The sequence below is a fragment of the Nomascus leucogenys genome, chromosome 15 (assembly GCF_006542625.1).
Source record: "Nomascus leucogenys isolate Asia chromosome 15, Asia_NLE_v1, whole genome shotgun sequence".
NCBI classification, from domain to species: domain Eukaryota; kingdom Metazoa; phylum Chordata; class Mammalia; order Primates; family Hylobatidae; genus Nomascus; species Nomascus leucogenys.
Window position 1 is genome coordinate 67,585,109 of NC_044395.1, and position 72,089 is coordinate 67,657,197.

The 72,089-nt window shown below is 39.7% G+C and overlaps 2 protein-coding genes across 2 annotated transcripts; both read right to left on the bottom strand.

Moving 5' to 3' along the window:
• Nucleotides 1-22,075: 22,075 nt before the first annotated feature.
• On the bottom strand, nucleotides 22,076-31,109 carry LOC100587324 (interferon-induced very large GTPase 1-like). Its single transcript, XM_030829735.1, is given in 10 exon segments — nucleotides 22,076-22,408; nucleotides 22,411-24,111; nucleotides 24,114-24,620; nucleotides 24,623-25,095; nucleotides 25,097-25,309; nucleotides 25,311-26,947; nucleotides 26,949-27,450; nucleotides 27,452-27,508; nucleotides 27,510-28,669; nucleotides 28,672-31,109. Coding segments are annotated over 10 exon segments (7,248 nt in total). The 5' UTR covers nucleotides 29,515-31,109; the 3' UTR covers nucleotides 22,076-22,253.
• A 22,901-nt stretch (nucleotides 31,110-54,010) lies between these two features.
• Nucleotides 54,011-55,431, bottom strand: LOC100601784 (olfactory receptor 2AG2). Its single transcript, XM_003254872.4, has one exon. It carries the CDS (start codon nucleotides 54,973-54,975, stop codon nucleotides 54,025-54,027), a length of 951 nt encoding a protein of 316 aa, XP_003254920.1. The 5' UTR covers nucleotides 54,976-55,431; the 3' UTR covers nucleotides 54,011-54,024.
• Nucleotides 55,432-72,089: the final 16,658 nt, after the last annotated feature.

Consider the following 72,089-nt stretch of genomic DNA (forward strand, 5'->3'; position numbering starts at 1 on the left):
AAAGGAACAATATGAGTTTTTCTGGAATAATGGAGGACATTTAAAGTGTGTGCAGTTTAGTAGGTCGTGGAAGGCTTCTCTGATGAAGTGACGTCTAAGCTGGGACCTAAGGATAAATAGGAGTAGGCTAGATGAAAAAGTAGGGGAGAGTGTTCTGAATGAAAGCAATGGCATGTTTGAAGGCCTAGAGGAAAAATCCTTTCTGGACTGAAGAAAAGTTCACTGTGGCTGGAGGAGCGAATGGAAAGGGGTGAGCACTGAGGCTGGAGTGAGACATGGATCCCATTGTGTATGAATATATACTATAAATCATTTTAATAATTTTGAACTCTTTCTTAAAAGGTAGTGGGAAGCCACTGTAGCATTTTAGGTAGAGACATGACATGATCAGATTTCCATTTAAAACATAGTCACAGGCCTCACAATACACCTTTCAGTCAATAATGACATATGACTTGATGGTCACATAAAATGATAATACTGTGGGCTGGCCAGGCATGGTGGCTCATTCCTGTAATCCCAGCACTTTGGGAGGCCAAGGTGGGCAGATCGCTTGACCCTAGGAGTTTGATACCAGTTTGGGCAACATGGCAAAACCCCAACTCTATAAGAGAAAAAACAAATTAGCGGGGCATGGTGGTGTACGCCTGCAATCCCAGCTACTCAGGAGGTTGAAGTAGGAGGGTCACCTGATCCCAGGAGGTAGTGGTCTCCAAAAAAAAAAAAGTTGAGATTTGTTTAGATACACAAATATTTACCATTGTGTGACTTTTGCCTACAGTATTTACTACATTAACATGCTGTACAGGTTTGTAGCCTAGGAGCAATAGGCTATACCATGTAGCCAACATGCGTAGTAGGCTATACCATCTAGGTTTGTGTAAGTACACTCTATGAGGTTCAAACAACTACTAAATCACCTAATGACGCATTTCTCAGAACACATTCCTGTCACTAAGCAGCACACAGTTGTGGGTCTCTTTATCTTAGGTTGTGGAAAATGGAGAGAGGGAGCAAGAGCAGAGTCAGGGAAACCAGTTAGGAAGTTTTGTGGTAGTGCAGATAAGAAGATGGTGACTCGGTAGAAGTGGGGATTCATTCATTCATTCAACAAATGCTTACAGAATATTTTTAGGGTCCTGATAGGCAACAGATGACACACTTAAATTACGTAAGATATGGATTGGATTTAGGAAAGCCAACAAAAACAATGGTGCAGGACCTCAGGCTAGCAATATCAGAACCATTACCACCTTGAGGCTTGAAGGGGCAATGGTGGGGAACAATTCCCTGGGGGAGGGTCACCATATGGTGGGAGCAACGCAGGGGGAGGGAAGGATGTGTGGGAAGGGACCTAGGGGAATCAGTAGCCAGAACTCACTCTCCTTTTTCCTTTTGATCTTTTGCTGGTACTTCCCTGTGGCCTCACCCACTCAGAAACCAGAGGGCAATGGAGCCCAGTTTCAGGGCACACAACAGGACACAGAAGGATGGAGAGTGTATCTGGGACACAAACAGAAAATATTCCCCACAAACAATTAAAAAAAAAAAACCTGGCTGGGCACGGTGGCTCATACCTGTAATCCCAACACTCTGGGAGGCTGAGGCGGGTGGATCATGAGGTCAGGAGTTCAAGACCAGCCTGGCCAACATGGTGAAAACCCATCTCTACTAAAAATACAAAAAGCTGGGCATGATGGCGCACATCTGTAATCCCAGCTAGTCAGGAGGCTGAGGCAGGAGAATCACTTGAACACAGGAGGCAGAGGTTGCAGTGAGCCGAGATTGCACCACTGCACTCCAGCCTCTGTCTCAAAACCACACCAAGCCCCTACATTCATAGGGCTTATATTCTAGGAAAGCTCTCTTCAAACTTAGGTATGCACACCCGGGGGGTTGATGGGACTTTCTAGGAGATACACATGTATAGATAGTTTTACAGTAATTTCTTTCAGGTCCTCAAAATCCATATGTTTCTTTTCCAAAATTGATCTGCCCAAGAATATGTCTATAGCAGAAATAGCATTGTTATTCTTCTTTCCCACCTCCCCTTACACATTGACCCTTCACTCATTTTAAAAAAGAAAGCTATTCCTCTTGCCCATTTTCAATCTTATGGTACATTGTCCTGAATAAAAAATCCAAGGGGTAAAACACAGGAACAAATCAAAATATTGGTGTATATGAAGCCTCCTTTTCCTTGTTTATACATAATTTCTCTTAAGAAAAAAAATGTGGCATTAGAAACGGTATTTTTAGGCCAGGCGCGGTGGCTCACGCTTGTAATCCCAGCACTTTGGGAGGCCGAGGCGGGCGGATCACGAGGTCAGGAGATCAAGACCACGGTTGAAACCCTGTCTCTATTAAAAATACAAAAAATTAGCCAGGTGTGGTGGCGGGCGCCTGTAGTCCCAGCTACTCGGAGAGGCTGAGGCAGGAGAATGGCATCAACCTGGGAGGCGGAGCTTGCAGTGAGCTGAGATTGCGCCACTGCACTCCAGCCTGGGCGACAGAGCGAGACTCCGTCTCAAAAAAAAAAAAAAAAAAAAAAAAGAAACGGTATTTTTGTCTCTTCTAAATCTTCTTGTGTAAAAAAGAAAAAAAAAGAAATGGTATTTTTGGCTCATGATAGACTATACTAAAACCAGATATATTGTAGTAAGGACAGCAAGAATAATAATTTTTGTTGAATGATTTCATCTCTTTTGACTCCTGACAATTGCTAAACCAAACCAACAAACAAAAACATCATTCCTAAAGGAAAGTTCTGTTAAGAAAATCATAGAGATCACTATTAAGAAGTAGTGAAGATGATACTAATTTAATTCATATGACAAATTTTTGGCAACATCGCTTACTCATAATTAGAATATTCAAGATTTATAAAAATCATGCTGGGAAATGAAACATACATTCTATAACATGTATCCTTTGCATTTTCATAAATTTCACAAATGAGAAAAAGCTTAATGAGTATTTTTGTTCACTTAGGTCCAGTTGCATATTTCATAAAATTTCAGTAATTAGAAGAAGAAATTTTATGTTTGCTTCTACCACTTTATTTTTATTTATTTGTTTACTTAGAGACAGAGTCTGGCTCTGTTGCCCAGGCTGGAGTGCAATGGTGCCATCTCTGCTCACTGCAACCTCCACCTCCTGGGTTCAAGCAATTCTCTTGCCTCAGTCTCCCAAGTAGCTGGGATCACAGGCACCCGTCACCACACCTGGCTAGTTTTTGGATTTTTAATAGAGATAGGGTTTCGCCATGTTGGTCAGGCTGGTCTCGAACTCCTGGCCTCAGGTGATCTGCTCGCCTCAGCCTCCCAAAGTGCTGGGATTACAGGTGCGAGCCACTGCACCTGGTCTGCTTCTACCACGCTAATGTTATGTGTAAGAGAAAAAACAATATATATTGGAAGTAAGTTAACCATGTACATTTATTCAAACTCATGGGAGAAACATTTTTATTAGCTTTTTTTTTTTTTTAAAAAAAAAGCTTTATTGAGCTAAATTCACATACCACAAAGTTCTTTCATTAGCTTTTGATAAAGGTTTGGGTCCTATAAATATGTATTTATTTTTACCCTTGCTAATGACTTACTTGTTACTCTTCAACCAATTTTCTTGTAATTTATTCATTCCTATCATCGATTTAAGAAATTTAGATTAGCTTTATTTGAATATTTTGTTAATTCTATTGTAAAAATCCTTCTGTAACAATAATTAATACAGGTTTTAAGCCCCTGCACTTCTAAGCGGCCCAGTACCTTTACTTTTTGCTCTTAATCTCTACTAAACCCAGTCACATTTTAACATTGGGTATTTTATTCATTTAAGAATAAGGGAACTAATTAAAAAAAAACTTGCCCTGTTCTTGTCTTTAGAAGATATATTTTAATAAAAAATGTACTCTTTCTATTTAAGAATTATTTATCACCGATTTGTAAAATACTTTGTTTAGCTTAGTTCTATACTATAAAACTGAAATGGTAACTAAACCTGTAAGAAATCAGTTGAAATTTACATTTCAAATTTATACACATATTTTGTGGCCCAAGTCATGTATGCTACTCTTTTAACTGACAAAGGGGTTGTGGACAGAATATGTAAAGGACTCCTAGAAAATCAACACAAGATAAAAATGGGTGAAAAACTTGAGCAGGCAGTTTATAAAAGTGAATATTCAAATAGCCAATAAAGGACAAAAATGCAAAACTTCATTATTAATTAAGGAAACACATATTAAAACCATATTGAAATAGTACTATATACTCCAGAATGGCTAAAGTTAAAAAGACTATCTGATAAAATTAAGTCTTGGTGAGTTTGAGAAACAACTGGAATTCTCATACATTTCTGATAAAGGCATAAATTGGAACATACACTTTGAAAGCTGGTTGGTACTGTTTACAGAAGTTGAAAATGTATATGCTGTACGTCTGATTGGTGTACCTGAAAATGACGGAGAGAATGGAACCAAGTTGGAAAACACTCTGCAAGATATTATCCAGGAAAACTTCCCCAATCTAGCAAGGCAGGCCAACATTCAGATTCAGGAAATACAGAGAACGCCACAAAGATACTCCTCGAGAAGAGCAACTCCAAGACACATAATTGTCAGATTCACCAAAGTTGAAATGAAGGAAAAAATGTTAAGGGCAGCCAGAGAGAAAGGTCGGGTTACCCACAAAGGGAAGCCCATCAGACTAACAGCTGATCTCTCGACAGAAACTCTACAAGCCAGAAGAGAGTGGGGGCCGATATTCAACATTCTTAAAGAAAAGAATTTTCAACCCAGAATTTCCTATCCAGCCAAACAAGCTTCATAAGCGAAGGAGAAATAAAATACTTTACAGACAAGCAAATGCTGAGTGATTTTGTCACCACCAGGCCTGCCCTAAAAGAGCTCCTGAAGGAAGCACTAAACATGGAAAGGAACAACCGGTACCAGCCACTGCAAAAACATGCCAAATTGTAAAGACCATCGAGGCTAGGAAGAAACTGCATCAACTAACGAGCAAAATAACCAACTAACATCATAATGACAGGATCAGATTCACACATAACAATATTAACGTTAAATGTAAATGAGCTAAATGCTCCAATTAAAAGACACAGACTGGCAAACTGGATAAGGAGTCAGGACCCATCAGTGTGCTGGATTCAGGAAACCCATCTCACGTGCAGAGACACACATAGACTCAAAATAAAGGGATGGAGGAAGATCTATCAAGCAAATGGAAAACAAAAAAAGGCAGGGGTTGCAATCCTAGTCTCTGATAAAATAGACTTTAAACCAACAAAGATCAAAAGAGACAAAGAAGGCCATTACATAATGGTAAAGGGATCAATTCAACAAGAAGAGCTAACTATCCTAAATATATATGCACCCAACACAGGAGCACCCAGATTCATAAAGCAAGTCCTGAGTGACCTACAAAGGGACTTAAACTCCCACACAATAATAATGGGAGATTTTAACACCCCACTGTCAACATTAGACAGATCAACGAGACAGAAAGTTAACAAGGATATCCAGGAATTCAACTCAGCTCTGCACAAAGTGGACCTAATAGACATCTACAGAACTCTCCACCCCAAATCAACAGAATATACATTTTTTTCAGCACCACACCACACCTATTCCAAAATTGACCACATAGTTGGAAGTAAAGCTCTCCTCAGCAAATGGAAAAGAACAGAAATTATAACAAACTGTCTCTCAGACCACAGTGCAATCAAACTAGAACTCAGGATTAAGAAACTCACTCAAAACTGCTCAACTACATGGAAACCGAACAACCTGCTCCTGAATGACTATTGGGTACATAATGAAATGAAGGCAGAAATAAAGATGTTCTTTGAAACCAACGAGAACAAAGACACAACATACCAGAATCTCTGGGACACATTCAAAGCAGTGTGTAGAGGGAAATTTATAGCACTAAATGCCCACAAGAGAAAGCAGGAAAGATCCAAAAGTGACACCCTAACATCACAATTAAAAGAACTAGAAAAGCAAGAGCAAACACATTCAAAAGCTAGCAGAAGGCTAGAAATAACTAAAATCAGAGCAGAACTGAAGGAAATAGAGACACAAAAAACCCTTCAAAAAATTAATGAATCCAGGAGCTGGTTTTTTGAAAAGATCAACAAAATTGATAAACCGCTAGCAAGACTAATAAAGAAGAAAAGAGAGAAGAATCAAACAGATGCAATAAAAAATGAAAAAAGGGGATATCACTACCGATCCCACAGAAATACAATCTACCATCAGAGAATACTACAAACACCTCTATGCAAATAAACTAGAAAATGTAGAAGAAATGGATAAATTCCTCGACAAATACACCCTCCCAAGACTAAATCAGGAAGAAGTTGAATCTCTGAATAGACCAATAACAGGTTCTGAAATTGTGGCAATAATCAATAGCTTACCAACCAAAAAGAGTCCAGGACCTGATGGATTCACAGCTGAATTCTACCAGAGGTACAAGGAGGAACTGGTACCATTCCTTCTGAAACTATTCCAATCGATAGAAAAAGAGGGAATCCTCCCTAACACATTTTATGAAGCCAGCATTGTCCTGATACCAAAGCCTGGCAGAGACATAACCAAAAAAGAGAATTTTAGACCAATATCCTTGATGAACATTGATGCAAAAATCCTCAATAAAATACTGGCAAACCGAATCCAGCAGCACATCAAAAAGCTTATCCACCATAAACAAGGGCTTCATCCCTGGGATGCAAGGCTGGTTCAACATACGCAAATCAATAAACGTAATCCAGCATATAAACAGAACCAAAGACAAAAACCACATGATTATCTCAATAGATGCAGAAAAGGCCTTTGACAAAATTCAACAACCCTTCATGCTAAAAACTCTCAATAAATTAGGTATTGATGGGACGTATCTCAAAATAATAAGAGCTATCTACGACAAACCCACAGCCAATATCATACTGAAAGGGCAAAAACTGGAAGCATTCCCTCTGAAAACTGGCACAAGACAGGGATGCCCTCTCTCACCACTCCTGTTCAACATAGTGCTGGAAGTTCTGGCCAGAGCAATCAGGCAGGAGAAGGAAATAAAGGGTATTCAATTAGGAAAAGAGGAAGTCAAACTGTCCCTGTTTGCAGATGACATGATTGTATATCTAGAAAACCCCATTGTCTCAGCCCAAAATCTCCTTAAGCTGATTAGCAACTTCAGCAAAGTCTGAGGATACAAAATCAATGTACAAAAATCACAAGCATTCTTGTACACCAATCACAGACAAACAGAGAGCCAAATCATGAGTGAACTCCCATTCACAATTGCTTCAAAGAGAATAAAATACCTAGGAATCCAACTTACAAGGGATGTGAAGGACCTCTTCAAGGAGAACTACAAACCACTGCTCAATGAAATAAAAGAGGATACAAACAAATGGAAGAACATTCCATGCTCATGGGTTGGAAGAATCAGTATCGTGAAAATGGCCATACTGCCCAAGGTAATTTATAGATTCAATGCCATCCCCATCAAGCTACCAAAGACTTTCTTCACAGAATTGGAAAAAACTACTTTAAAGTTCATATGGAACCAAAAAAGAGCCCACACCGCCAAGTCAATCCTAAGCCAAAAGAACAAAGCTGGAGGCATCACGCTACCTGACTTCAAACTATACTACAAGGCTACAGTAACCAAAACAGCATGGTACTGGTACCACAACAGAGACATAGATCAATGGAACAGAACAGAGCCCTCAGAAATGATGCCATATATCTACAACTATCTGATCTTTGACAAACCTGACAAAAACAAGAAATGGGGAAAGGATTCCCTATTTAATAAATGGTGCTGGGAAAACTGGCTAGCCATATGTAGAAAGCTGCAACTGGATCCCTTCCTTACACCTTATACAAAAATTAATTCAAGATGGATTAAAGACTTAAATATTAGACCTAAAACCATTAAAATCCTACAAGAAAACCTAGGCAATACCATTCAGGACATAGGCGTGGGCAAGGACTTCATGTCTAAAACACCAAAAGCAATGGCAACAAAAGCCAAAATTGACAAATGGGATCTAATTAAACTAAAGAGCTTCTGCACAGCAAAAGAAACTACCATCAGAGTGAACAGGCAACCTACAGAATGGGAGAAAATTTTTGCAACCTACTCATCTGACAAAGGGCTAATATCCAGAATCTACAATGAACTCAAACAAATTTACAAGAAAACAACAAACAACCCCATCAAAAAGTGGGCAAAGGACATGAACAGACACTTCTCAAAAGAAGACATTTATGTAGCCAAAAAACACATGAAGAAATGCTCATCATCACTGGCCATCAGAGAAATGCAAATCAAAACCACAGTGAGATACCATCTCACACCAGTTAGAATGGCCATCATTAAAAAAGCAGGAAACAACAGGTGCTGGAGAGGATGTGGAGAAATAGGAACACTTTTACACTGTTGGTGGGACTGTAAACTAGTTCAACCATTGTGGAAGTCAGTGTGGCGATTCCTCAGGGATCTAGAACTAGAAATACCATTTGACCCAGCCATCCCATTACTGGGTATATACCCAAAGGACTATAAATCATGCTGCTATAAAGACACATGCACACGTATGTTTATTGCGGCACTATTCACAATAGCAAAGACTTGGAACCAACCCAAATGTCCAACAACGATAGACTGGATTAAGAAAATGTGGCACATATACACCATGGAATACTATGCAGCCATAAAAAATGATGAGTTCATGTCCTTTGTAGGGACATGGATGAAACTGGAAAACATGATTCTCAGTAAACTATCGCAAGGACAAAAAACCAAACACCACATGTTCTTACTCATAGGTGAGAATTGAACAATGAGAACTCATGGACACAGGAAGGGGAACATCACACTCCGGGGACTGTTGTGGGGTGGGGGTAGGGGGGAGGGACAGCATTAGGAGATATACCTAATGCTAAATGACGAGTTAATGGGTGCAGGAAATCAACATGGCACATGGATACATATGTAACAAACCTGCACATTGTGCACATGTACCCTAAAACCTAAAGTATAATTAAAAAAAAAAGAAAAAAAAAAGAAAATGTATATGCTATGACCCAGAAATCCTACTCCTAGTATATACACAGATGCCTAATGGAAATGTGTATACATGTGCACTAGAAGGTATGCAACAATGCTTATAGCAAAACTATTGAAAACATTCCCAAGGTGGAAACAGCACACATGTTTGTTGGCAGAAAGGATAAATAATTGTCATTTGGTCATGTAATGCATTATACAACAATGAAAATGAACTAATACAGCTTCACATAGTAACATGGATAAATCTTACAATCATAATGTTGAGTAAAGGAAGTCAAGCACAAAATGTACACATTGTATCATTCCAACTGCTTGTTTGAAAACAGAGCTAATCTCTGTTACACTACTTTGGGGAGTGGAGAGAAGGTACAGTGATTAGAGGAGGGCATGAGGGGTGAGTTCTAGGGTGCTGGCAATGCTCCGTAACTTGATCTGGATGCTGGTTACTGGAGTGTGTTTGCTTTGTCACAGATCGTTGAGCTGTACACATAAAATCTGTATAGCCCTTTTAGTATAACTGTTATATTTCAATAAAAAATAAGTTAAAAAAGATTAGCCACATCTTCTATAGCTGTTCGACTCATGGAGAGTTATCCTTTCTTTGAGTTTAATACTGATAAATAAAGGTCCCCTAAAGATATCCACCTCCTACTCCCTAGAACCTGTGCCTGTTACTCCATATGGCAAAACGGACTTTGCAGATGTGATTAAATTCACAATCTTGAGACGAGGAGATTATCCTGGATTATCCAGTGGGCCCAATGTAATCACAAGGGTCCTTATAAGAAGGAGTCAGTAGGGCCGAGCATTGGAATGAGGCACCGAAAAACTTGACTTCTCGTTGCTGGCTTTGAAGATGGAAGGGGGTCATGTGTCTAGGAATGTAGAAGCAGAAAAGGCAAAAAAAAAAAAAAAAAGAATTTTTCCCGAGTGTCTTTAGAAGGTATGAAGCTCTGCCAATACCTTCCTAATTTTAGACTTTGACCTCCAGAACTGTAAGATAAATCTGTTGTTTCATTGTTTTTAGCCACCAAGGTTGTGATAATTTGTTATAGTAGGAACAGGAAACTAACACAGTGGGTTACACATTGTGCCCGTCAGAATACATCACACATAATAAGTACTCTGTGAGTGTGTATTGAATGAATGGCCAAGCTTCCAACATGTCTGATTCTTAATTATGACGAAGGAATTTTAGAAATAAATAAAGGTGTTTTTGTCTGTGAGAATTCAAGACTGGTATTGTGTAGTGTGACCAGGCAATTTTTTTTTGTCTCTCTCCTGCTAATCTTCCAGACCTCAAGGAACTTTCCAGACCAAGGTCCTGGAAGTGAAGTGAACAGAGCACAGGCTTTGAACTCATCAGACAACAAAATTGAAGATGAGGATGTAGATAAAAATGCCATTATTAGGGCTTCTCCTTAGTCTGTTGGAGGCATTCATTTGTCTGGAGGAAGTTAGAATTTTTTCCAAAAATACAAGACTGAGGTAATATTAGTCTTTTGACATCCAAATGGATTATGCCATGCATCAACTTTAGGATTCATTCACAGAAATGCAGCACATCATGGTCAGATAGAAGGAGGCTTAATTTTACAAAGGTGCCTTGAGTTTTTATGTGGTTTGGATACTGAATTGAAACCCAGTGGATTGTCATAGGCCTACAATAGTGAAATGAGTTGACTAAACAATAAGGTAGTGTGGACTGCTGGACCAACTTGCAGGCTGGAGGATGTGGCAATCAACTCAGGGTTCTGCAGACAGCAAAATTTTTCTTAACAGCCTTAGCAACTCAGGAACATTGTCCCTGTAGAAAGTACAGACCCCATGTGAATTAGCCAATTCAGCAGTGGTGTCCTGCAGGATGTTGAATAATTCAGTGCCCAAAGGACAGTTCCCCAGAGACCAGCAGATGGAGCTGCCACAACATAAAAACCAGCCTGAGGCTAGTGTTCCTTCTCTGTGCCAGGGGATTGCATAACATAGTCTCTCCATCATACACTGGGGAGAGAAGCAGGGGAAGTAGAGGCTTTCTGAGTGATCAAGCATTATTTTATCCAATAGAAATAATAATTTATGAAGGCATATTTACATTGTGTCAGGTTAGACTCCATTAAAATTAGATTGAATTACTGGTTTTTTTTTTTTTCCTCTTGCTAACCCATAGATAGAGATTTGGGAGGACATCAGATTATAGAATAAATAAAGAGAGTAAAATATTTCTGTACATCCTCTGAGGTGTAGTGTAAGCCTTAGGATCATCCCCAGTTGCCCTACTGCAAGGTCATTGAGATTTTTCCTTGGATAAGGTTGCCAGAAAAGGAAAGAGAATCACAGAAAGAGCAAGAGATCACAGAAGTGCATATCAATTTGCCTTTTTCGCCTCCTCTCTCCTCTGTTTCTTATCCATGAGTTCATGTTTTGAGTTTGGGAAGTTGGAGGGAATTTGAACTTGAATCCATAAACCTCTGTCTCCTACATGATCTACCTTTCTCTTTGTTTTGGAGAATGCTCTTCAAGCAGGAAAGTTTCCAATAAATACCTCCATTCAGCGAATGTTTACTAAAGGTTTGATAAGTGGGAGGCCCTGTAATAAATACAGGATATATAAGAAGAGAAAGCTGGCCCTAGCTTGCACACAGGGGAGCAGGAGAAATATGCATTTTTTTCTTTATTTAATTTTTTTTGGTACAGATGGAGTCTTCCTATGTTGCCCAGGCTAGTCTCAAACTCCTGGCCTCAAGTGATCCTCCTGTCTCAGCCTTCCAAAGCACTGGAATTACAGGTGACAGCCACTGCGTCCAGCGGAAATATTTAAACAAATAATTTTTCTAAGTACTGTGGTTGAAGAAAAAGGAGCTGATACTTTTTTTTTTTTTTTTTTTTTTTTAGATGGGGTTTCACCATGTTGGCCAGGGTTGTCTCAAACTCCTGACCTCAAGTGAGCTGCCTGCTTTGACCTCCCAAAGTGCTGGGATTGCAGGTGTGAGTCACCACACCCGACTGAGACTAACTTTTATATTGCTTATATCTAGGCCCATATCTGTGAAGATATCCCTGACATCTAATCAGTTATCTCTCAAATTTGCCAAAATTTCCACCTTGCATTTCCGTGTCACGAATTATATTTATTCTATCTTCTATTCACAATTTTTTTTTGAGATGGAGTCTTGCTCTGTTGCCCAGGCTGGAGTCCAGTGGCGCGATCTCAGCTCACTGCAACCTGCACCTCCCAGTTCAAGTGATTCTCCTGCCTCAGCCTCCTGAGTAGCTGGGATTACAGGCACCTGCCACCATGCCTGGCTAATTTTTGTATTTTTAGTAGAGATGGCGTGAGCCACTGCGCTGGGAATGTTCACATTCTTTCCAGCAGTTTTTGCACATCTTTGGAAGAATATCTATGTCCAAATTACTTTGTAAAGCTCTGGGTCCTGTTGTGGCAAAATGGTAGATATGTAGGAAATGTGGAGTGAAAAACTGTCACATTTAACTTGTGCAAAGATGTATGTTCAGGCCGGGCATGGTGGCTCATGCCTGTAATCCCAGCACTTTGGGAGGCTGAGGTGGGCAGATCACCTGAGGTCAGGAGTTCGAGACAAGCCTGGCCAACATGGTGAAACCCTGTCTGTAGTAAAAATATAAAAATTAGCTGGGCATAGTGGCATGGACCTGTAATCCCAGCTACTTGGGAGGCCGGGGCAGGAGAATTGCTTGAACCCAGGAGGCAGAAGTTGCAGTGAGCCGAGATTGCGCCACTGCACTCCAGCCTGTGTGACAGAGTGAGACTCCATCTCAAAAAAAAAAAATTATGTTCAAAGATGTATGTTAACTGCAGTGCTATTTATGAATGAAATTTAGCAGTATGTATATAATACATTGCTATGTATGCAAAATTGTATGTTTTTCACTATGTGTCCATAGGCCTAGAAAGATGAGTATAAAAATGTTCACCAAAGTTAATCTGGATGACAGGATTTTGGGTGTCTTTGATTTTCTTATGTTTTTCCACATTTTTGAATTTTTTCAATAAATGTAATATTTTAAAAAATAACAAAGCTTTTCAAAAATTTCATCAAAATTGCATTCATTTTCTTTCTCCTATTTAAAACTCTTAAACACCTCATTTGACAGTGGTTTTCCACTGGGGCAATGCAAATGTTTCAGGGACATTTGACAATGTCTAGAGACATTTTTGTTGCCATAACTGTGAGTAGTGCTACTCACATTTAATGGATAGAGGCCAGAGGTGCTACTAGACATCCTATAATGCACAGAGAGTTTCCCACAATAAATTATCTGGCTCTAAATGTTAACTATGCCGGAGTTGGGAAATCTCAGAATTCATTCTCCTGATAGGCTCTTTATCACCATCTGGTGGTAAGAGGAGTGCCTGCAACTTCCATGTAGTTTTGGCTAAAAGCCAAACTAGGGCCTCAGAAAAAAGATAGGAGGCCCTAAGAAGGGTAGCTATAGTTACAAGGGAAGGTGGAAAAAGAGCAAGTTAATACATGGCTGAGAGGGTCTGTGATACTCTTACTAAGAACTGTAGTTGCTCCTGACGCTGCCATTCTGTATCTATGAACGCTGTATTATGATTTCCATTTTCCTGCCGCACTGGGACTCCAGAGACTCAGAAGAAGGAAGTTAGATGCTGAGGCAGGAAAGGCTTTGGGGAAACTTTATGGATTTATTGTGGTTGATATAAGGCAGTAATCTCTACTTGCATCCATAGGTGCCTCCCCAGTACATAGGTTGATAAAGCTTTAGCTCTGCCAGGAACAATTCTAGATCACAGCATGTGGGACCAAGTCAAAGCTCCTTGTTTTGGCTTGATGTAACTATTACTTCCATTTTACTTCTCCTAAGGGATGCATTTGCAAGGCCCAGGCTTCATTCGTTGACTCCACCCCTCCTACCCCCAATTCGAAAGCCATGTAGAAGAAATATCTGTTCTTACTTGCTTATCAGTTTTACTTCCTTTATTTTCATCGACCAGTTTCCTGTTTTCTAATGATCACTTACTAATGAATTTCCCATCTGGCAGCTATGTCTCATGCTCCTCTCTGCTGCTCTTAACAGGGCTGTAGGCCACTTTCCTGCCTGCTGCTCACTTCTGAAAGATCTGTATTCTCTCACTCCTCAAAAGGATGCTGCTTTCTTCATACAGGTGTTGAAAAGCGGAGAATGTTGTACGCCCCTCATTTTCTTTTTGCACTACCTCTTTAGTATCCATCACTCCATTGTTCAAATCTATCTGGACATAGCAATATCTACTAATGCCTTGAAGTAGGTTGCAGGTTGATTTCCCCAAGAGCAGACGGTGGAACAGTGTGGAGGGCAAGATGTTTATTAGGGATTAACACCTATGAAGAAAAGGGGCAAAAGTAGGATTTGGTAGAGAAAGAAATTGGGCCGTGATGCAGGCCTTACAAACCTTCCCTGAAACTGGTGGAGAGCTCTGTAGAGTGAAGACCAACAAAGCATCCTGTGTCAGGCTACAATGGCTGGGTCTTTCTTACTTTTCTGTCTCAGCCTCTGGATACAGGCTACCCCAGGAAGGGCATGACCTCAGGTGAAGGGCCTCTCGGCAATTGAGGCAGATTGGGAAGATCTGACAGCTGAAGACTGGCTGCTTACTTCATTCCCCTCAGTTGGGCAGCAAGTCTTCTCTTGCAGAAGGTTCTGGGTGGCACAGTTCCACGTCTTCACAGAGGAGTGGATGAGAATTACAATGTAAACTACAGGATAAACATGATTTTTCCCATGGTTCAAAGGAAAATCGCCGAAGATACATAAACTGTCAGGCAGGTTGTTCCTGGTTCACATCTTTTCCAATTTGGAATAAATGCAAATTTCTTGAACTTCATTAAAAATAACAATGGCATAGGATAAGCGTTGCCTCAGGAACCCACAACAAAGCTCTCATTCTGTCCTGGCCTACTCACATATCTTCCCTCCATTCCTCACCCCTTTTTTGAGGTTTACATTTTAATTCTATTTTATTTTAAAAATCCTATTCAGAGAAAATAAAATATAGATACAGGAAACAATAAGGAAAGCACATTTATAAACACTGTTTCAGGCAAAATAAAGAACTTGGACTGGCCTAGCGTGGTGGCTCACGCCTGTAATCCCAGCACTTTGGGAGGCTGAGGCAGGCAGATCGTCTGAGGTCAGGAGTTTGAGACCAGCCTGGCCAACATGGCAAAACCCCCTCTCTACTAAAAAATATAAAAATTAGCTAAGAGTGGTGGCAGGTGCCTGTAATCCCAGCCAGTCGGGAGGCTGAGGCAGGAGAATCGCTTGAGCCTGAGAGGTTGCAGTGAGCTGAGATTGCACCACTGCACTCCAGGCTGGGCGACAGAGCAAGACTGTATCTCAAAAAAAAAAAAAAAAGAACTTGGACCTTACAATTAAGATGGAGTGTAGCCACAACTACATTTCAGTATAATAGCAATAATAATGTTAATAAATGCTATAATTACTTCTATTAACATGACTTTTGCTGCGGTTATTGCTGCTTCTGCTGTTGTTGGCAATGCTACTACCTAACATTGTCGGCACGTGTACCATGTTTCAGGCATATATATTATTTCAAGTTATTCTTAACACTTCACTGAGGTTGCACCATTTTATGTATGAAGGAAATGAAGCAGAGACAGGTTAACGAACTCATCCAAAGTCACACATATAGTAAATAGTGGAGGCCCTTTGCACAACTAACAGCCTAGCTTTCGCAGGCTGGCATTTTCTAACTCTCAACACTTGGCTTATACCTACTTCTTCATCTTGAATTACCTTCTCCTTCTTGCTTCCTCTCTCTCTTTGTACCCTTTGACCTACACTTCTGCTTTTCCCCACCCACCATCCCAGCTTCTGGTAACATTCTACCTTCTTTCTTTTTTCTTTTTCTTTTTTTTTTATGTTTTTGAGACAGTCTCCATGTGCTGCCCAGGCTGGAGTGCAGTAGTGGTGCTATCTCGGCTCACTGCAACCTCTGCCTCCCCCAGGTTCAAGTGATTCTTCTGTCTCAGCCTCCTGAGTAGCTGGGATTACAGGTGCCCGCCACAACACCTGGCTAATTTTTGTATTTTCAGTAGAGATGGGGTTTCACTATGGTGCCCAGGCTGGTCTACAACTCCTGACCTCATGTGATCCGCCTGCCTCAGTCTCCCAAGGTTCTGGGATTACAGGCATGAGCCACCGCAACTGACCACGAACATTCTACTTTCTACTTCTATGATTTCAAATTTAGATTTCACATGTAAGTAACTCACAACTTATTCATGTGATTTGATGTTCTAGAATCCATCACCCTGCTTCCCTTTTCTACAGGCCTTGTGACTCCTTCTTTCCCACTGTACTTGGTTCTCTGCTTTAACTGACTGGAACATCCCTAAATCTACTGAAGTGATCCCCAATTCCCATGTCTCTATGTTTCCCACTTGCAATGACTCTGCCCCATTCCACTGACCATGGGAGCCCTGTTCCTGCCAACGTCATAACTCTAGCTACCTCTAATCCTGTGAGCTGCACTTAGATCCAGTGTCTCCCCTGACCCCCCCCTTTTTTTTGGTTTCATAAAACAATTTGTTAATAGATGATATTTTCATTTTGAATTACTTGTACCATGATGATTAGTAGATCAGTAAATAAATTTGATAATGGGCCGGGCACGGTGGCTCACGCTTGTTATCTCAGCATTTTGAGAGGCTGAGGTGGGTGGATCATGAGGTCAGGAGTTTGAGACCAGCCTGACCAACATGGTGAAACCCTGTCTCTACTAAAAATACAAAAATTAGCCAGGCGTGGTGGCGTGCGCCTGTAATCCCAGCTACTCAGGAGGCTGAGGCAGGAGAATCACTTGAACCCGGGAGGCAGAGGTTGCAGTGAGCCGAGATTGCACCACTACTGCACTCCAGCCTGGGAAACAGAGTGAGACTCCGTTTCAAAATAAATAAATCTGATAATCGTACAAACTTAGAACTAGAAAGACTGGTCTAATTTTTTTACAGAGTGAGGATTTTGAACGCAGGTGTCTCCCCTTCTTGATGATCTCATCCCTCCTGACTCCTGAGGTCTCCTGCCTCAGTGCCACCCAACCCACTGACACTAATCCTCTCCAATCCTAACCCCACCTTGATGGCAGCACTATTCTCTCCACTTCTATCACAGAAATCCCCATCTCTACATAGTCGTCTTTGCTTTATCCCAATTTACCTTTTTCCCATCTTTTGTGTGATTTCTTGAGAATGGCCTCTGAATCTCATTTAATAACCATGCAGCTTAAAATCCCGAGGAATTTATCAAAGACTTTTGAAATTTTTTACACACTAATTTTGGTTTGAAAGTCAAGGTTGATACCTTGTTAAAGGATGTTAAAAATGTTTAATTCACATATAATATTTGTACATGTTTATGCAGTACAGAGTGAGATTTTTAAAAACTTTTATTTAGCCTCAGGGTTACATGCGCATTTGTTATATAGGTAAACTCGTGTCATGAGGGTTTGTTGTACAGATTATTTCATCACCCAGGTACTAAGCCTGGGTGATGACAACTGCAGGCTGGCATTCTCTAACTCTCAACATTTGGCTTATGCCTGCTTCTTCCTCTTTCTGGTCCTCTCTCTCCTCCCACCCTCCACTCTCAGGTAGATTCCAGTGTCTGTTGTTCCCCTCTTTGAGTCCATGAGTTCTCATCATTTAGCTCCCACTTATAAGTGAGAACATGCAGTATTTATTTTTCTGTTCCTGCATTAGTTTGCTAAGGACAATGGTCTCCAGCTCCATCTATGTTCCTGCAAAAGGCATAATCTTGTTATTTTATGGCTGCATGGTATCCCATGGTGTATGTGCAGGGTGAGATTTTGATACATGTATATAACGTGTAATGATTAGATCAGGGTAATTAGCATATCTATGACCTTAAACATTTATCATTTACGTTAAGATCATTAAAATCTTTTCTTCTCACTTTTTGAAAATATACAATGAATTATTGTTAACTATAATCACCCTCCAGAACTATAGAACCCTAGAACTTATTCCTCCTATCTAGCTGTAATTTTGTATTCTTTAACCAACCTCTCCCTATCCCTTTTACAGCCTTTCCCTTCCCAGCCTCTAGTAACCACTATTCTGTTTACTTCTATGAGAGCAACTCTTTTAGTACTGACCTATGAGTGAGAACGTGCGTTATCTTTTTTTTTTTTCTTTTGAGGTCGAGTCTTGCTCTGTCACCCAGGCTGGATTACAATGGCATGATCTCTGTTCACTGCAACATCTGCCTCCCTGGTTCAAACAATTCTCTTGCCTCAGCCTCCCAAGTGGCTAGAATTACAGGCGCCTGCCACCACGCCTGTCTAATTGTTTTTGTATTTTTAGTAGAGACAAGGTTCCACCACGTTGGCCAGGGTGGTCTCAAACTCCTGATCTCAGGCGATCCACCTGCCTCGGCCTCCCAAAATGTCAGGATTACAGGCGTGAGCCACCGCAGCCAGCCAAATATGGTTATTTGTCTTTCTGTGCTTGGCTTATTTCACATTAGAGACTTTTATGAATTCATCAAACAACCATAAAAAGCATTCTGAAAACGGTAATTGAACAGTGAGCAGTTTGTGGGCGGCAAGCCACCCAGATGAGGCAAGAGACCGAGGGCACGAGCTGTTCCAGTATAATATATAAAATATATTATACTGTATTATAGTATAATATATATTATATATTATAATATATATAAAATAAGAATAGTTATACTAGATATAGATCTTAGATATGATTATATATGAATATCATTAATCATTAGTTTGTAGTAATTATTATTTATTCCAATATTATAATAATCTTCGCTCTACAATCATAACCTAGGAAAAACCAGGCCATACAGGGATAGGAGCTGAGGGGACATAGTGAGAAGTGACCAGAAGAGTGCGAGCCTTCTGTTATGCCCAGACAGGGCCACCAGAGGGCTCCTTGGTCTAGCGGTAATGCCAGCGTCTGGGAAGACTCCCGTTGCCAAGCGGACCGTGGTCTAGCGGTAGCATCAGTGTCAAGGAAAAACACCTGCTACTGAGCAGACTGGGAAAGGGAGTCTCCCTTTCCCCGGGGGAGTTTAGAGAAGACTCTACTGCTCCACCTCTTGTGGAGGGCCTGACATGAGTCAGGCCCGCCTGCAGTTATCTGGAGGCCTAACTGTCTCCCTGTGATGCTGTGCTTCAGTGGTCATGCTCCTAGTCCGCTTTCATGTTCCATCCTGTACACCTGGCTCTGCCTTTTAGATAACAGTAGCAAAATTAGTGGAAGTACTAAAAGTCTCTGATATGCAGAAATAATGGCGTCAGCTCTCTCTCTCCCTCTGTCTCTCTGCCTTGGCTGCCAGGCAGGGAAGGGCCCCCTGTCCAGTGGACACATGACCCACGTGACCTTACCTATCATTGGAGATGACTCACAGTCTTTACCATGCCCCTTTTGCTTTGTATCCAATAAATAACAGCGCAGCCAGACATTCAGGGCCACTACCGGTCTCCACGTCTTGGTGGTAGTGGTCCCCTGGGCCCAGCTGTCTTTTCTTTTACCTCTTTGTCTTGTGTCTTTATTTCTATGCTCTCTTGTCTCCGCGCACGGGGAGAAACCCACCAACCCTGTGGGGGTGGACCCTACACAGTTTTTAAGGATACAGTGATGTGAGAGACAGGCACCATGTGGGGCAGGGGTTCTGCTTCTATCACATTTCCATTTTATTGTTTTAGGAGATCCTTCCAACTCTCACTAACATTATTTTCCAGAAAACAAAAGAAAAACTATACTCTCTAAGAACATGTTTCCTTTGTAATTTTTCTGTCCTCAAACTTTTTCTGGAGAGATGAGTCATTTGACCTGACATTAAGAATATGCTTGAAGCCCTTTGAGAGGACAAAGGAGATAGAGTCAGCATTCCTATCTCCATGCTCTGAAGATCCAAGTCACTTGGTTACTGCTCTCTGGGCTGTCTATTTTCATTGTTTATGGAAGATAGAATACACCTGTAAATGGAAGCCAACGGGTGCGTTTATGTCCAACATGAAGAAATTGTCTTCTTTGCACCAGGATTCCTTTAGATCATCAGCTTTGAGAACCTAGCATAAGGTGTAGGTTTGCAGAAGGGTGATTTCCTTCCCTTCTCAGGCCCTGGTTGGATTTACAGTGTTCTTCATTTTTATTCTAATTATGAATTTATGGCTCAAATGGTGTGAAGAGTCACATATATGCCCAATTTGGAGGAAAGCATTCATTACACTTTTATGTATAAAAATAAATTCCTTATTGAAATATTAGAACCCAATTAAGTGTATTAGGAGATTTGAAAAAATGTATACTTTTTTTTTTTTTTTTTAACACAGAGTCTTGCTCTGTCGCCCAGGCTGGAGTGCAGTGGCTTGTTCTCAGCTCACTGCAAACTCTGCCTCCCAGGTTCAAGCCATTCTCCTGCTTCAGGCTCCCAAGTAGCTAGGATTACAGGTGCCTGCCACCATGCTTGGCTAAGTTTTGTATTTTTAGTAGAGATGGAGTTTCGCCATGTTGGCCAGGCTGGTCCCAAACTCCTGACATCAGGTGATCTGCCTGCTGTGTTTCCCAAAGTGCTGGGATTACAGGCATGAGCCACCGTGCCCGGCATTAAAACTGTATACTTTTTGATATTTTTCTTTAAGTAATCAGTTTAAAATAATCAATGAATCATTTTAAAATAACCAATCTAATTGAAACTTGTCCACAGACTTCATTAAAATGGTACATTTTATCTGGCCATCATAAATTTTTTTCCAAAAGCCAATTCTCAGACTTGTACATAACACCAAGCTTTGAATAACAAAGCTTTGTGACTGTTTTTTTTTCTTAGCATGCGCCTGGAATTGCCAATATACTGGGGAAGAACAGGGTGAAAGTTAAGTGAGAAAAACAGTTATTTGATTTCTACTTCCCATATTTGCTTGATAATTTTTCCTGAATTGATGATGTCCCTATCTTGGTCAAGTCTCTGATTTATTCTTTCCTAGAACAGAATATGCCCAAATATTGCTATGCTTGGGACTCATGAATGTTTTTACACTTAAAGATTAATAACTTTTCCTTAAAACTTTAGAGGGTGAAAAAAATCCACTTAAACATTGAAAAGTCTGGCCGGGTGCAGTGGCTCATGCCTGTAATCCCAGCACTTTGGGAGGCTGAGGTGGGTGGATCACTTGAGGTCAGGACCAGCCTGGCCAACATAGTGAAACCCTGTCTCTACTAAGAATACAAAAAAATTAGACAGGAGTGATGGTGTGTGCCTGTAGTTCCAGCTACTCAGGAGGCTGAGGCAGGAGAATCACCTGAACCTGGGAGGTGGACGTTGCAGTGAGCCAGTTTATAACTTTCAGTCAAGACATGTATATTGGTTGAAATACTGATACAGTTATTCTATAGAAATGTGTTGCAGCCTGAAATGATTTTGATTTTTCTCTGTTAAAATGACTTTCTCTGATACTTAAATATTTTAAAATAAAAAAGCAATATCTAGAATAATAGTTTAAAATTTGAAATAGGTTTCTAAAATGAATGTTATTTGATTTCATCATATATTAACAGATTTTAGTAAGTTGTTTTTATTATTATTATTATTATTATTTTTGAGACGGAGTCTTGCTCTGTCACCCAGGCTAGAGTGCAGTGGCGCAATCTCGGCTCACTGCAAGCTCCACCTCCCAGGTTCACGCCATTCTCCTGCCTCAGCCTGCCGAGTAGCTGGGACTACAGGTGCGTGCCACCACGCCCGGCTAATTTTTTGTATGTTTAGTAGAGACGGGGTTTCACTGCGTTAGCCAGGATGGTCTTGATCTCCTGACCTCGTGATCCACCCGCCTCGGCCTCCCAAAGTGCTAGGATTACAGGTGTGAGCCACCGTGCCCGGCCTTAGTAAGTTGTTTTTAAACTAGAGGAATTGAGGCAGAGAGAAATGATGTCATTTTACTGGAAATTTTCATCTCTTAATGTGTTAATTGATTGATTTTTACACATTTCATTTTAAACATAGAAATGATGAAGGTTCTAATTGTAATGAGTAGTTGTTTTTGGATTGTTCAGGTACACTGCCTCTTTTCTTCAGACACTGGGGCTCTTTTGTGGTCACTGAGTATTATTGTTTTTTCAAGTCTTCAAGCACGTCTTGCTTTGTGATTTTGGCCCATGCATTAGGGATTTTACCTTTACCTGCAAATTTTTTCTGATATTTTTCTTCTAGATTTGATCTGAAGTGAGAGACAAACCATTTCCCGTATAGCTGGATGGCTATATGCTCCACGTGGCATAATCCCCTCCTGCTTGTCGATAGTTCTTACGTGGGAAATTCCTGCCATCCCTCAAAACCAACAAACAATCACTTGCAACCAAACTAGTACAGCAATCAATGACAAAATCATCTGTTCCATACCATTCCTCCCCATTGACAGCCTGAGGACAGTGGAAGGGAACACTAAGGTCTCCTCCATGTGTAGGAATTGTGTTTGTACAAATTGCTCCACAGCTGGGACACTGTTTCCAGCAGCCACAGAGATGTTCAGAGAGCATTTTCTCAATTTTAGAAACCATTGCTTCTATAGGCTTACTTGAATAATTCTGTTCTATTTTCTTCATTGTGAGATCCAAAGCTGCACTCATGGCTTCTTTAAGAAATTCAGTATGTTTTATCTCCTGGTGTTCAATGCTTATCAAGTCCCTTCATGGAAAGATCAAGTTGCACCCCAGGCAATCACAGAATAAATCCAACCACCCAGAAGCAGTGCTGCTTTTATCTTTAGCTACTGATGCGGATTCATGGATGGTAGAGAGGATGGTATTCTTGATATCAATTAAGCTTTTTTCAAAAAAAGTTTTCATTTTTTCACCTCCATTGTCTGAACAATATCTTTTAATATGATTTTTGATGTAACTCCTAAAAAACGATTCTGAATTATGAAGGTATTCCCAGTAATTATCAAAGTTTTCTTCTTCTGTCAGAGAGAAGAGAATGTGTTTCTCCAGGTTAGTCCCGTTTCCATTGAATGCAGGGCAGGTAGCTCGCATGTCGCCCGCAATTTTAATGTTCATGTCCTCCCATATAGTAGTGGAGACTGCAGGAGTGAGCTTATACCACAGAACATCAACAAATGTTTTGATGGAGGTTGCTCCTTGACAGGAGATCTTAAAACTCGTGAAGAAATCATCTTTCTTACTTTCTAGATAGTTTACAGGATCATTTGCTCTCTTGAATGCCCTGTGCATTTCCTTAAAATTCTCTCTTGCTCTTTGAAATAAACACACACATAAATCAATGATAAATATATTTTTAAATGTGTATCTTTTCTGAGTAGATGCAGATTTCACTTCCTCTTCTATTGTCTTTAGAATCTCATGGAAATAATTTGGATTGTAACCACACTGTTGCTTGCACATGTTGTTAATAATTTTATTAAATCTTGAAACAATGTAGTCAGTAGTCATATTAATGAACTCTTTCTCAAAGACTGTTAATGTCATTGGGATACGGTTATATTTCTTATTCACTTTGATATGTTTATCATAATTGATTTGAAACTCCTCTGCAGAATTTCTTGTCAGTATGCCCACGACATTCGTCTTGTTTTTGAAATACTCCCAAAGGATGTTTTCAGAATCCAAATCAATGTCAGGCTCTGTGACTTGTGGGAGAGTTGTGGATACATCACAGACCCAGTTTTTCCAAAGTTGATTGAATTTCTCATGTAACTCTTCCTCACTCAATTCTTTGCCCTTTACAGTTAAAGCCCACTTCCGGCTTTTTTCCAATAATTCTTTTTCATAATCTGTCTTTTTCTTATTCAGCCTTTCTTGACTTTTGTTTTTAAAACTAATGAGTTCATTGGCTTGTCTTTTGCTATCTGAAATAAGTTTTTCTTTAAGGACTATTAGCTTATTTTCAAAGTTTGCTTTCCATTGAATCAGTATCTTGCTATATGGGTCTTCATTAAAATATTTTCAAGTTCTTGCTTGACAACTTCATATTTTTCTGTAACTAGAACCCCAAATGTGCTTGCTTCAAGTGTCTGGATTTTTCCATTCTGAATCTGGTTGATCAGCTGGTTCTGCAAGCCCAGCATGTGACTCCTCAGCTCCCAGGTCCAGTGGCTATACATGGTTTCCAGTTTGTTCATGGCCATGACTTCTTGGGTGTTCCTGAAACTGAAAATAAAGTTCTCATTCATCAGGCCTCTCCACAAATCTTGAACTCGGGATTTTACATCTGATATCTTCATGATATTTCCCCTGGATTCCTGTGTGGAAGTCATAAGAATTCTACTTTTCAGTTGCTGTACATTGTGGCTGTAGTGAGGATTGGGAGGGGCCCTTGGGGGTTTGCCATCCCAGAGGTGAGCAAAGTAGTAGACGTGAGTATTGACATCAAACCTAACGACATCACTGAAGCAGGTTACATCTAAGCACTGTTCTTGTTCAGGAGCTATTGCTGCCATTTCATCTAGTTTCTGCTTAGCCGTCTTGGTCCATCCATAGTTTGGTCTGTAGCTGTAGCTTCCCCCACATACTGATGGACAAAGATGCAACTTAGAAAGATTTGTACTTGTTTCATTCTCAGAAAGGCTTGGAAAACTATTTGTAGGATATCTTGCATCTCTGATGGATTCTTCCCAAAAATACTGATCAGAGTCAAGTTTGCAAGTCCAATGACAAAGGTTGCCAACTCATTGTCCCTATCCTGGGATTTGTTGCTGTGTTCTGGTGCCTGAAGTCCTTCTGTGTCCACAGTATGCACAAAGTCAAAGCCAAGTTCCTCCATGAATGTCTCCTCCACCTTGAGGAGCTGCATGTAGGCCCCTTGGGTACATTTGCCTGCACTAACAGTGAACTGAAGCCCTAAAAGGGCATTCAGCAGGGTGGATTTCCCTGAGCTCTGCAAGCCAAGGATAGAAAGAACAAATAGCCATTTGTCTCCAAGTTTCTCAGACTTTGTCAAAAATAGCTGCCACCCATGTTAGAGGCACACATGCTGCATCCCCATCCATCAGCTCAATGGAAACACCAGATATCATCAGGTCTGCAGCAATTTGGGGAAGCGAGAAAAAAACCTTTTTTGTGGAGGAAGCTTCTTCCAGAGCTTCATAAATCTGACCAACTTCTCTGAGAAGTTGCTCAATTCCCAAAGTACTGTCACTAATCTCTGGAAATGGCTTCTATCTCACTTTGCAGGCATATCAAGGAGTTACTATTAGGTGCCTTTCGCTTTACTGTTTGAACCAGTGACCACCAATATTTTTGCTTCTCATGCAGTTCTTCCAAGTGTCCTGCAGTCAGGTTGTCCAAAAATACACTCAGCCACTGCAAGAAGTACAGTTTGGTGTGAATTTCTGAATGCTCTTGGAGAAACTGAAGGACAGATTGCATTAAATCATTGAGAGGAAGGGCTCTGGCCAACTGTTCATGCCGTATTATTTGTTTATCTGTCTCAATCTCACTCTTGTGTTGTTAAATGCTCTGATTTCCCTTTTCTCTAAGATGATAGAGTTCTTTGTCCTTCTTACACCAATGGTGCCACAGTTGTCCCTGAAGGGGTAGTAATTTTTCCTTAATCTGAGATAATTTCATTTCCCCCAGGAAGGCCATTAGAGCCTGTGCCTTTTATTTGGCTTCCTTGCAGTCTCTCTGGTCTTCATCAATAAGAAATCCTTGCTGGTGAGCAATCTGGGAACAGTCCTCCAAGCTGAGAGCAGTATCTGAGAGTTCTAGCAAATGTCTGATTGTAGTTGTGAGTTCCTCTGTTAATTCTGCCTCATTTCTATTCTTGATACCCATTCTCATTCTTTGGCCAGAAATATTGGTCATAGTTGCTTCTTTGTCATTGAGCAAGCAGATCAATGGCCTCGATGACTGCCACAAGTTACGGACAATTTTTCGGTTTTCTTCATTGTCATCGGAGGCTGACATGAGGACCACAATGACAGTAGACACCTCCTTCAGGAAGCTGAGCTGCTGCTCATGTTCTTTTGCATCTCCATGAAGATTGAAGGTCATACAGTTGTCAAATCTGCCCTCATCTTCCCCTCCTGGACAGAACAAATAGATTTCTACCACACCCCCCATCAAGAGGCAATCTTTCCTGCTTCCTCTGCAGTGTCAGTGAAAAAACACATCATGTTTCTGTTTACTGAGAAGACAGTTCATAATCTGAGATTTAGAAGCAGAGAGGCCATTTCCAACTCTTACGAAGGACACAATTGAGGTAGAGACACAACACATCTGCTGATTCTTATAATGGTTCTTCCCTTTTGGTGATTTCCTTGCTTCCTGCCAACTTCTTGTAATTTGACGGAGAGAACAGAGAGAGAATTCAATCTGAGAAGTACAGGGATTAGGCACCAAAAGGGGGAGGGCAAACTGACAAGTGGAAAGTTTGGCCAAAATATATTGTCTGGCAAAATTATCTGCACAGTGAAAAATTGTCATCTGAATATCCATTGGGTGAATGTGGGGGCTAGGATTAGTGGATGAAGATTTAGTGGGACTATCACTGTCTTCAAAAAAGTTTCCATATGGATCAAAAGCCGCATCTTCCTGATCTGAAGAATTTGGATGTACTTGGTGTTCTGTGTTTCTATCATCTTTGAAGACTAGGTATCTAAGCTCATAATCCATCATCAGTAGTTTCTGCAGGAAATAGAAGGGAAGCTCCTGTTCAGAGCTGGGCTGGGTGTTGTACACAGAAGTCTTATAGGTCAGATGGAAATTAGCTTTGCTCAATTTTTTGGAGTAGTAATGTTCTAGATCTAGACGCTGGAGTAAGTCTACGAAGGCTCCATTTTTATGTCATCTCCCATTTGTTATTTTCATTGTCATGTGGTTCATGGGGCTGTTTCTTTCCATAGAAGAAACTTTGCTTGCTCACCTCTTCCATTTGCAAAGAAGAGATGGTGACTTCTTCATAATCCCCATTAATGAGCAATCTCAAGTCTTTCTCTAGGTTTTCCCAATCGTGATCTGCTCCAGGTTTGGTGAGGACATGTGCAACTTCTCTGGACAATGATTGTCCCATGTGATGTCTCATTAATGACATGTATTGTGTTTTCTCTTCTGAAGAAATAGCTGTGTCTCCAGCTGTGGCTGTCAGATCTGTGAGAACCAGGAATGCCTGAGCCCTATAGCTGCAAATATTCTTAAGCTCCTGGTATTTATTTTGGGCGGATTGCATTTCATCCAGTAGGAAGCTTAAATCAGCACACCCCAAGAGACCCTGAAAAGTATTGTTTATTACATGATATCCTGCAGCAGCTGCAATGGAAAGTAGCAAGAGTTGTGTGTCTGTCTGCTGTTTTTTGGAGATAATTCAAGAAGCAGCTGAGAGCCAAGCTGACCTCATAAGTGGTGAGCTTCCATCACTGTTTCTGGGGACTCAGATTTGACCTTTACTTCCATGAGGTCATTCTGGGTTTGTTTTAAGATCTCGATTAATTGAGAAAATTGGGAAATATTCACCTGCTCTTGCTCTGAATCTGACTGGAAGATCCACTGCATGATGACGTGAGCCTGAGGAAAGTTTGTCACTCTGTAGATGTGAGGATCCAGAAGGCTGCGCAAATGAGATTTAATACATTTAGTTTTATAAATAGAAGACTTTTTGCAAAAGTTGACGGTGTTTGCTAGAAAATTCTGCAGACTCCAATCTGTGAGACAAATATTAATCCAAGTGTCATAACTTTTTAGTTTTTGACTCCACATTTTCATGAAATTTATCAGTTTTTTAAGTTGCTCTTCAGGATCAGATACCTCCCAAGATTTTACATCCTCTAGAAAAACCCTGGCCTCCTTCCCAGCACTCAGTAACTCTTCCCCATCCTGGATCTGGGCAGTGATGCTAGTCAGAGCAGTGTAGCTGTCTTTCAGGAAGTTAGCCACCTGAAGAGGATCCTTAAAATTGCTTCTGTGGCTGGAGAGGATAATGTCCCAAACTGGCACCAACTGAAGGCCGCAGTCAGTGACACACCAGGTTTGATTGCTGGCAATGAGGCCAGCTTTCCACTGGACAAGGCCATCTGCTTCTGGTGGGCCACCTGTTTGGGCCACAGATAATTGGACCTTGGTTTGGAGGTTTTGGGAAGTTTTGGTCTGAATGGCTGTCTTCGAATGAGAGTCTGAAACATTCACACCTGCAGCAACTTTCACTCCAAAGCCACTGTAGCTGTCCCTTATGAAAATGTCCAGGGCCTCTGCAGACTGCTGCCTCACTTCTGCCAACTGCTCCATGCAATAACCCTCTGAAATGGCTTTCCACCAGTAGATTCCTCCCAGGTGCAGAGGGCCTTGGTTAACACGAGAGCCAAACCTGTGGAAGAAGTTTACAATCCTGTGCCTCTGCAAGGAGAATCTGTCTGGGTTTGTTGTCTGACTCAGAAGGTCTTCAATGCATTTCAATTCCTGGACAGCAGGCTTGGATAACTGGAGCTGATCAGTGGGAAAGTGGCAGGAGGCCAGGGGGATGTAGCTATACTTGGTTGAGCAGAAATAAGAATGCTCAGAACTTGATTGTTGGGGGTTTCCTTGGATTCTGAATGTTCGCTGTGATCCAAACCAGCTTCTAGACTAAACCCCCAATTTCCGTCCTTGGCTGAAGTAGTTAAACTAAAGCCCAGCTTCTCTACCATCTAGGTAAACATGAGTTCAGCCTGAGGAGATGTGAATTCCTTTGTTTTCATTTATGTTCCTTGCTGAGTACTCGAAAGTAAGAACTCGTTGGGGACACTGAGCAACTCCTCTTTCTTCTCTGTCAGGCCCCTTTGGTGGCTGGCTTTGTAAATTCCCTGGAGGGCGGGCCCTCCAGATGCCCATCTCACCACATCTCTATCTGGAAGGTTTTGCCTGTGGCACACTGTTCACTCCATGAGGTTGAGTTGTCTCTGCAGGTTTTCCATGACTTCCCTTAGAGGCTCTTCAGGGGATGGCCAGTACTCTTCAGGGATGTCCATCACTTGCCTCAGCTCTGCTTCTCTTGTCCTCACTGCCTCTTCCTGTCTCTGCTTCCCTTCTGTCAGCAAGTCCCTCAGTTCCTGCAGTGCCTGTTCTGCCTGCTTCTGCTTTCTCTTTGCCCTCTCCACCTGAGACTCCTGTAATGCTGAAAGACTTTTTGAGTGTGACAGGTTAAGCAGCTTCTCCAGGGCTCTTTTCTCCCATGGATGTTGTGTCTGAGATTTCAGGTTCTTGAGGTTGTTTTTGCCTAGGTGTTGTAAGGCCTGGGCACAGGTCACACCCAGGTGTTTCTGCAGCTTGGGTAACCAGTACTCAACATCCAGGCCCACTTCTCTCATCATCTTTTGGAGGTCTTGCCTCCTTTTGCCCCTGAGCAGGGGGTCATCAGGGGTGTGCTCTCCTGTGGCCATGGCTGCATAAAAATCAGACACTCAGTTAGCTGACTGTTCTGACCTTAGGAAGTGTCAGCCACATGGCCAAAAGTGTAAGTATACTAGTATGCAAGTCTACAAGTCCTTCTCATTCCTCATTTAATTGTTTTAACAAAATTTTTTTTAACACTCCTTTTTGTGTGCAAGCCATCATTGTGGATATTTTCAATGTGGATTGCCTTTGTGGTTTGCAGGGTGGGTTGCAACTTACTAGACTTATTTTAACAATTCCTTTTGCATAGAATCAATTGCATGCAAAACATTAAGATGAGAGATGGAGTTTGAAAATATGTTTGAGTTTGAAAATATGTTTGAGTTTGGTAGCTTGTTTTTTTTTTTTAAAGAGTGATGGAACCAACAGATTATCTTTTCTTTACTAGTTTCTGTGAAATCTGTGTTGCCTGGTTTCCTTCCTGTCTCTGTGTCACTTCTTCCTAGGGCATTTCATGATATTTATTTGCTTTCCTGCCCTTTTAAATGTTCTACTAACCTGGTTTATGCTTGTCACTCCCTTCTTACTCTTAATTTTCCCTAGTTAATATCATCTTTCTGTTACATTAATAGCTGTCTCTCTGTTGATGCCACCTTCATCTGTGTCTTTAGACCCAAATGCTCCCCTGTATTTAATATTTTATTAATGTTATGTTTTTCCCCTCACTACCTTAAGTATATATCCTTGACCAGCAGATAAGATGAGATTTTACATGTTTCAATTTCATACTTTATTCAATTTCCCTTCCTCCTGTAATTCTTGTCCTATTGAATGGCACCACCTTACTTCCAGGCCAATGGGCGTCTTGTTCATCCTTCTTCTTCTTAACATGAATTTAGTACATAATATCTTCTCCATTTGTCCACTTAAACCTCTATTTAATTTCACTTCTTTGTGACAGCCTATCCGTTCTCCCTTAGATGTTGCCTTCATCATGTCTGTCGGATTGCTGCAATAGTCATTCTGTCTTCTACGGTTTGAAGGTTTGTCCTCTCCAAAGCTTATGTTGAAGTTTAATTGCCATCATAATAGTATTAAGAGGCAGGAGAGGTGATTAGTACTGAGAGGTGATTAGGCCATGGGGGCTATGCCATCATGGGTGGGGTTAATGCTGTTACGAAAGGTTGAATTTTGTCCCCTTTTGCCTCTTGTGCTTCTGCTGTGTGATGACAAAGCAAGAAGGTCCTTGCAAGATGTGGACACCTTGACCTTGGACTTCCCAGCCTCCAGAACTTTGAGCCATAAATTTGTTTATTATTAGTTACCACGTCTCAAATGCTCTGCTATAGCAACACAAAACAGAGTAAAACACCATCTTGCAGTCATTTTTGTCTTGTGTATTTCTTCTTCCTCAATGTCTCATTAATTTAAATCTGCACGTTAATTAATGGTAAACTCAGCAGCTCAAACCAATCTTTCCAATGAAAGACATTTGAAATAAGTAGAGAAATGTATAAGACAATTTTTTAAAGCCTTAAGTAATTTACCTGGTAAAAATATCTGACAGAAGAGATAAATAATCTGAAGCAATAATGAATGAAAAAATTCCATTATAAATTAAAGGCAAAGTTTAAGACTTTTGCAAACACTAAGTAAAAAAATTAAAGTAAAATAAAATAACTTTACAGTCAGATGCATCAGAATAAAACTGCAGAAACAACAAGAACAACAAAACAACAAATACATGTAGAAAATACAACTACAACTAGAAAAAGAGTTTACCTTTAAAAACCTAACAGAGAGCTGATGTCTCAACAGCTATAGTGGAAGCCAAAAGGGAGTAGAATGGAATATTCATTTCACTGAAAGAAAATATCAAACAAAAATTTTATGTATAGTGAGATATTCTTAAAGAATGATCGTGGAAAAGGCACATTTACAACAAAAATTAAAGACTTACAATTGCAAGATTATAGCATAGGGGCAAGCTGGCTTTACTGTCCCCACTCAGAAAACCAAAAACAAATATATAGCACTGAAATTTTTACCATCAATAACCCATAGCTCAAGTATGAGGATAAGGCAGTTCCCAGGACCACACAGAAGCAGAAAAACTCTGAGCAGATGGTATGAGAATCAAATTTCCACATCTGTAATGACCCTACACATTATTCTGTTTGGTACTAAGAACATAGAGAATCTCCCCCAACACCCAGCTCAAAATTTCTACACTGGAAAAGGTGAAATTGAGGCAGTCAGTCAGCTTTCCCACTTTCTTGAGTTCCCTGTAAGTTGACCTGTCTTTGCCTTAACCCACAGGAAGCATCATGACTACCTAAAGGGAAAGATATCCCTGAGGACAAGCAAAGACAAAGGGAGGAAGTGAGAATATCATCCACATCCCAGGGAATTCTGCTCTGTAACTTGGCCAAAGGAGATGCCAAATCAGAGTGGCTGTTTAGCAGCAGCACATTGTAGGAGTGGCTGTTTAGCAGCAGCACATTGAAGGCTAGCTGATGGTCCCCCGGGCATGAACCATTAGCTAGCCTTCCCACATTGCTGCCGTAATCCTTTTGAGACCTCCCCCATTCAGGACAGGCAGCGCTATAATCATTTACCACAGCCAAGGTGAACTTAGGCTTAAGGCACCACCTAGACTTAAAAAGGAGGCAGCAATCTAGTGGTAAATATTCACTAAATAAATATATTAAATAAAAACCAGAACAAGCCAAAGAAAGAAAACTGGAATAAATAACTTCTCCTTCAATGCAAAGGCATTGATACATGCCCACAAGAAACAACAATAATCAGGGAACCATTACCTCCTCAGAAAGACTAAGCAAAAATCCAATGACTGACTCTAATGAGATAGTGATCTGTGAATTCTCTGCCCAAGAGAAACTCAATTATCTCTAAGGTAAAGCAGTTCAGAAGCATGTCAGAAAGTGTAACAAAGAGATTGAAACAATAATTTAAAAAACCAAACAGAAATATTGGAACTGAGACACACGTTTGCTGAAGGAAAGAACCCTTTAGAGGCTCTCAACACCAGAATGAACTAAGCAGATGAAGGAATCAGTGAGCTCAAAGACTGGCTATTTGAAAGTAGATAGTCTGATGAGAAAAAATAATGAAAAGGAACAAAGACTGCCTACAAGATATAGAAAATTACCTCAAGGGACCAAATGTAAAAATGGTTGCTGTTCAAGAGGGAGCTGAGCAAGAGTAAGAGAGTAAGTGGTAGAGGGCTTATTTAAAAAAACCCAAAAAACAAAAACAGGATGGGCATGGTGGCTCACACCTGGTAATCCCAGCAATTTGGGAGGCTGAGGTGGGTAGACTGCTTGAGCCCAGGAGTTTTAAGCCAGCCTGGGCAGCATGGCCAGGCCCTGTTTCTACAGAAAAATTCAAAAATTAGCTGAGCGTGGTGGTATGTGCCTGTGGTCTCAGCTACTTGGGAAGCTGAGGTGGGAGGATCTCTTGAGCCTGGGAGATGGAGGTTGCAGTGAACATGATCATGCCACTGTACTGTAGCCTGGGTGACAGAGTGAGACCCTGCCTCAAAATAAATAAATATATAAAGATATATAAAAATATAAATATATATATAAATATAAAGAGAAAACTTTCTGAAACTTGAGAAAGATATACGCATCTTGGTACAGGAAGGTCTGAGAACATCAAACATTCAATCCATATAAGACTACCCCAAGGCATATGACTTTGAAAAGGTCAAAGACAAAGAAAGGATTGTAAAAGCAGAAAAAAAAAGCAAAAGCAAATAACATATGAAGAAAGTCCAATTCATCTGGCAACAGAGTTCTTGTTGGATGCCATATAGGTCAGGAGGGAATGGAGTGACATTTTCAAAATGCCCAAAGACAGAAAACTGCCACCCAGGAATTCTAAATCCAGCAAAAATACTCTTTAAATATGAAGGAGAGATAAAGTCTTTCCTAGACAAACAAAATCTGGGCGAATTCACCACCGCCAGACCTATCTTGCAGGTAATACTTAAGGGAGTTCTTCAATCTGAAAGAAAAATCACTGATGTGGAAAGATAAACTTTTCAAGATATAAAATTCACTGGAAAAATTAAGTAAATGGACAAACCAAGAATACTCCATTACTATAATTGTAGTGTGCAATTCACTTAACATGCTAGTATGAAGCCCAAAAGACAAATCTATCAAAATAATAGATCCTGAATCAAAGACCAGGGGAAAAATATAGGTATAGCAACCTATTAAAAGATAGATGATATTAAAATATGTAAATTGAGACAACCAAAAGTCAAAATATGGGGACATGGAGTTAAAATGTAGAATTTGTTATTTTTTTGGTTTGTTTATATTCTTTTATATGTAGTCTAAGATAAGTTGTCATCTTTTAAAAATAATTTTTTATATTTATAAGATGTTTTCTGTAAGCCTCATGTTAACCACAGCACAACAGGCTATAATAAGTTCACTAAAAATAAAAAGAAACAAATTAAAACATACTACCAGAGAAAATTACTAACAACAAAAGAAGACAGTAAGAAAGTAAAAAAGAAAGAGAGGACTCTCAAAATAAATGAAAACAAGCAACACAATGGCAGTAGTAAATTATCAAGATTATTTATCAAAATTAACACTGAATGTAAATAATCCTAGTTCTCCAGTTAATAGGTATTGATTGGGTGAATTTATAAATAAGCAAGACCCAACTATATGCTGGCTTCAATATACTCACTTCACTTATAAAGTCACACACAGACTAATAGTAAAGGAGGGGAAAATACATTCCATACAACTGGAAAACAGAAAAGGGCAAGAGTAGCTATACTTATGTCAGCTAAAATAGACTTCAAATGAAAGACTATAATAAAAGATAAAGTCACTATATGATGATAAAATGGTCAATTCAACAAGAAAATTGTATTAATCCTTTTTGCATTGCTACACAGTAATACCTGAGGCTGAGTAATTTATAAAGAAGACAAGTTTATTTGGGCTCATGGTTTTGCAGACTGTACAAGAAGCATATCGCAACATTTGCTTCTGGTGAGGGCTCAGGAAGCTTCCATCATGGCAGAATCTGAATGGGGAGCAGGCATGTCACATAGTGAGAGGGACAGCAGGAGTGAGATGCCAGGCTCTTTTAAACAACCAGCTCTTGCATGAACTACTAGAGTGAGAACTCACTCATTACACTGAGGAGGACACCAAAACATTCATGAAGGATCTTCTCCCATGAACTAAACATTCCTCACTATGCCCACCTCCAACACTTGGGATCACATTTCAACATGAGATTTGGAGGGGACAAACATTTAAACTATATCAGAGATACAATTATAAACCTATATGTACCTAACACTGAAGCTCCTTAGTATATAAAGCAAACATTAATAGATCTAAAGGGAGAGATAGACTGCAATATAATAATAGTGGGGGTCTTCAACACCCTACTCTCAGTAATGGACAGATCATCCAGACAGAAAATCAGCAAAGAAAAAGCAGAGTTAACCTACACATTAGATCTAATAGACCTAAAGGACATTTACAGAACACTTCACCAAACTTCCGCAGAATGTATATTCCTCTCATTAGCACGTGGAATATTCTCTAGGACAGACCATAAGCAATGCCACAAAACCAATTTCAACAAATTCAAAGAAATCAAGATCATATTAAGTGTATTTTCTGACCACAATGAATAAAACTGGAAATCAATAAGAGGAACCTTGGAAACTATACAAACACATGGAAGTTATGTGTTCCTGGCTAACTACTGGCTAATGAAGAAATTAAGAAGGAATTTAAATAATTTCTTGAAATAAAGGAAAGTGAAAAGACAACATACCAAAATTGATGGGCTACAGCAAAAGAAGTACTAAGAGGGAAGTTTATAGCAGTAAATGCCTACATCAAAAAAGTGGAAAGATTTCAAATAACCAAATAATGCACCTCAGGAAACTAGAAAAGCAAGAACAAACCAAAGCTAAAAATAGTAGAAGGAAATAAATCATCATAAAGATCAGAGCAAGAATAAATGAAATTCAGGCTAAAAACATACAAGTATAAAAAAATGTCTTGAAGAGTTTCTCCAATGTTTTCTTCTAGGAGTTTCATAGTTTTAGGTCTTAGATTTAAGAATTGGAAGGGTGGTAAGGAGGATGATGAGGGCTTGGTTAATTTTATGTTATGTTAATTTCACTTCCATAAAGATTATATAGATTTATAAATAAATAAAGTATATAAAAACAAGGGTAGTAAAACTCAAAACCCATCACATTCTAATTATTTTCTATAATCTATGTTGCTGAATCCAAGTCTATGTTTTTTTCATTGTATATATGTGTGTGTAAAGAAGAGAGAGAGGGTATATTATATAATGATGTGTTACTTTGCGTCTCTCACAATTTTAAGCTGGAGTTGGTAATTTGAAAGTGGCCACAGAGAGGATATTTATGTAATAGAAACAGGCAAATGCTACAAAACAGGAATTTTATTTTCTGAAGAGCTGGTTGTTAAAACATTTGCAACACACTCTTGATTGTAATCCTTCATAGTCTTCTCTGTTTCCCCTTGGCTCACTGACTGTAATCCCCAGAAACAGAGATTATGGCTTTTTCAGCTTTGAGTCCTGAAGACAGAACACAGTGCTCGCGATGACTGAGCACTTTTAAGAACTGACCAAAGAATGTATGTTCTGTAAACTTTCCTATCTTTAGGCTTCCATGTTTCTTTCCTTTACTGCCTGTTTTCCAGTTGATTTGGGAAAATTCCAGCTTTATTCTGAATAAACTAAGGGAAGTTGTCTACATAAATCTTTTCCTGGAGGAAAACAAGAGCCCAGTGATCCAGGAAGCCATCTCCAGCTTGGACAAAATGACATTTGGAACTGTGGGGCAGAGAGGGAAAGTCAGATGGAGAGTCAGTGACAGCTAGGATTGCTGATCTCTTCCTGCCAGGCATTTCTCTGACCCTTTCCTAAAGTTAGTATATCCTCAGCTGCAGAGAAAGTTTTCTGTCTAGGGACCCTGTTGTGTTCTGCTAAAAACTGGACTCCTTTCTGAGCTATATAGGAAATGTAGAGAAAATATTACATGGATACATATTCCATTATCATTAAGGAAAAATTCTGTTCAATTTTTTCTCTACTTTTTCTCCTAGTAAACTAGGCCTGCTCTTTTCTTTCGTGATAACACAATGCCAGAGTCGTGTCTCAAAAAAGTTAAGTCTTCTCAGTGAAAAACTTCTAGCTGAATGGAATCTTAGAAAGATACAGGGAGAAGATTTCCTCTCTTCCTTATATTTACAGAGAAACTTCCGTCCAGCTAGAAATATGTCAATTTAAGAACAGTAACAATGAATATTATTCTTATTACTACTATACAATCTCCGAATGTATGTATAACTGCTAGCTTCTTTTTGTCTCTCTTAATATACATTTCTCCTTGGAAGACTTATTTGAACAAAGGAGTCTTAAAAGTCTCTTGGACTTGGCTGGGCTCGGTGGCTCATGCCTGTAATCCCAGTACTTTCGGAGGCAGAGGTGGGCAGATCACTTGAGGTCAGGGGTTCAAGACCAGCCTGGCCAACATTGTGAAATTCTGTCTCTACTAAAAATACAAAAATTAGCTGGGGGTGGTGGCACACGCCTGTAATCCCAGCTACTAGGGAGGCTGAGGCTGCAGTGAGCCGAGATTGCACCACTGCACTTCAGCCAGGGGTACAGAGTGAGATTCTGTCTCAAAAAAAAAAAAATCTCTTGGACTTCAGAAATTCTTGCCATGCCCAGTGGAAATAACACAATTAAAAAATAAGACTGAAATTCTGAGTGCTTGTATTACTTGAGCATGTACTACATCTATATTAAATTTAGAATGGATATCACTGTGTTCTTAAATGGTATGCGTACTATAAGAATATCAAATCAGAAGTGTGTTAGTGACATTTCTTCTTAAAATGAAAAGAGCGAATGAAGGACTTCGTTAGCTTTTGTGTTTAATAAAGCATCTGAGAGTTTTAAGAATTTAAGTTGGGTACATAACGAAATGAAGGCAGAAATAAAGATGTTCTTTGAAACCAACGAGAACAAAGACACAACATACCAGAATCTCTGGGACACATTCAAAGCAGTGTGTAGAGGGAAATTTATAGCACTAAATGCCCACAAGAGAAAGCAGGAAAGATCTAAAATTGACACCCTAACATCACAATTAAAAGAACTAGAGAAGCAAGAGCAAACACATTCAAAAGCTAGCAGAAGGTAAGAAATAACTAAGATCAGAGCAGAACTGAAGGAAACAGAGACACAAAAAAACCCTTCAAAAAATCAATGAATCCAGGAGCTGGTTTTGTGAAAAGATCAACAAAATTCATAGCCCACTAGCAAGACTAATAAAGAAGAAAAGAGAGAAGAATCAAATAGATGCAATAAAAAATGATAAAGGGGTTATCACTACCGAACCCACAGAAATACAAACTACCATCAGAGATTACCATAAACACCTCTATGCAAACTAGAAAATCTAGAAGAAATGGATAAATTCCTCGACACATACACCCTCCCAAGACTAAACCAGGAGGAAGCTGAATCTCCGAATAGACCAATAACAGGCTCTGAAATTGAGGCAATAATTAATAGCATACCAACCAAAAAAAGTCCAGGACCAGATGGATTCACAGTCGAATTTTACCAGAGGTACAAGGAGGAGCTGGTGCCATTCCTTCTGAAACTATTCCAATCAATAGAAAAAGAGAGAATCCTCCCTAACTCATTTTATGAGGCCAGCATTATTCTGATACCAAAGCCTGGCAGAGACACAACAAAAAAAGAGAATTTCAGACCAATATCCCTGATGAACATTGATGCAAAAATCCTCAATAAAATACTGGCAAACTGAATCCAGCAGCACATCAAAAAGCTTATCCACCATGATCAAGTGGGCTTTATCCCTGGGATCCAAGGCTGGTTCAACATATGCAAATCAATAAATGTAATCCAGCATATAAACAGAATCAACAACAAAAACCACATGATTATCTCAATAGATGCAGAAAAGGCCTTTGACAAAATTCAACAACCCTTCATGCTAAAAACTCTCAATAAATTAGGTATTGATGGGACATATCTCAAAATAATAAGAGCTATCTATGACAAACCCGCAGCCAATATCATACTGAATGGGCAAAAACTGGAAGCATTCCTTTTGAAAACTGGCACAAGACAGGGATGCCTTCTCTCACCACTCCTATTCAACATAGTGCTGGAAGTTCTGGCCAGGGCAATCAGGCAGGAGAAGGAAATAAAGGGTACTCAATTAGGAAAAGAGGAAGTCAAATTGTCCCAGTTTGCAAATGACATGATTGTATATCTAGAAAACCCCATCGTCTCAGCCCAAAATCTCCTTAAGCTGATAAACAACTTCAGTGAAGTCTCAGGATACAAAATCAATGTGCAAAAATCACAAGCATTCTTATACACCAATAACAGACAAACAGACAGCCAAATCATGAGTGAACTCCCATTCACAATTGCTTCAAAGAGAATAAAATACCTAGTAATCCAACTTACAAGGGATATGAAGGACCTCTTCAAGGAGAACTACAAACCACTGCTCAGTGAAATAAAACAAGATACAAACAAATGGAAGAACATTCCATGCTCATGGGTTGGAAGAATCAATATTGTGGAAATGGCCATACTGCCCAAGGTAATTTATAGATTCAATGCCATCCCCATCAAGCTACCAATGACTTTCTTCACAGATTTAGAAAAAACTACTTTAAAGTTCACATGGAACCAAAAAAGAGCCTGCATTGCCAAGTCAATCCTAAGCCAAAAGAACAAAGCTGGAGGCATCACACTACCTGACTTCAAACTATACTACAAGGCTACAGTAACCAAAACAGCATGGTGCTGGTACCAAAACAGAGATATAGACCAATGGAACAGAACAGAGCCCTCAGAAATAATGCCGCATATCTACAACTATCTGATCTTTGACAAACCTGACAAAAACAAGCAATGGGGAAAGGATTCCCTATTTAATAAATGGTGCTGGGAAAACTGGCTAGCCATATGTAGAAAGTTAAAACTGGATCCCTTCCTTATACCTTATACAAAAATTAATTCAAGATGGATTAAAGACTTACATGTTAGACCTAAAACCATAAAAACCCTAGAAGAAAATCTAGGCAATACCATTCAGGACATAGGCATGGGCAGGGACTTCATAACTAAAACACCAAAAGCAATGGCAACAAAAGCCAAAATTGACAAATGGGATCTAATGAAACTAAAGAGCTTCTGCACAGCAAAAGAAACTACCATCAGAGTGAACATGCAACCTACAGAATGGGAGAAAGTTTTTGCAATCTACTCATCTGACAAAGGGCTAATATCCAGAATCTACAAAGAACCCAAACAAATTTACAAGAAAGAAACAAATAACCCCATCAACAAGTGGGTGAAGGATATGAACAGACACTTCTCAAAAGAAGACATTTGTGTAGCCAACAGACACAGGAAAAAATGCTCATCATCACTGGCCATCAGAGAAATGCAAATCAAAACCACAATGAGATACCATCTCACACCAGTTAGAATGGCCATCATTAAAAAGTCAGGAAACCACAGGTGCCGGAGAGGATGTGGAGAAATAGGAACACTTTTACACTGTTGGTGGGACTGTAAACTAGTTCAACCATTGTGGAAGTCAGTGTGACGATTCCTCAGGGATCTAGAACTAGAAATACCATTTGACCCAGCCATCCCATTACTGGGTATATACCCAAAGGATTATAAATCATGGTGCTGTAAAGACACATGCACATGTATGTTTATTGCGGCACTATTCACAATAGCAAACACTTGGAACCAACCAAAATGTCCAACAATGATAGACTGGATTAAGAAAATGTGGCACATATACACCATGGAATACTATGAAGGCATAAAAAATGATGAGTTCATGTCCTTTGTAGGGACATGGATGAAGCTGGAAACCATCATTCTCAGGAAACTATGGCAAGGACAAAAAACCAAACACCGCATGTTCTCACTCGTAGGTGGGAATTGAACAATGAGAACACATGGACACAGGAAGGGAAGCATCACACAAGGGGGCCTGTTGTGGGGTGGGGGGAGGGGGGAGGGATAGCATTAGGAGATATACCTAATGTAAATGACGAATTAATGGGTGCAGCACACCAACATGGCACATGTATACATATGTAACAAACCTGCACGTTGTGCACATGTACCCTAAAACTTAAAGTATAATAATAATAGAAAAAGAATTTAAGTTAATGGAGAGACAAAGAAGAAGAAATAGCCTCTGACATTGCAAAAATATGCTTATCACATGTTGCCTTAGTGGGCTTTGTTTTTCTCACTGTCAGGGAAGGAGCAGATGGGGATTTTGATGAAAGAGTTACTGAAATTGAATGTCTCTTCTTTTTCCCACAAAGAGTTTACTCTGTTTCTGGGCATGACTACTCTTCACTTCATTTAATTGAGAAACTATGAAATCATAATTCAATATAAAGGGCTATTATCCTCAGAGGTGAAAGGCAAACAAGAGCTGTTGTTCAGGTGGCTTTGCCCATAATGGACAAGGACAATGAGAGCTTTGGGTTAGATGGGCAGTTGCAGAGGCAATCATGGTTTCTTCTCTATGAGACCACATAGTGTCATGGGAAGGAAACCAGATTTACAGTTCTCTGTCTGCTCTTTACCACCTGTGTGATCTTGAGTTCGTTATTCACCATCTGTGATTATTTATCTTTTCTCTATATTAAAATGGCCAGTATCAAAACCATTTTTTATTAAGATGATTAAATGATATGTTTTAGTTTTCTATTGCTGTGTAGCAAATTTCCATAAACTTGGGGGTTTAAAGACACACATTTATTATCTCACAGTTTCTATAAGTGCAGGCATAGTGTAGGTATGTTCTCTGCTTTAAGAGCTCACCAGATTGTAATCTAGGTGTTTGCTGAGGATGTGGTCTCATCAAAGGTTTGAGCGGTGCTATGGTTTGAATGTTTGTCTGCTCCAAAACTCATGTTGAAATTTGGTTCCCATTGTGGTAGTATTAGAATATGAGAATTTTGGGAAGCAAAAGGGCCATGAGGGCTCTGCCCTCATATGTGGGATTAATGCTCTTATAAAAGAGTGAGTTTGGTCCTCTTTTTCCTCTGTGCTCTTCTGCCATGTGAGGACATGTTGTTCCTCTCTGTTGGAGGATGTTGCAAGAAGGCCATTGCCAGATGGTGGTGGCTTTATCTCGGACTTACCAGCCTGCAAAACTGTAAGAAAATAAATTTCTATTCTCTATAAATTACCCAGTCTCAGGTATTCTCTTATAACAGCACAAATGGACTAAGATAGCTGGGTAAAGATCTGTCTTCAAGCTTTCTAAGGTTGTTGGCAGAATTCATCTTATAATTATAGGATTGAGGTCCCTATTTTCTTATCTAGAGGCCATTCTCAGCTCTCAGAGGCTGCCCATAGTTCTTTGCCACATGCTATTCTCCATTGCCACATGCTATTCTCCACAGGCCTTCTCTAAATATGGTGACATGCGTCTCAAAAAAAAAAAAAAAAACGCCAGCACGGAGGAACTTCTTGTCCTCATCTGCTGGAATGGTGGCTTCTAAAATGTAACGTGATCATGGGAGTTATATCCTGTCATCTTTGCCATATTCTATTAGCTAAAAGCAAATCACAGGATCCACTTAGACTCAAGGGAGAAAATTACATAAATATGTGGACACCAGGACATGGGAACCTTAAGATCCGCTTACCACAATCTACCCTCTGGCCCCTAGTGATTCATGTCCCTCTCACATAAATAAATTTACCCCCTTTGGTATGGTTTGGCTCTGTGTCCCGAACCAAATCTCATCTTGAATTGTTATCCCCACGTGTCAAGGGAGGGACCCGGTGGGAGGTGATTGGATCATGGAGGTGGTTTCCATCATGCTGTTCTCATGATTGTGAGTGAGTTCTCATGAGATCTGATGGTTTTATAAGTGCAGTTTCCCCTGTTCTTCTCTCTCCTGCTGCCATGTAAGACCTGCCTGTTTCCCCTTCTGCCATGATTGTAAGTTTCCTGAGGCTTCCCCAGCCATGTAGAACTCTGAGCCAATTAAACCCTTTTTCTGTATAAATTACCGTGTCTTGGGTATTTTATAGCAGTGTAAAAACAGACTACTACACCCCTTAACAGTTCTGAGAGTGTCATCCCACTATGAATTACTTGACCTCCAAAATTTCATTATTTAAATTAAGTGCAGACATGGATTAAACTCCTAGGTGTAATCTGTCAAGTATACCTTCTGGGGAACTGTTGGTCTCCATCTACAGACTGGTGAAACTAAAGATCCAAGTTATCTCTCTCCAATATACCTAACATACAATGATGGGACAGACATAGGATAAAAGCTATAGGCATTTTAGTTCAAAAAGGGGGAAAATAGAAGTTTAAAAATGTGTCACTTTTTCATAATAGTCTTGAAATCCAGCTGGAAAAGCTATAGTTGGCGTTCCTTTATTATATTTCAAGATCTGAATGTAATTTTGTATGGTTCCTAGTTTTACTCTCTGGGTTCTTAATTCTGCCCCCTGAGTCATCCTTCCTTTTTCATGAAAGGTAGCATGTGTTCACAGCTGAGTAGTTTTATTAGCCTTCTTCCTGCCAGTAGGATTTTTTTTGGGTGAGGCATCTAACAGCCTCTTTTCATTTTGTACTCCCTTTGTCTTTCAGTTGAAGTGGCAGTGTTTCTGCTGAATTAAGTTTTCAAGAACATGTGGGTCTTTGATGTATTACAGCGGAGTTTATTAGAAAAAAGCCACATTTATAGATAGTTTTCAGAGAAACCCTTCCATACTTTGACCTTCTGCTGAGAAGGGGAAGGGACAGTGCCCTAAAGCTTCCGACTAGAGGATTTTGTGTTTGATTGACGTCTGGGAGGCAAACTCTGTTTCTCTTAAAAGAGCACTTTGTGTGCCTGATTAATCTAAACTTTTTATATTTCTGACTTTTCAGCAAAGGATTATACAGTCATACCCAGCAGAGATTCATGATGCAGTCTCTTAATTGTAGTGTGTGTTGCCTTTTGGAGAGGCTGAGAATTTCAAAATTTTGTAGTCCTGGTTTCTTTTCATCTAATAATTCTTTTCTCAAGTTTATCTTTCACCGCTCACATTTTATTACAAGCTGAAAGAAGAAATCAGGAGAAATCTTCAACACTTTGCCTGGAAGTCTCTTTAACTATAACCAAATTTGTTACTTACAGGTTCTGATTTGTATGTAACTCCAGGACATAATTTTGCTAGGTCATTCTGCCACTATATAAGAAGGATCCTTTTCCTCCTGACTCCAATAGCATGTTCTTTACTTTCTTCTGAGCCTTCACTGCAGTATCCTTAAATTCTAGATCTCTACTAATAGCCCATCCAGGGCAATTTAGACTTTTTTCTATCATGTTCCTCAAAATTATTCTAGCCTGCTCCCACTTCCCAATTCCAAAGCTGTTTCCATGTTTTTTAGGTTTTTGTTATAGCACCAGTCAACTTCTTGAAACTAGAAATCTCTATTATTTTTATATTGCTGTGTAACAAATTACCACAAATTTAATATCTTAAAACAATACATCTGTATCATAGTTCCTGTCAGAAGCTCCGGCATGACTTAGCTGGGTCCTCTTCTTGGGGTCTCACAAGGCTGCAATCGAGGTGTCAACTGAGCTCTATTCTCGTGCAGAGGCTTGGCTGGAGAAAAACTGCTTCCAGGCTTATGTGTTAGCAGAATTTAATTCATTGTGGTTGTTGGACTGAGGTTCCCATTTTTTTGTTGGCTGTCATCCGGGCTGCTCTCAGCTCCTGGAGGCTGCCTATAGTTCCTTACTACATAGCCCTCTCCATAGCCCCTCTCACAACACGATGGCTTACCTTTCAAGGCAACTGGAGAGAGAAGTATCTGCCCTAAGGAAGGACTCAGTCTCTTTTTTAAGGGCTTTACCTAATAAAGTCAGGCCTATTCAAGATAATCTTCCTTGTGGTTAACTCGAAGTCAGTTTGGGACTTTAATTGCCTCTGAAAAACCCCTTCACCTCTGCCATATTACTCAAAAGAAGAGGAGACATTATATAAGGCACGAATCATGGAGCCTGCCTTATCTGTCTGCCAACTAACAAAACAAAAAAAGTGCTTATCCCAGTGTTTGACCTAAAGTAGGGGCTCAATAAATGTTAACTACTTCAGTCCTTTAATTTTTTGAAAATCCCTGCTGAAACTACAGTGTCCATCCCAGTGGGATGTGGGGCTCAAAGACATAAATTCTCATGGAAGGGAAGGAGGACCTAAATGAGGTTACCACTCTCAAGCCAAGAGAGCATCTCATTCTCCTAGAGATTACAGAATTTCTTAGAGTTGATGAAAATATATAGAGAGGAGCCATGATTGAGGACCTAGAAGAGCTAACCCAGAGAATTTATACGGAATGCATGTTCATATTGGGTTCCAGGAATTTTTCACTGTGACAAGTTAAAACACAAAGAGGAACAGAGAGAAGTGTAGCCTTAGGGAGTGTATCTTATGGAAACAGGAAACCTTTAAGATATTCTCTATACACCTAATTTCATGCTGAGTGGGCAGAAAGAAATTGGAGATTAGGAGGCTTAGCAATTGTAGCTGGGCTATTCACGACATGGAATTCATTTGGTGCTTTCATCTCTTTCTATCTGATGAAGGCAAAATTGTTGGGATGATTCTGGTTAAGATTGGCCAAAGTTTGCTGGGCATGGTGGCCCATGCCTGTAATCCCAGCACATTGGGAGGCTGAGGTGGGAGGATCACCTGAGGCCAGCAGTTCAAAACCAGCCTGGCCAACATGGTGAAACACCATCTCTACTAAAAATACAAAAAATTAGCCGGGGGTGGTGGCAGGCATCTGTAATCTCAGCTACTCGGGAGGCTGAGACACGAGAGTTGCTTGAACCCAAGGGGCGGAGATTGCAGTGAGCTGAGATTGCGCCACTGCACACCAGCCTGGGCAACAGAGCGAGACTCAGTCTCAAAAAAAAAAAAAAAAAGATTGGTCAAGGAACTGAAGTAACTAGGAAGCTAGCAGGTATAGCAGAAAAAAAGTTAGGAAAAGAAAGAAGGGCTGCTTGAATAGGATGAACAAGGCCCAAGCACCAGAGAATCCTACAGGACTGGGGACGGAAACATAGGAAGGAGAGAAGCTCCTCAGATAGAGAGGTCTCTCTCCAATCTCCAGGTGACCACAAAGATTTAAAGAAGGATGGCGGACCAGCCACTAGAGGGAGCATGAATACAGTCTTTTGTATTACTGTGTCAAGTTACTATGAAGATATGGAAGGTGACATTGAAAAACAAGGTAATGATCAAGACAGAGGGCCTGAATTAAGCCCAAGCCTTTTTCCTTTGTACTGTAACTTGAAGCTACATGCCACAGCTGCAGCCAGGGAATCTGATTCTATTGGGTAACTTTCAGAAGAATCTTCCAGTCTCCTGGTATTTCTACTATGAGTTAATAAGAAATATTGGGCATGGGAATTGCTTTAATGTGGAGACGGACTATCATTATTTTGGTGTAGACTGAAGGTAACAGGAGATGCTGTGTCTCTTTTCTGCTAATGTTTTTGGCAAGTCCTGGGTTTGGTTTGGTTATGTTCTTTTCTCCAAGAAGGGACATTCTTTCCTCAAGGAGATGGAGATTGTGACCTAGGGAGGTCTCTCTAGCCTTTGAAATCCTATAGCCATTGACCACCAAATGGGTTAGGAGGGAACCAAAAAATAGTATACAAACTGCAGCTGCTTTTTCCTTCTAAGGCTTCTATCAAGCTAGAATTCTCAGAGTTGTCATTTCAAGAGGATAGACCAGGACATGTAGGGAGGCGGGAAGAATTTTCAATGATAATTGTCTCTATTGGACAACCTGGTGCATATTTGGACAAATATTGTGTGGCTCTAGGAGGTGGGGAGTCAATGTAGGTCCCACCACACCATCAGACTCTCCTCACTCTGCACTCTGCAGGAGTAAGCCCTGTGGGGCACTGTGTAAGAGTGAAATGGGTCAGAAGAGAGTTTTCAAGGTGACTTTCCCTGATGGGAGCTGGCAGCCTTTTGATATGTACCCAGTGAAAAATATGATCCATTAGTAATTTGGGAACATCAGTTTGTATCCTAAAGGACACCACTTTTTTTGCTTTGTTTTGTTTTTGAGATGGAGTTTCACTCTTGTCACCCAGGCTGGAGTGCAATGGCACAATCTTGGCTCACTGCAACCTCCGTCTCTTGGGTTCAAGCAATTCTCCTGCCTCAGCCTCTCAAGTAGCTGGAACTGCAGGCATGCACCACCATGCCCAGCTAATTTTTTGTATTTTTAGTAGAGATAGGGTTTCACCATGTTGGCCAGGCTGGTCTTGAATGTCTGACCTCAGGTGGCCCACCCACCTTGGCCTCCCAAAATGCTGAGATTACAGGCGTGAGCCACCGCGCCCAGCCAGGATACCACTTTTGATCATCAGGCAAAATGGAAAAAGATTTCAACTTTGAACTAAATATAATTAATATCTAAATATATGAATTAATTTCCATACTGCTCTAGAGAAATATATCTTTCAACCAAATTAGTTAAGGAACAAGTAAAACTCTAGAGAAAGATATCTTTCTCTAGAGCAATGTGGAAATTAATTCACATATTTAGTTCTCACCAAAGACTGAGTCCCTGGTAGTTATGAAGCTTACTAAATTGATCTTTACTGAGGATTAATGCAAAAGCATTGACTAGGTGTAGGTAGTTTCAGAACACACTTTAGTATTTTTTTTTTCAGAAGGTAATTATCTTTATAGTTAGGGAATGAAGAAGGAATCTATTCCTTCGGCCAGAGTATCTGGGAGGAAATCCTTTGCAGTTACATAAAAAGTCAACTTTTTCGGTTCCGGGAAGGATGTAATAACAAGTAACAGGATTACATCTTTTTCAAGACCATGTTTTCTCATTTCACAGGATTACTGTCTAAAATATACACCTATAAAATGGTGTGTACATCTGAGACTTTTGTATTAGGAACCTGTTCTGATAGTCTCCAAAGGTAACAAGTCCTTCTTTGTAGCCTTGTATGACTCAGAGCAGGTGCTAGGGTCATGCAAATGAGAAAGAAGTGAGTATGCGAGTGATGGGAAGATGGAAGAGGAGGAGGAAAATGTCCCTTAGTTGTTGTCAACTCTACTGTTACCCACAAAGAAGGACTTGTGTGCTAGAGGTAGATTATTTACCCATACTTTTGGATGCTGGAAAAATTTAGACAATAATTTGGACAATAATTTTTCCTCCTATCCAATAATACAGCTTTGGTTTATTGTAGATATAGATTCAGAAAAGGCAGGAATTCATTCAAGGAAAGGAAAATGCTGCAGAAAACTAGTGGAGGTGTGAAGGCTTTTAATGTCTTCACTTCTATGCCTGATTTACCTGACATATTGGTGCATCAAACAAGCTTGGTTTTAAGCTAATTTAGAGTAAGAAGTATGAGTTAATATTTCAAATCAGTTCTCAATCTTTATTTAAAAATATCATCTGGGGACATTAAAAAAAATTCCCAGTCCCACTCACAGAAGTTCTGACATGTGAAGCCTAGTTATTGTTCAGAAACTATCATTTTCTAAAACACTCCAAAATTCATTTAATACATGCTTCCAAATGTTAAGTATTCAATCCCATTTTGAAAAAACACTCTCCTGGCCGGGCATGGTGGCTCATGTCTGTAATCCCAGCACTTTAGGAGACCGAGGCGGGTGGATCACCTGAGGTCTGGAGTTCGAGACCAGCCTGGCCAACATGGTGAAACTCTGTCTCTACTAAAAATACAAAAATTAGCTGGGTGTGGTGGCGGGCACCTGTAATCCCAGCAACTTGGGAGGCTGAGGCAGGAGAATCACTTGAACCCAGGAGGCGGAGGTTGCAGTGAGCAGAGATCACACCATGGCACTCTAGCCTGGGCGACAGAGTGAGACTCTGTCTCCAAAAACAAAAACAAAAACACTATCCTAAGGAGACATTTTCAGTGGAGAAAATGTGGGAGTGTAAAAAGTTAATTTTGCCATTTTGGATGGTCTGGATATAGAAACAACTCATTTGAGAGTTTTTGCATCTTGGTTTCCAACTAAAGTATTCTTTCTGGCTGAATGTTTGCATGAACACACCTGAAGACTCTACTGCTATGCTAGAATGTTCAACTGAGGGTTGTTTCAGAATTTAACCTCAAAGGATAAAGAAATGGAAAAAGGGTGAGCTCTAAAGAGACATGGAACATAGATCCAAAAGTGGTACTGGTACCAAAAAAGAGATATAGACCAATGGGACAGAACAGAGGCCTCAGAAATAACACCACACATCCACAAACATCTGATCTTTGACAAACCTGACAAAAACAAGAAATGGGGAAAGGATTCCCTATTTGATAAATGGTGCTGGGAAAACTGGCTAGCCATATGTAGAAAGCAAAAACTGGATCCCTTCCTTACCCCTTATACAAAAATTAATTCAAGATGTATTAAAGACTTAAATGTTAGACCTAAAACCATAAAAGCCCTAGAACAAAATCTAGGCAATACCATTCAGGACCTAGGCATGGGCAAGGACTTCATTACTAAAACACCAAAAGCAATGGCAACAAAAGCCAAAATAGACAAATGGGATCTAATTAAACTAAAGAGCTTCTGCACAGCAAAAGAAACTACCATCAGAGTGAACAGGCAACCTACAGAATGGGAGAAAAATTTTGCAATCTACCCATCTGACAAAGGGCTAATATACAGAATCTATGAAGAACTTAAACAAATTTACAAGAAAAAAACAAACAAGCCCATCAAAAAGGGGACAAAGGATATGAACAGATACTTCTCCAAAGAAGACATTTATGCAGCTAAGAGACACACGAAAAAATGCTCATCATCACTGGTCATTAGAGAAATGCAAATCAAAACCACAATGAGATACCATCTCACCCCAGTTAGAATGGTGATCATTAAAAAGTCAGGAAACCACAGATGCTGGAGAAGATGTGGAGAAATAGGAATGCTTTTACACTGTTGGTGGGAGTGTAAACTAGTTCAACCATTGTGGAAGATAGTGTGGCAAGTCTCTAAGAATCTAGAACTAGAAATACCACTTGACCCAGTGATCCCATTACTGGATATATACCCAAAGGATTATAAATCATGCTGCTATAAAGACACATGCACACATATGTTTATTGCAGCACTATTCACAATAGCAAAGACTTGGAACCAACCAAAATGTCCAACAATGATAGACTGGATTAAGAAAATGTGGCACATATACACCATAGAATACTATGCAGCCATAAAAAAGGATGAGTTCTTGTCCTTTGCAGGGACATGGATGAAGCTGGAAACCATCATTCTGAGCAAACTATCACAAGGACAGAAAACCAAACACCGCATGTTCTCACTCATAGGTGGGAATTGAACAATGAGTACATATGGACACAAGAAGGGGAACATCACAAACTGGGACGTGTCGTGGGGTGGGGAAATGCGGGAGGGATAGCATTAGGAGAAATACCTAATGTAAATCATGAGTTAATGGGTGCAGCAAAACAGCATAGCACATGTATACCTATGTAACAAGCCTGCATGTTGCGCACATGTACCCTAGAACTTAAAGTAAAAAAAAAACAAAACACACAAAAAAGATAAACTGATTGTTTATAATTGTTTTCCCTTGGCTGAAAATTGTCTTTGAATTCATGCTGTCTCTGCCTACTTTGGAAGTATTGCTCTGATACCAAAGGCACAGAATGACACTACAAGAAAACAAAATTACAGGCCAATTCATCTAATGAACATAGATGCAAAAATTCTCAACAAAAATATGACCAAACCAAACTCAGCCAAACATTGAAAGGATCATTCACCATGATCAACTGGGATTTACTTCAAGGATGCAAGGATGGTTCAACATGTGCAAAACAGTAAATGTGATATGCCACATTTATACAATGAAGCTACTGCATAGCAAAGGAAATAATCATTACAGCGAAAAGACAACCTATAGAATGGATAAAAATAGTTTGAATCTACATCTAATAAAGGGTTAATATCCAAAATACATCAGGAACTCAACACAATAGCAGGAGTAACCTGAGTAAAACATGGGGAAAGAACCTAGATTGACATTTCTTAAAAGAAGACATAAAAATGGCCAACATGTACATGAAAATGTTCTCAAGATTCATAATCTTCAGGGAAATGAAAATCAAATGAGATATCACCTTATATGAGATATCACCTTCCATCTTTTAGATTGGCTATTATCCAAAAAACAAGATATGACAAGTGTTGGTTAGGATGTGGAGAAAAGGAAGCTTTTGAACACTGTTGGTGGAAATGTAAATTGGTACATTTTACATTGTGCCAATTTAAGCAGTATGGAAGTTCCTCAAAAAGTTAAAAATAGAGCTACTATATGATCCAGCAATCCCAATCTGGGTGTATACCCAAAGAATATAAAATTAGTATGTTTAAGAGATATCTGCACTACTGTGTTCATTGCAGCATTATTCTCAATAACCAAGCTATGGAATCAACCTAAGTGTCCATCAATGAATGAATGGATTAGAAAATGTGATACATATATATATATATATATATACACACACACACACACACACACACACACACACACTAGAAAGTCTTACCTTCTTTAAAAAAGAAGGAAATCGTATAATTTGCAACAACATGAATGAATCTGGGGAACATTATCTTAAGTGAAATAAGCCAGGTATAGAAAGAAAAATATCAGGCCGGGTGCGGTGTGGCTCACGCTTGTAATCCCAGCACTTTGGGAGGCCGAGGCGGGCGGATCACGAGGTCAGGAGATCGAGACCACGGTGAAACCCCGTCTCTACTAAAAAATACAAAAATTTAGCCGGGCGTGGTGGCGGGCGCCTGTAGTCCCAGCTACTCGGAGAGGCTGAGGCAGGAGAATGGCGTGAACCCGGGAGGCGGAGCTTGCAGTGAGCCGAGATTGCACCACTGCACTCCAGCCTGGGCGACAGAGCGAGACTCATCTCAAAAAAAAAAAAAAAAAAAAAAAAAAAAGAAAAATATCACATGATCTCACTTATATGCAGAACCTGTACACTGAATTTTACAGAAACAGAGAGTAAAATGGTGGTTACCAAATGTTGAGGTAGGGGGATTTAGGAGATGCTAGTCAAAGGACACAAAACTTCAGTTAGACAGGAGGAATAAGTTCAAGAGATTTATTGTAGATCATGGCAATTATAGTTAATCAGAATATATTGTATACTTGAAAATTGCTGAGAAAGTAGATTTTAACTTTTCCTAATGCAAAAAAGATAAGTATGTGGAGTAAAGCATATGTTAGTTGGCTTGATTTAGCAATTCCATAAAGTATACATGTTTCAAAACATCATGTTGTACTACATTAAGACATACGTTTTTTGTCAATAAAAATAATAAACAAATGTTTCATTTCTAAAAGGAAACAATAAAATAAGATTTTTTAAAAGGCCTTTTACTATTTATCCACATAGCAGCCAAAATGTTTTAAGCATCATTTGCTAAGCTGTGGTCTAAGTTCCTGATATTAATGATCTTATTTAATCTACCCAACAATATCACAAGAGCAGGCCTGTAAATATCACCACTTTTAATATCAGCAGACTAAGGTACATAGGGTTTAATTTAGCGTTCAAAGATGCATAGATGACCAAAGGAAGAGAGGGATTCAAATGTGGGCACTCTGGTCCGCTTTCTCATCACTACTCTAAAATATTCCCTCATAGCAAGGAAGAAGATTCACCAAATTTCAGATGGAAAAAACACAGGACCTTCATCATCATGGACATTTAAATTCAGTAAAATACATATATGTGCAACAAAAAAGAAAAATTTATAAGTGATTTTTGATTTATTCTAAATTTCTTAATTTTCTTGGTTTTTATAACAAAGTCAGATTAATTTTATAGATTAGCTTTATCTTTTATTTTTTATGGTTTAGCTTTATAGATTAAATAATATAATATTATTTCTATAAGGAAAACAAGAATTACTGTGTTTTGACAAAGCACTATTCTCAAGAATAATAACACCTATGTAAGCCAAGGTATTTTGGGAATTCTGCATTCAACAAATTTAAGTTCCCAAATTTTGCTATAAATCTTCCCACACCGATGAGTAGAATAAAAAAAATAAGGCTTATTTAGGCTAGCTAGAAAGCAAATTATAAATTTTATACTTCCTTTTCTATGGACACACACATATACATATACTCACCTCAAGAATATAACCTCTTTCAATTGTTTTAATGTTTAAAAACACATTCTGCAAGTCCACATTTTAAAAAATTTAGACAATATGCCCAACAAATTTCTCTCATTGTTATTGTACTCACTTTAAAACTGGTACTTTCAATTCTATTTTATTCATTCTTTATTTTAGTTTTAACTTTAGGCAATGTAAAAATGCCCATTTTCAAAAAGACTGTCAAAATTTCCAAGTAGAAATATCTTTCTTTATCCTTTTCCATTCTTTCTTTCTTTCTATTTATTTATTTATTTATTGAAATGGAGTCTCTCTCTGTTGCTCAGGCTGGAGTGCAGTGGCGCGATCTCAGCTCACTGCGACCTCCGCCTCCCGGGGTCAAGCAATTCTCCTGCCTCAGCCTCCTGAGTAGCTGAGATTATAGGCGCCTGCCACTATGCCCCGCTCATTTTTGTATTTTTAGTAGAGACCCGGGTTCAACATGTTGGCCAGGCTGGTCTCGAACTCCTTACCTCAGGTGATCTGCCCGCCTCGGCCTCCCAAAGTGCTGGGATTACAGGCGTGAGCTACTGCACCTGGCCCCACTCTTTCAATGTAATTATTAATCATTACTCAAGTAACCAATGTGAAGGTCCCTCAGGTCTAGAGTACAAATGCACTCACATAACTCTTATTCATTTCCACTAACTGCTCAAATAATCATCTACTTAATAAACAGGAAATCTAATATATCTTCTGAAAATTCTTCCCTCTATTAATAGTTTAAGAATCTGCTTCAAAGGGAGCAGTCCTCCTCTGATGCTGAGAGGCTATTGGAATTTGGTCAGTCCAAAACTACTGCTGCTTCTCACTGCTACGTGATGTTAAAAGGGAAAGCTAATCCCCTACCATGTCTACTTGGTAATGTGTCAGGACGATGCCCTACCACAGAGTGAGTCTACAACACCCATTCAAGGCTTTTCCCCCAACCTGGTTATTTTTATAACATGGGTTTCCAAAGTCAGGATGATGTGTGCCAAATGAGTTTAACTCAAGATCATTGTACACACCAGATTCACAAGTGAAAATAAAAGTAAAATTTAAAAAATGTATGTATCATCTCAGAGTACAGTATTGAAGAATGAGTGAGTAGAGAATTTTATTTGGAGCAGGAATGAGTGAGTAGAGAATTTTATTTGAAGGAGGAACGGTGAGAGGCAAGCCATGATCCTTCCCTAGAGTGTGGAATGTGCCAGCAGCATGTATTTTCCCAGGACCCTCCTCAAGGCCCCCATGACTTCCTTATTCCTCAGGCTGTAGATGAGCGGATTCAGGGCTGGAGTGACAATTGTGTAGAAAACAGAGATGATGTTGTCTTGTTTGGGGCTGTGGAAGGAACTGGGCAAGACATACATGAATGTGGCAGCTCCATAGAACATCCCTACCACAATCAGGTGGGAAGAGCAGGTGACAAGGGCTTTCTTCCTTCCCTCATTTGATGGCATATGAAGCACAGTGAACAGGACTAGTGTGTAGGAGGCCACAATGGCAGAAATGGGGAGCAAGAGGAAAGTCACACCTGTCACATATATTATAAGCTCATACCTGGAGGTATCAGCACAGGCCAACTTCAGCAAGGGTGGGATCTCACAAAGCAGATGCCTGATTTCCCAGGACATGCAGAAAGGGAGGTGCATAGTGTAAATGGTATGTCCTATAGCAATCAGGGATGCCAGGATCCAGGATGTGGCCACCATGATCCAGCAGACTCTTGGGCTCATGAGGGTCGTGTATTTCAGAGGATGACAAATGGCCACATACCTGTCATAGGCCATGAAGGCCAGTAGGAGGTCCTCAGCACTACCCATTGTCAGTGCCAGGAGCATCTGAAGGGCACAGCCTCCAAAGGAGATGGTGTTTTCTCTGCGCAGAAAGTCTGCAAGGGCCTTGGGAGTGACAACAGATGTGAACAGGAGGTCCATGAGAGAGAGCTGCCCAAGCAGGAGGTACATGGGCACATGGAGCCGGGCTTCCATGGTGATGGCCAGGAGCAGCAGGCCATTGCTGGTCAGGGCCAACATGTATAGGATTGTAATTGTAGCACAGAGCAGTTCAGGAGATCCACTGTCATTCAGAATCCCTACCAAGATGAAGCCACTTTCCAAGGTGGAGTTCCGGAGCTCCATGATGTGTTTTTTTAGTTGCCTAGAACCAAATATATTATCAGTGGAAGCTTTTCTAAAGGTGTTCGCTCTAGCTCTGGTTTGTTCTAGGTCACTGTGTATTGGCCCACAGGAATCCCATAATATGATAACTTTTCCATCTCTTAGTATGCCTCTGATTTCTGAATGCTGGTATTGAATTACACTAAACCATCAGTTAAATTGGTATCAGGTAATTTGGCATGTTGTTAATTTAGTCATTTGGAAATCCCTCCAAATAAGGTATCCAGAACAAGCCCAAGCAAAAATCTTTGTAGATAGATGAAAGCATCTCTTTCTTCACAATGAACAAATACACTGGGCATTGGTTTAAGATCTAGCTATATTATTCTCCTTAACATGTACTTGGAATTCCAACTCAGTTTTTAAAGTTTTATTTATAAAATTCTCTTTGCTGTCTTCTCCCTTAAACCAGTCTCATTGTTGTTGATTACCTTCCTCAACAGGAGAACCTCTGGGCTCTTGGGCTGCTTGATCACCTGGACTCTTCAAGTGCTACTCTGCTGGAGGGAAAGAGAATTCTGGGCTGAATTTAACAGTCATGGTGGTATCGATTCTAGAGGTAAATCTAGAGGAACAGTACAAAAGGTGTTTGCCAAGATAATAATAAGATGTTTTCTCAGAAACAGGCAGGAATAAAGGCAATAAATGAGATTTGTGGTGGCATGGCAGGTGTTCGTGTTTAGGGCACATGATACAAGGGGTAAGCTACAAAGAAGGAGACATTGTAGAAACGACCCAAAGCAATAGCACTACCTGTGAGCCACAGCAACACACTCAAGGTGAGAAGAAGATTTCTCCCCACAAATCTTAGGAATACAAGGAAAATGGTGGTTCTGCTGAACCCTGAATCCGTATGATAGCTCTGCTGCTAGGGGTTGAGGAGGAGGAGTGGAGTGAGGGGTGCATGTGGGACAGTGTTCACTTGGCTTGCTTTTTTATGAATGCAGTTTTTTCACAGTTCGATGGAAGACTTAGGAGGCCTTTTGGAAGAGAAAAATAATTCTTGATCAAATTATTCATCTTTCCCTTCCATAATCTGCACCTACTTCTCCAAGTATCCATTTATGTCACTATCCTGGTCAACTCAGAGTTAGAACCTTTAAGTAGTAAGGTCATATAAAAACCTGACATTGGAAGGCGTATCTGATCCTGCTCCTTTCATTCATTCAATAAATATATACTAAGGACCTATGATATCTCAGGCACTACACTTGGGCAACTGTGTAGATGTGAAAAATCGATCACACAAACACCTACATACATCCAACGATATACGAAAGAAAATGCACTAGGAGAACACATAAGTGAGGTTTCAGGAAAGGATTCACCAAGGAAGTGGTATACAAACTACAGGTTAAGGATAAATAGGAGCTGGCTAAATAAAAAAGCAACAGGATATAATTTTAAAAAGTGAGGGATAGCATTGTGAAAATCAGAACATTAAAATATAGTACAGGAATGTCCTCCCTGCACTTTTGCACAGTGAAGTCTGGGCAAGAAACCCCCAGAAAAATACCCTCTATAAAACTGTGTTTCACCACTCATTGGAGTCTAAGATCTTTCTCCTGCCTTACAAAACCAAAATTATAATTTTGACCTAGGAACCACTGACCCACAGACTGGAAAACCTTATTTGTCTGTTGACAACAAAAGACAAGTCCAAAGTCAATTCTAAGCACTATTTCTGCTAAATATTAGACTTGAATTGCTTTTGTTTTTCTTGAATAACAAGGTGAATGGACAGGAAAATAAAAGGAGGAAAAATAAAAGTTGGGCACATTCTTCTAGCTTCCTGCACCAGATATTTGGACAGGATTTCAAAGACAAGACAAATCAGGGCTTGGGTAAGGTGGCATAACCAGGACTCAGCATCCTACATACCTACCTCCTCCCTCTGATACGGGACTATTGTTTTCCCTCTTTTCCATTTACTGAGTTCTCCTCTCTGGGGTCATCTAAAGGGAAAGGCCAGAGAACACACGCTGGGCCTACAGAGGAAGAGCTTCATTCTAGAAAACTGCTGGTAGTTGCGGGTATTTCAAACCAAGAGGTCAGCAGAGGCTGATATTAAGAGAGGGATTGTTATAGTTTATGGAAAATGGTCAGTCGATTAACAAGGTAGAGCTAAATTTTTGGAAGTGTATTTTATAAGTTTGTCTTTTTCATCTCTGCTCAGTATATTTATTTTTTGTATTTACTTCAATTGGCTTTTTGTGTGGCACTGGACTTAGTGCCAAGCAGTCCTGCAGGGGAAAGGCACTTCAGCATATTTTAGATAGTCCTCCTTTGAGGTACTATTCATTTGGGGACTCACATCAAACTACTGGAAGCCAGGAATATCTAGATGTAACAAAGTTAAGTACTGAGACTTTTACCAGGAGGCCATCATCAGGAATTCTAGGAACTCACAGCTGGCCAATGGCACAGAATTATTTTCGTTGCTCCCACATGTGCAAGATGGGTACATGTACGAGGTTGATAAGGTATAGATGGGAGTGAGTGAACCACAAAGCCTGAGGAACTAGAGAATCTGAGAAGGAGAGCAGTGTAAGGTCTTGACCCTGTTTCTCAGGACTTCCAGACTTCACATATTGCCTTGAAACAGAGACAGAGCCCTTACCTCATATGGCAAGGGGCGTAGCTTCCAGGTAAAGAGGTTCAAGAAGCCAAAGAAAGAAAAGTTGCTTCTTCTGGCTGGGATGAATTTAAGTGTGTGTATGGCTGTCTCTGGGACCAGAGGTCAAAGGCTCCTCCAGTCACTGGCACTGCAAGTCCTATCTGGAAGTAGAGATAGATGCAGACAGGCAGCTGAGAACCTAGGGCAGGATCCTGTAGATGCAAGGAGCTGAATCTCCTCCAAAGTTCTCTCATCCACTGTCCTTGTGAGAAAGTCCTTACTGCTTTGGAATGGTTCTAGCTGAGTTCTTAAGTCCAGGTCCTCAGATTTCATATATTCCCCTCATGCTGTGTTTCATGATAAAAGAGGAGCACAGCAGGAATGTGGGAAAAGAGGTATAAGAAGAGCTGCTTAAAAGAGACCCACCAATGCCCAGCCTCACTGTCTCTGCACCAACAGTGAGGCCTGTCCTGGGGGAGGGTTCATAGTCTCACCCTCTCAGCTGACATGACCTCCCCTGAAAATATTGCTCCAGGAAATGGGATTTTAATGAATCCCCTTGGGCATGTCTCCTGGCCTGCCATTTCTTCAAACTTTACCACCAAATGAGCTCTGAACCTTGAGGCCTTGTTCTGCCCCCTATGGGCTTGCTGTGTCTCACCACTCATTGGAGTCTAAGATCTTTCTCCTGCCTCAGAAAACTAAAACTATAATTTTAACCTAGAAATCACTGACTGGAAAACCAGACAGAGGCTGTTTCTGACCAAATAGCTAGTATCAGTAACTGATCTGAGAAGCAACACCTCCCTGTCCAGCCCTCTGTCCAAAGTATAAAGTATGTTTCATGGGTTCTGTAGATGCTGCCACTCACATATCCCTCTTTGTGCCACTAGCCTGGGCTATTACCAACTAGAGGGAGTTAACTATACTTCTGTTAATATCAAGTCTTCCTTCACTGAGCTTTAATGAGGATCCAACACTAATTTATTTTTCAGTTCTTTGTTTCTCCTTTCTACTCCCTCTTATGTGTGCACACTTGTGCATGGGCATGAGCCTACATATTCTGTGATCAGTCAGCTGAGCTGCTCAGAGCTTTGGGATGATGACACAGCACCTGCTTGCACTCACTTCTGCTTTTAGTTCAGGCTTTCCCATCTCTCACCCAATTCTTTGCTTAATCTTCCTTATTCTTTAGTATCTCTTTAATCACGCATTTCACCAGGAAATGCTGAAAACTCCTGCTGGAGTTATCATATCTTTTCTCTTTAAACTTAAAAAAATAAAAATAAGTTTCCACTTTCTGTTTATATAAAAAATATACTCAAGAAAATTCTTCCAGAAGTGCAACATAAGAAATAATATGAAAACGTGTTTTTTCATTATAAAAGCAATGTACTGCAAAGGTTTTAAACATGTAAAATATAAGAGCAGCATTATTCACAGTACAATAAAAATTAGAAATGACCTTTATGCCCATCAACAGTGGAATAGATAGATACGCACCAAAGGGTTACTATGTAGAAATCTAAACAAAGGAACCAGAGCATACAACAAAAGAAGCAACTCAGGAAACTAATATTAAGGGAAACGAGAGACACCTTAGGATTATATATCGTGGTACTTCTTTTACAGCTTTAAGAACTTAAGTGAAAATAAACTTCCTATAAATATGTGTACATTCAATAAAACTACATACATATGAAGAAAGGGAATGATGGACATGAAATTTGAGTTGATAGTTACAGTGAAAGGATGCAGAGAGCTGGACTGCTGATGACTGTTGTCGAGTCCAAATCTTCTACTACTTGCCACACAACAGCCAATAAGTGGAGAGACAAGCTGTTGGGGCAAAGAAGACAACTTTATTTCAGAAAGCCAGCAAACTGAGAAGATGGTGGACTAACATCCTAAAGAACTATCTAAAGTTGATTAATTTTTAGGCTCCTTTTATGTTAGAGGGAGGGAGAAAAGGGATGGGGCTAAGACCAGGAGGTGACTGGTGACCACAGATGTCTAGGCATCAGCAAGGGTCTGAGAAGGTGGCAAAACTTCTTTGTTCATGGTCAACAACTTGTCAAGTCCACCTTGTTTCTATAAATCTTTAATCATTGTTACTTGTATGCATACTTCCTTACCTCCTTGGGGGTCTGTTTCAAAAGTGAGAGAGTCATTAGTTCTAAAGTTAAAGTATAATCTAAATTATTTTTGTGATTAGCTTGGTCCACAGTAGGAATGAGCAAAGGCAGTTAGCTTATGAGGTCAGAAGTAAGATGGCGTCAGCTACATTAGATTTCTCTTACTGTTACATGACCTTATGGGAAGGTGAAGATATTATCAAGATCCTAGCTTGCATTCTGGGAGCTGAGTTTATGGTAATAATCAATTAGTCCCTACATACCTGACATTCAACCTTTCTTTCTATTTCATAGGTAAAAGTAAATATCACAGATGATTAAGTTTCTCGGATGAAAACTTTCTTACACCTTTTCATTGTCTTATATAGGAACTATTTTTACTCCTTGCCCTTTTATTTCAGAGGAGTAAATTCTCCTCCACTTTAGGGTTGGCTTCTCCAATTATTACTGAGATTCCTCCTTTTACATCTTCATTCCCTATTCTCTCTGCCTTTACGCCTTCATTTATATATTTTTCTTGTATCCTAATCCCTCTCTCATTCCTTTGGTTTAGCTTTCAAAGATGATCATGACTTCTCTGTTCAAAACATAATCCCTAGGTTTTCCTTTTCTTTCATACTATTTCTCTAAATTCCTCTCATTTTTGTAATAGGTTCCTTTAAAAATTTTTAGTTGAAAAGTAAAAATTGTATATATTTATTGTGTACCACATGATGTTTTGAAATAGGTATACATTGTAGAATGGATAAATTGAGCTAATTAACATTGACATTGCCTCATACATTTATCTTTTTTGTGTGGTAAGAACACTAAAATATACTGTCAACGATTTCAAGAATATAATACATGGCTACTAACTGTAGTTACTATGTTGTACAATAGATGTCTTAAACTTACTCTTCCTGTATAACTGAAATTTTGTATCCCGTGACCAACATCTTCGCAATGTCCTGCACCTCTACTGTCCCCTGGTAACCACCATTGTACTCTCTGCTTTTGTGAGTTCAACTCTTTTAGATTCCACATATGAAGAGAACATGTAGTATCTTTCTTTCTGAGTTTTGCTTGCTTTACTTGACATAATATCCACCAAGTTCATCTATGTTGTCACAAACTATAGCATTTCCTTTTTTTTTTAAAGCTAAATGGTATTCCAATATGTGTGCGTGTGTGTGTGTGTGTGTGTATACACATATATATGACATTTTCTTCATTCATCAGTTGATGGACACTTAGGTTGATTTCATAGCTTGGCTATTGAGAATAAGGATGCTATTAACATGAGAGTGCAGATATCTCCTCCACATGCTGATTTCATATCCTTTGGGTATACACCCAGTAGTGGGATTGCTGGATCATATGGTAGTTCTATTTTTATTTTTTTAAGGAACCTCCATACTGCTTTCCCTAATGTCTATACCAATTTACATTCTCACCCACATTGTTCAAGTGTGCCCTTTTTTCCATATTTTTGCCAACACTTGTTATCTTTTGTCCTTTGGATGATAGCCATTCTAACAGATGGGAAGTGATATCTCATTGTGGTTTTGATTTGCATTTTCCTGATGATTAGTAACGTCAAACATTTTTCATATATCTGTTGGCCATTTTTATGTCCTCTCGAGAAATGTCTTTGATTTTCTTTGCTCATTCTTTTTTTGTTTGTTTGTTTTAGATGGAGTCTCTCTCTGTTGCCCAGACTGGAGTGCGGTGGCGCGATCTCGGCTCACTGCACCTCCGCCTTCCGGGTTCACGCCATTCTCCTGCCTCAGCCTCCCGAGTAGCTGGGACTACAGGCGCCCGCCACCATGCGCAGCTAATTTTTTGTATTTTTAGTAGAGACAGGGTTTCACCATGTTAACCAGGATGGTCTCGATCTCCTGACCTTGTGATCTGCCTGCCTTGGCCTCCCAAAGTGCTGGGATTACAGGAGTGAGCCACCGTGCTCAGCCGCTCATTCTTTAATCAGACTGTTTTCTTTCTATTGAGTTTCTTATATATTTTGGTTTAAATCTCTTATCAAACGTATGGTTTGCAAATATATTCTCTCATTCCATAGGTTTCCTTATCACTTTCATAATTGTCTCCTTTGCTGTGCAGAAGCATTTTAGTTTGATGTAGTCCCATTTGCCTATTTTTGCCTGTGTTTTTGGGGTCATATTCAAAAAATCTTTGCTCAGACCAATGTCATGGATCTATTCTCCTATATTTTATTCTAGTAGTTTTACAGTTTCAGGCCTTACATTAAAGTCTTTAACCCATTTTGAGTTGATTTTTTGTATGTGGTATAAGATAGGGTCTAATTTCATTTTTGTGCATGTGGATATCTACGTTTTCTAACACTTCTTATGAAAAAAACTGCTCTTTCCCCGTTATGTTTTCCTGGCACCTTTGTCAAAAATCAATTGACCAAAGCTGTATGGATAGATTTACAGGTCTCTATTTCATTCTATTCCATTGGTGTATGTGTATGTTTTCATGCTATCATCCTGTTTTCATTACTATAGTTTTGCAAGCATATTTTGAAATCATGTAATGTGATGCCTCTGGCTTTGTTCTTTTTGCTCAAGATTGCTTCTGTTAGTTGGGGTCTTTTGTAATTCCATATGAATTTTATAATTGTATTTTATATTTATGTATAGAATGTCATTGAAACTTTTGTAAGGGTTGAATTGAATCTATAGATTGCTTTTGGTGGTATGGATATTTTAACAATATTAATTTTTCCAATTTATGAACATGGGATGTATTTCCATTTTCTGTATCTCCTTCAATTTATTTCATCAATGTTTTATAGTTTTAGTGTACAAATCTTTCACATCCTTGGTTAAATTTATTTTTAAGTATTTTAATTTGTTTTATTATTTTATTTTGTGGCTATCGTTAATCTTTTTATCATTTATTTTATCTTTAATTAATTTATTATTTTATGTTGTGGCTATTGTGGATGGGATCATTTCCTTAATTTCCTTTTCAGATAGTTCATTTTTAGTCTATAGAAATGCAAGTGCTTTTTATACATTGATTTTGTATCTTGCAACCTTAGTGAATTTTTTATTTCTAACAGTTTTTTTAGTATTTTGGGTTTTTTATATAAAAGATCATTTACAAATAGAGAAAATTTACTTTTTTCTTTCCAATTTGAATGCCTATTTCTTTCTTTTGCCTGATTGCCCTGGTCAGGACTTCCAGTACTATGTTGAGTACAAATGGCAAGAGTGGGCATGCTTGTCTTTTTCCTGATACTGGAGGAAAGCTTTCAACTTTTCTTCACTAAGTAAGATGTCAGATGTGGGCTTGTAATATATAGCCTTTATTATGTTGAGGTACATTCTTTCAGTATGTAATTTGTTGAGGTTTTCTCATGAAAAGATGTTGAATTTTATAAAATGTCTTCTCTGCATTTATCAAGATGATCATACAGTTTTTGTCCTCTATCCTATAAATGTGGTGTATTATATTATTTATTTGCATATGTGAAGCCATCCTGGCATCACTGGGATAAATCCCATTTGATCATGGTGAATGATCCTTTAGTAGGCTGTTGAATTTTGTTTGCTGGTATTTGGTTGAGGAGTCTTGCATCTATGCTTATCAGAGATATTGGCCTGTAATTTTCTTTTCTTGTATAGTTCTTCTCTGGTGTTGGTATCAGGGTAATACTGGCCTTTTAAAATGAGCTGGAAAATATACTCTCCTTTTAATTTTTTTGAAAGATTTTGAGAAAGATCAGCATTAGTTCTTTGTTAAATGTTTCAGTCTTGGTAGGTTGTATGTGTCTAGGAAAAACTTTGTTTTAATGAATATATTATATTTAATTTATATTATTTTATATTATATTTAATGTTTTAATGAGTTCTCTAGCATATATGTAGGCATTTGCTGACATTTAGTTTTACTCCTCCAAATATTCTTATATGAGGGTCTAATTTTATCTGAGATCAAATTTCTAAAAGTGAAATTACTGCAATAAAGATCAAGACTCTATTTAAAATTCTTATTACAAAGAGCCAAATTGGTCTTCAGAAAGTTAGAAACACTTTGTTTTCTGGCTAGCATTATGTGAGAATGCCTGCCTTACTATGTTATTTCTAATTCTGTCTTATCATTGCTAATTTATTAAATACTTCAAGGAAATAAAATAGATGTTTTAATTTACATTATTTTGTTTTTTATAATGATGTTGTACAGATCTTTACAGATGAAAGTAACAAGTAATTTAACACTTATGTATGTGGCAACTTTTTTCAGTTTTTTAATTTAGCTACATGGTAGGATTTGTTAGGGAAGTATCACAATATTTATGTAGTTATAAAAAGCCATATTATTCTTTATAATTTTCAGAGAATTTTACTGTTAAAATTTCCATTCTTATTTCAGAAAATACTTACATATCTTTCTTTTACATATGCTTAATAATTTTGTTAATGAGATTTCGGGCTGAGACAATGGGGTTTTCTAGATATACAATCACGTCATCTGCAAACAGGGACAATTTGACTTCCTCTTTTACTAACTGAATACCCTGTATTTCCTTCTCCTTCCTAATTGCTCTGGCCAGAACTTCCAACACTATGTTGAATAGGAGTGGTGAGAGAGGGCATCCCTGTCTTGTGCCAGTTTTCAAAGGGAATGGTTCCAGTTTTTGCCCATTCAGTATGATATTGGCTGTGGGTTTGTTATAGATAGCTCTTATTATTTTGAGATATGTCCCATCAATACCTAATTTATTGAGAGTTTTTAGCATGAAGGGTTGTTGAATTTTGTCAAAGACCTCCCTAAGCTGATAAGCAACTTCAGCAAAGTCTCAGGATACAAAATAATGTACAAAAATCACAAGCATTCTTGTACACCCATCACAGACAAACAGAGAGCCAAATCATGAGTGAACTCCCATTCACAATTGCTTCAAAGACAATAAAATACCTAGGAATCCAACTTACAACGGATGTGAAGGACCTCTTCAAGGAGAACTACAAACTACTGCTCAATGAAATAAAAGAGGATATAAACAAATGGAAGAACATTCCATGCTCATGGGTTGGAAGAATCAATATCGTGAAAATGGCCATACTGCCCAAGGTGATTTATAGATTCAATGCCATCCCCATCAAGCTACCAATGACTTTCTTCACAGAATTAGAAAAAACTACTTTAAAGTTCATATGGAACCAAAAAAGAGCCCGCATTGCCAAGTCAATCCTAAGCCAAAAGAACAAACCTGGAGACATCACACTACCTGACTTCAAACTATACTACAAGGCTACAGTAACCAAAACAGCATGGTACTGATACCACAACAGAGATATAGATCAGTGGAACAGAACAGAGCCCTCAGAAATAATGCCGCATATCTACAACTATCTGATCTTTGACAAACCTGACAAAAACAAGTAATGGGGAAAGGATTCCCTATTTAATAAATGGTGCTGGGAAAACTGGCTAGCCATATGTAGAAAGCTGAAACTGGATCCCTTCCTTACACCTTATACAAAGATTAATTCAAGATGGATTAAAGACTTACATGTTAGACCTAAAACCATAAAAACCCTAGAAGAAAACCTAGACATTACTATTTAAGACATAGGCATGGGCAAAGACTTCATGTCTAAAACACCAAAAGCAATGGCAACAAAAGCCAAAATTGACAAATGGGATCTAATTAAACTAAAGAGCTTCTGCACAGCAAAAGAAACTACCATCAGAGTGAACAGGCAACCTACAAAATGGGAGAAAATTTTTGCAACCTACTCATCTGACAAAGGGCTAATATCCAGAATCTACAATGAACTCAAACAAATTTACAAGAAAAAAACAAACAACCCCATCAAAAAATGGGTGAAGGACATGAACAGACACTTCTCAAAAGAAGACAGTTATGCAGCCAAAAAACACATGCAAAAATGCTCATCATCACTGGCCATCAGAGAAATGCAAATCAAAACCACAATGAGATACCATCTCACACCAGTTAGAATGGCCATCATTAAATCAGGAAACAACAGGTGCTGGAGAGGATGTGCAGAAATAGGAACACTTTTTTTTTTCTTATTATACTTTAGGTTTTAGGGTACATGTGCACAATGTGCAGGTTTGTTACATATGTATCCACGTGCCATGTTGTTTTGCTGCACCCATTAACTCGTCATTTAGCATTAGGTATATCTCCTAATGCTGTCCCTCCCCCCTCTCCCCACCCCACAACAGTCCCCGGAGTGTGATGTTCCCCTTCCTGTGTCCATGAGTTCTCATTGTTCAATTCCCACCTATGAGTGAGAACATGCGGTGTTTGGTTTTTTGTCCTTGTGATAGTTTACTGAGAATGATGGTTTCCAGTTTTATTCATGTCCCTACAAAGGACATAAACTCATCATTTTTTATGGCTGCATAGTATTCCATGGTGTATATGTGCCACATTTTCTTAATCCAGTCTATCGTTGTTGGACATTTGGGTTGGTTCCAACTCTTTGCTATTGTGAATAGTGCCACAATAAACATACGTGTGCTTGTGTCTTTATAGCAGCATGATTTATAGTCCTTTGGGTACATACCCAGTAATGGGATGGCTGGGTCAAATGGTATTTCTAGTTCTAGATCCCTGAGGAATCGCCACACTGACTTCCACAATGGTTGAACTAGTTTACAGTCCCACCAACAGTGTAAAAGTGTTCCTATTTCTCCACATCCTCTCCAGCACCTGTTGTTTCCTGACTTTTTAATGATGGCCATTCTAACTGGTGTGAGATGGTATCTCATTGTGGTTTTGATTTGCATTTCTCTGATGGCCAGTGATGATGAGCATTTGTTCATGTGTTTTTTGGCTGCATAAATGTCTTCTTTTGAGAAGTATCTGTTCATGTCCTTTGCCCACTTTTTGATGGGGTTGTTTTCTTCTTGTAAATTTTTTGAGTTCATTGTAGATTCTGGATATTAGCCCTTTGTCAGATGAGTAGGTTGCAAAAATTTTCTCCCATTCTGTAGGTTGCCTGTTCACTCTGATGGTAGTTTCTTTTGCTGTGCAGAAGCTCTTTAGTTTAATTAGATCCCATTTGTCAATTTTAGCTTTTGTTGCCATTGCTTTTGGTGTTTTAGACATGAAGTCCTTGCCCACACCTATGTCCCGAATGGTATTGCCTAGGTTTTCTTCTAGGGTTTTTATGGTTTTAGGTCTAACATGTAAGTCTTTAATCCATCTTGAATTAATTTTTGTATAAGGTGTAAGGAAGGGATCCAGTTTCAGCTTTCTACATATGGCTAGCCAGTTTTCCCAGCACCATTTATTAAATGGGGAATCCTTTCCCCATTGCTTGTTTTTGTCAGGTTTGTCAAAGATCAGATAGTTGTAGATATGCAGCATCATTTCTGAGGGCTCTGTTCTGTTCCACTGATCTATGTCTCTGTTGTGGTACCAGTACCATGCTGTTTTGGTTACTGTAGCCTTGTAGTATAGTTTGAAGTCAGGTAGCATGATGCCTCCAGGTTTGTTCTTTTGGCTTAGGATTGACTTGGTGATGCGGGCTCTTTTTTGGTTCCATATGAACTTTAAAGTAGTTTTTTCTAATTCTGTGAAGAAAGTCATTGGTAGCTTGATGGGGATGGCATTGAATCTATAAATTACCTTGGGCAGTATGGCCATTTTCATGATATTGATTCTTCCAACCCATGAGCATGGAATGTTCTTCCATTTGTTTGTCTCCTCTTTTATTTCATTGAGCAGTGGTTTGTAGTTCTCCTTGAAGAGGTCCTTCACATCCCTTGTAAGTTGGATTCCTAGGTATTTTATTGTCTTTGAAGCAATTGTGAATGGGAGTTCACTCATGATTTGGCTCTCTGTTTGTCTGTGATCGGTGTACAAGAATGCTTGTGATTTTTATACATTGATTTTGTATCCTGAGACTTTGCTGAAGTTGCTAATCAGCTTAAGGAGATTTTGGGCTGAGACGATGGGGTTTTCTAGATATACAATCATGTCATCTGCAAACAGGGACAATTTGACTTCCTCTTTTCCTAATTGACTACCCTTTATTTCCTTCTCCTGCCTGATTGCCCTGGCCAGAACTTCCAACACTATGTTGAATAGGAGTGGTGAGAGAGGGCATCCCTGTCTTGTGCCCGTTTTCAAAGGGAATGCTTCCAGTTTTTGCTCATTCAGTATGATATTAGCTGTGGGTTTGTCATAGATAGCTCTTATTATTTTGAGATATGTCCCATCAATACCTAATTTATTGAGAGTTTTTAGCATGAAGGGTTGTTGAATTTTGTCAAAGGCCTTTTCGGCATCTATTGAGATAATCATGTGGTTTTTGTCTTTGGTTCTGTTTATATGCTGGATTACATTTATTGATTTGGGTATATTGAACCAGCCTTGCATCCCAGGGATGAAGCCCATTTGATCATGGTGTATAAGCTTTTTGATGTGCTGCTGGATTCAGTTTGCCAGTATTTTATTGAGGATTTTTGCATCAATGTTCATCAAGGATATTGGTCTGAAATTCTCTTTTTTGGTTATGTCTCTGCCAGGCTTTGGTATCAGGACGATGCTGGCCTCATAAAATGTTTTAGGGAGGATTCCCTCTTTTTCTATCGATTGGAATAGTTTCAGAAGGAATGGTACCAGTTCCTCCTTGTACCTCTGGTAGAATTCGGCTGTGAATCCATCAGGTCCTGGACTCTTTTTGGTTGGTAAGCTATTGATTATTGCCACAATTTCAGATCCTGTTATTGGTCTATTCAGAGATTCAACTTCTTCCTGGTTTAGTCTTGTGAGGGTGTATTTGTCAAGGAATTTATCCATTTCTTCTAGATTTTCTAGTTTATTTGCATAGAGGTGTTTGTAGTATTCTCTGATGGTAGACTGTATTTCTGTGGGATCGGTGGTGATATCCCCTTTTTCATTTTTTATTGCATCTATTTGATTCTTCTCTCTTTTCTTCTTTATTAGTCTTGCTAGCGGTCTATCAATTTTGTTGATCTTTTCAAAAAATCAGCTCCTGGATTCATTAATTTTTTGAAGGGTTTTTTGTGTCTCTATTTCCTTCAGTTCTGCTCTGATTTTAGTTATTTCTAGCCTTCTGCTAGCTTTTGAATGTGTTTGCTCTTACTTTTCTAGTTCTTTTAATTGTGATGTTAGGGTGTCAGTTTTGGATCTTTCCTGCTTTCTCTTGGGGGCATTTAGTGCTATAAATTTCCCTCTACACACTGCTTGGAATGTGTCCCAGAGATTCTAGTATGTTGTGTCTTTGTTCTCGTTGGTTTCAAAGAACATCTGTATTTCTGCCTTCATTTCATTATGTACCGAATAGTCATTCAGGAGCAAGTTGTTCAGTTTCCATGTAGTTGAGCAGTTTTGAGTGAGTTTCTTAATCCTGAGTTCTAGTTTGATTGCACTGTGGTCTGAGAGACAGTTTGTTCTAATTTCTGTTCTTTTACATTTGCTGAGGAGAGCTTTACTTCCAACTATGTGGTCAATTTTGGAATAGGTGTGGTGTGGTGCTGAAAAAAATGTATATTCTGTTGGTTTGGGGTGGAGAGTTCTGTAGATGTCTATTAGGTCCACTTTGTGCAGAGCTGAGTTGAATTCCTGGATATCCTTGTTAACTTTCTGTCTCATTGATCTGTCTAATGTTGACAGTAGGGTGTTAAAATCTCCCATTATTATTGTGTGGGAGTTTAAGTCCCTTTGTAGGTCACTCAGGACTTGTTTTATGAATCTGGGTGCTCCTGTGTTGGGTGCATAGATATTTACGATAGTTAGCCCTTCTTGTTGAATTGATCCCTTTTCCATTATGTAATGGCCTTCTTTGTCTCTTTTGATCTTTGTTGGTTTAAAGTCTATTTTATCAGAGACTAGGATTGCAACCCCTGCCTTTTTTTGTTTTCCATTTGCTTGATAGATCTTCCTCCATCCCTTTATTTTGAGTCTATGTGTGTCTCTGCATGTGAGATGGGTTTCCTGAATACAGCACACTGATGGGTCTTGACTCCTTATCCAGTTTGCCAGTCTGTGTCTTTTAATTGGAGCATTTAGCCCATTTACATTTAAGGTTAATATTGTTATGTGTGAATTTGATCCTGTCATTATGATGTTAGTTGGTTATTTTACTCGTTAGTTGATGCAGTTTCTTCCTAGCCTCAATGGTCTTTAGAATTTGGCATGTTTTTGCAGTGGCTGGTACCGGTTGTTCCTTTCCATGTTTAGTGCTTCCTTCAGGAGCTCTTTTAGGGCAGGCCTGGTGGTGACAAAATCACTCAGCATTTGCTTGTCTGTAAAGTATTTTATTTCTCCTTCACTTATGAAGCTTAGTTTGGCTGGATATGAAATTCTGGGTTGAAAATTCTTTTCTTTAAGAATGTTGAATATCAGGCCCCACTCTCTTCTGGCTTGTAGCGTTTCTGCCGAGAGATCAGCTGTTAGTCTGATGAGCTTCCCTTTGTGGGTAACTCGACCTTTCTCTCTGGCTGCCCTTAACATTTTTTCCTTCATTTCAACTTTGGTGAATCTGACAATTATGTGTCTTGGAGTTGCTCTTCTCGAGGAGTATCTTTGTGGCGTTCTCTGTATTTCCTGAATCTGAATGTTGGCCTGCCTTGCTAGATTGGGGAAGTTCTCCTGGATAATATCTTGCAGAGTGTTTTCCAACTTGGTTCCATTCTCCCCATCATTTTCAGGTACACCAATCAGACATAGGTTTGGTCTTTTCACATAGTCCCAAATTTCTTGGAGGCTTTATTCGTTCCTTTTTATTCTTTTTTCTCTAAACTTCCCTTCTCACTTCATTTCCTTCATTTCATCTTCCATCACTGATACCCTTTCTTCCAGTTGATTGCATCGGCTACCAAGGCTTCTGCAATCTTCGCATAGTTCTCGATACTTGGCTTTCAGCTCCATCAGCTCCTTTAAGCCCTTCTCTCCATTGGTTATTCTAGTTATCCATTCGTCTAATTTTTTTTTAAAGTTTTTAACTTGTTTGCTATTGTTTTGAATTTCCTCCCGTAGTTCAGAGTAGTTTGATCATCTGAAGCCTTCTTCTCTCAGCTCATCGAAGTCATCCTCCGTCCAGCTTTATTCCGTTGTTGGTGAGGAACTGCATTCCTTTGGAGGAGGAGAGGTGCTCTGCTTTTTAGAGTTTCCAGTTTTTCTGCTCTGTTTTTTCCCCATCTTTGTGGTTTTATCTACTTTTGGTCTTTGATGATGGTGATGTACAGATGGGTTTTTGGTGTGGATGTCCTTTCTGTTTGTTAGTTTTCCTTCTACCAGACAGGACCCTCAGCTGCAGGTCTGTTGGAGTTTGCTAGAGGTCCACTCCAGACCCTGTTTGGCTGGGTGTCAGCAGCGGTGGCTGCAGAACAGTGGATTTTCGTGAGACCACAAATTCAGGTGTCTGATATTTCCTCTGGAAGTTTTGTCTCAGAGGAGTACCCGGCCGAGTGAGGTGTCAGTCTGTCCCTACTGGGGGTGCCTCCCAGTTAGGCTGCTCGGGGGTCAGGGACCCACTTTAGGAGGCAGTCTGTCCATTCTCAGATCTCCAGCTGCATGCTGGGAGAACCACTACTCTCTTCAAAGCTGTCAGTGAGACAGGGACATTTAAGTCTGCAGAGGTTCCTGCTGAATTTTTGTTTGTCTGTGCCCTGCCCCCAGAGGTGGAGCCTACAGAGGCAGGCAGGCCTCCTTGAGCTGTGGTGGGCTTCACCCAGTTCGAGCTTCCTGGCTGCTTTGTTTACCTAAGCAAGCCTGGGCAATGGCGGGCACCCCTCCCCCAGCCTCGATGCCACCTTGCAGTTTGATCTCAGACTGCTGTGCGAGCAATCAGCGAGACTCCATGGGCATAGGACCCTCCGAGTCAGGTGCGGGACACAATCTCCTGGTGTGCCGTTTTCCAGGCCCATTGGAAAAGCACAGTATTAGGGTGGGACTGACCTGATTTTCCAGGTGCAGTCTGTTACCCCTTTCTTTGACTAGGAAAGGGACCTCCCTGACCCCTTGCGCTTCCCGAGTGAGGCAATGCCTTGCCCTGCTTCGGTTCGCACAGTGTGCTTCACCGACTGTCCTGCACCCACTGTTTGGTACTCCCTAGTGAGATGAACCCGGTACCTCAAATGGAAATGCAGAAATCACCTGTCTTCTGTGTCGCTCAGGCTGGGAGCTGTAGACCGGAGATGAATAGGAACACTTTTACACTGTTGGTGGGACTGTAAACTAGTTCAACCATTGTGGAAGTCAGTGTGGCGATTCCTCAGGGATCTAGAGCTAGAAATACCATTTGACCCAGCCATCCCATTACTGGGTATATACCCAAAGGACTATAAATCATGCTGCTATAAAG

Coding starts and splice junctions, on each gene's coding strand:
- LOC100601784 (XM_003254872.4), bottom strand. CDS start 54,975: ATGGAGCTCCGGAACTCCACCTTGGAAAGTGGCTTCATCTTGGTAGGG.